At 32.8% G+C, this 72089-nt stretch overlaps 1 protein-coding gene and 1 pseudogene across 1 annotated transcript; one reads left to right on the top strand and one right to left on the bottom strand.

Annotated features, from left to right (window-relative positions):
- Positions 1-41006: 41006 nt before the first annotated feature.
- LOC128246158 (uncharacterized) lies at positions 41007-43048 on the top strand. The gene is made up of 2 exons (XM_052964347.1): positions 41007-41085; positions 41525-43048. Exons 1-2 carry the CDS (start codon positions 41007-41009, stop codon positions 42757-42759), a joined length of 1314 nt encoding a protein of 437 aa, XP_052820307.1. The 3' UTR covers positions 42760-43048.
- On the bottom strand, positions 42889-45508 carry LOC128246157 (uncharacterized; annotated as a pseudogene).
- Positions 45509-72089: the final 26581 nt, after the last annotated feature.

Below are 72089 nucleotides of genomic sequence, written 5' to 3'. Positions count from 1 at the left end.
GGTCTTTTTTAGGAAATATGTACCTAACACTCGCCCCAACATTTCAATCATCATAAATTTACAATCAATGATTATCAAATTGAAACTATAAAACTGCAAACTGCAACTACTTGAAACAATAAAGGAAATAGTAAAAAACATAATATTAACCGTCAAAGTAATAACAAGTTCGCTACATACAGAGCCTTCAATCGACTGAATCCGGACAAAGAAGCAGTACCATCTCTTCGAAGGTGTGACGCAGTCGGCAGTGTTCACCTTCGCATACTAAGGTCTAATGCCATGTCTTCAAATTATCTCATATTGACTGCAGCATTGTAAACATCAGGAGGTATAACGAGATTAAACGAATAGAAACACGCTGTTTAATATTATTCGATAAGACAAAAACATAGAACAGTTCACATTCAGATATGTTCAAATGTAGTTTCACTTACTTATATAAAGCAACTGCTTGAGGATCCAATTTATCAAGCCTTGAAAACAATCTCAGGCGTTGATCTACATAAAAGACCGTTTCAACAAGACATCAAAAATGATATATTGCCTTCGGAAACTCGTGATCTCTTGACATTTTCATTAAAAAAAATGTAATCGCAGTATCGTTGGAGAGATAGAATGTCAGAAATATTGAGGAAAACATTCGACGGAGTTAGGATTTTCAAAACCTTTCCTCTACAACAAACTTTTTGTTTTTCATTTTTTAGAGAAATAATTTATATATAAACGTTCAATTCAAATATTTAGAAAGTATCATATTACATGAATGCTATACGACTAAGTTCTATAACTTCAATGCCAAACAAAAAAAATATTCCTGCACATGTAGTAATGCTTACCTTAAAACAAGGCGTTCGTAGATATTTGCCTTCAGGACATGGTCTAGTGTTTAACATTATGTCATTGTATAAAATGTGCAATGATGTTGTTGGTAATGTAACAGTTCAATCGGCTTATTATTGAACCGTTATCTGTTTGTAACAATATATGATATAACCAACACTCAAATCTTATATATTAAACGACAGGATAATAATTGCACTCCATTGTTTTTTGTATAGTCATAATAGAGATTCGAGTTCTGTGATTGAATCTAAAGCTCCAAAAATGTTTTTCTCTGTAGACTGAGATTCAACCAATATCGTGTATAAACGCGCAAGAACCAAGGACAAACGAAATAAGATAATGACGCATAAAGATACAAGGCAAAGATCTCATATTACCCAACTACAATAACTACACAGTTGACCGGAAGTTCTAACTTCCATGTTAGATAAATTGTGTACTACAGAATACCTCCTGCAGCTGAAATATTTTATATTTACTTAATTGAACATTTGTGTACGTGTTTGATAATAACATAAAACTCTGACTTTCATTCTATCCATTTTTGTCTCCAAGTAACAACATCATAAAATTCCAACTCAAGGCACTACGAAATCATAGCGCATTACAGTTCATAGTATTTCAAAAACTATATGATCATTGTGAGTGCCTTTATCTTTTGAAAGTAAATAAATTATGTCATCAAAAACATGTTAGTATTCGAGAAGATCGGATGTTTTTATGTCAATTACTTTTAAGAGTTTTACACCTGCTCTCATGTATGTTTGATTATGAAATATTTATCACAGATAAGATATTCTGTTTACGCATTCAAATTTGGACTTTGATTTCGTACATACATATAACATAGTTGACCAGTTTATTTATTTATTTATAAAATTAAATGAAATCACGTTATAGTGTAATGAAAGGAAATTCGATGACAATCTATATTAAATAAAACGTTCCTTGACAGGTAGAAAATGTACCAAATCAAACGCATTTATATTGATTAAAGTTATTGAAAAGCTTGCCTTATGCATACATATAAATGACGTATTTCCGGTAGCAACAGCAGGTGAAAATTTTAATCAGAGATTTTTTCGATTATTTAAATACAAGTAGGGTAAGAAAAGGTGAAATGAGTGCTGAGGGGACATTAGATACATCAGTTTCGGATGTGAACCGGTTCTGTGAGCAAATAGAGCATATGGAGTATAATGTAAAGACTCAAAACAGATTCACAGGTACGACAGGTGAAGAAATTCAAGATGGCGACGGCGAAAACTGGACACTGGTCAATGGTAAACAAAGAGATGCAAAGAGGAAACGTATGACAGACAGTCTGAGCAGTGTAACTAGTGACACATTTAGTGCGTTAACACAAGATGAGAAGTTAAACCACATATTCGATTGTATGAGCCGAAACAGTCAGACTTTAACAAAGGTAGATGCTAACCAGACCAAATGCCTATCGGACATAGAACATTTATCAGTAAATATGCAAAATGTAAACAAGAAAATCGATCATATAGAACACCAAATGAATGAACATGAACGTTTACTCAAATTATTAGCATACAAATCAATCGACAGTGAGGCAAGAGATATGAGAAACAATCTAATTTTTTATGGTATCAGTGAAAAAAACAATAATGGTCATTCAGACACGAGAATTATCCTTGATTTTATTGAACGCGAGCTTGGCATTAACGCACAAGACGTCTTAATTGACAGGGCCCATCGGTTGGGACAGCTACGATTTACACCAATACACCGTAGGGGTGACCCCAAAAGACCAATCATCGCCCGCCTCCATTACTATCAGGACACCGAAGAGATTCTTCAAAAAGCTTACAGGTTAAGGGGGAAAAGCTATGGCATTGATAGACAATACCCACAAGAAATCATGAAAGCAAGGAAAGATCTGTATAATTCTCAATCAGCAAAAGACGCCAGACAGAACAGAAAAAAAGTCCAGATAAGGTACCCCGCTAGACTTTACATTGAGGGGCGATTTGTTGCAGACAGATTTCCTGACTGGTTCACAATCCTACGAGGTAGCAGAATTCCGGAACAATTTACCGATCAATCTCAACAACAAATCAAGCAACCGACACAAACTGAAAATAACCAAAGAGAACAAGAGCGTATGTATTCCAGCTCAACTGTCATTGACAGCCCCCATAGAAACAGCGTATTCGAAACACCTGAGCGACACGCCCACTCAGAGGTAAACAGTTCACAGAATGTAAACATTGTACATGTTCATGATTCGTTGTCACGTGACACAAGTGTGAATGAGGGTGCATCAACAATACAGACAAACACTCAAACAAACTTACCTTCAGAGCAAGTCGATGTTATCCTAGATGTTATCAATAATAGAAATCGTGCAAGGAGCCGATCACAATCACGTTTTTCGCAAACAAACACTTTAAATCCAAATTCACAGGAATATACACACGAGGGAGCAACACAGGGAATGGAGACTAGATCGAGGCCTAGTTCTAAAAATAGACATCGGGAAAACCAGTCGAGAGAGAAACCGGCTGATTCCACTCAACCAGATACGGGTCAAAGGTCACAGGAATAGGAACACGCGGAGAAAAGTGATATAGACTTTTGTCTTTTGAACATACAGGGACTTGTTGGGAAACGATACAATAAATTGCAATCGAGTGATTTGAAAACAATTTTTGATAAACATGATATAATCTTATTAACAGAGACTTGGTCAAATGAATATTTCGATTATGAGATAGATGGTTTTAATTATTATTTGTTAAACAGATCGAAACGACCAAATGCAGTTCGAGACAGTGGCGGCCTTATCGCTTATATTTCACAGAAAATTGATAAATATGTAACATTGGTAAAAACTGTAGATGACTGTATGATATGGTCAGATTAGTGTGTTTAAGTGAGGACTTGTATGTTTGTCTTTGTTATAATATTCCTACAAACAGTAGTCGTGAAGGTATTGCTTATAATGATTTGTTCGATAATATTGTGAATGATATGATTATTTTTGAAAATGATGTTCAAAATATAAATTATATGATAGTAGGGGATCTGAACAGTAGGGTAGGGAAACTACATGATTTTGTTGAAAATGAGTTTTTACAGAATTTAGACCTTATGCCTGACGACTATTTTGCAGACGATTTCTTACCGAGAAACACTAAAGATTTAACGGTAAACGAAAACGGAAGGTTACTTATTAATTTTTGTAAGCTAACGGGTCTACGCATAATGAATGGCAGGGTAGGAAACGATAAAAATATTGGAAATTTTACCTGTATTAAAGGTCAGGGTCGTAGCGTTGTGGATTATGTATTGTGTAAACCGAATTTAATACCCCATTTCTCGTCATTTAAAGTTAATGACCCGAATATTTTAAGCGATCATTGTGAAATATCGTTTTCTTTGTCAAAAAAGGTAGAAATAAATAATGATAATAATTTTGCTGAAAGTAATCACGAAAGTCGAACGGTAGATTTTATATACAAATGGAATGATGAAATGTTGGATACTTTTAAAAGCAATCTCATTGAAGACTCGTTTGTTTTAAAATTAGATTCGTTAACAAATAATCTACAAAATGTTAATACTACTGAAAATCTAGAAGCCAACTTGGATATATTTTATGAGGAAATGGGGAGTATCTGTAATCCGCTATTCAAAAGAAATATACTGCATGGTACTACCTCAACTAGCAAAAGTAAAAATAAAAACGAATGGTTTGATAGAGAGTGTACAGAAAAACGAAAGTAATTTTTTTCACAACTAAATAGCTACAGAAATAACGACTCGGATGAAAATAGATCACTTTTAACAAAGTCGCGAACAGAATATAAAACTCTTTTGAGGACAAAACGGTACCTACATGATAAAAATGCTACAGAAAAACTGGTTCAAGCAAGATACAAAAATGCTAAACTATATTGGAATATGCTCAAAAATAGGCAAAATAATAACAATAATAAGTCATCGGGCAATATATCAATCTCGCAGTTTGAGCAATATTTTAAATCCATCAATAATCCAGATTCGGTTTTCTATCAGGAAGATGAAGAAACCGAATATTTTAACAACAGATTCTTAAATGGGGAACTACAAGTCATGTTCTCAGAACTAGACATCGATATCTCAACTAAAGAAATAAAGACAGCATGCTCCCAACTAACCAGCGGTCGCTCTGGTGGACCTGATCTTATCTTAAACGAAATTCTTAAACATGGATTTCCTCATTTATCGGGATATTTTAATGCTTTATTTAATAGTGTCCTAAAACTTGGTTATTTCCCTTCGCAATGGACAGAGGGCTATATTGTACCATTATTTAAAAAGGGGGACCCAAATCTGCCTGAAAACTATAGGGGTATAACTCTTCTAAGCACATTAGGCAAATTATTTACCCGTATAATTAATAATAGATTGAATACATGGGCAGAAAATTACTATGTTTACACCGAGTCACAAGCCGGTTTCAGAAAAAATATGGGTACGATTGACAATATATATGTCTTTAGTAATATCATTGAAAGTATTCTTAAACAGAACAACAAACTGTATGTATGTTTTGTTGACTTTACCAAAGCATTTGATTTATTATTAAGGGGTAATATATTTTACAAACTAATTAAATACGGCATACGTGGCAACATGATGAATACTATACAGTCGTTATATTGCAATGTAAAATCAAGCATAAAATTTCAAAATGAGCTAAGTGAGACATTTAAATGTTCAATAGGGACACGTCAGGGGGACTGCTTGTCTCCATTTATATTTTCTATGTATATTAATGACTTAGAAGAAGAATTCTTACTAAAAGGGTTCCAAGGTCTTAATATTAACACACTCAAACTACTGCTATTATTGTATGCCGATGATATCGTTATATTTTCCAATTCAGAGGAAGACCTACAAAATGGCTTGAATATTTTACAAAATTATTGTCAGAAATGGAAATTAGTTGTTAATATTGAAAAAACAAAGATTATGGTGTTTCGGAAAGGGGGCAGATTAAGAAATAATTTAAAATTCTTTTATGATAATAAAGAAATAGAAATAGTAAATCAGTTTACATACCTTGGAATAACTTTTTCCACTGGGGACTCATTTAATAAAACGTTTGAAGCCCTTGGAGGTCAAGCGATTAAAGCCATATTTAAACTTAAAAAATACTAATCAACATTTACAAATTTGAAAGTAAGCCACGTCTTATCATTATTCGATAAATTAATAACTCCAATACTTAATTATGGTTCAGAAGTATGGGGTTTTTCGAAAGCAGATGGACTTGAAAAAATCCACCTCCATTTTTTAAAAACACTATTAGGCGTTAAACTTTCAACGCAAAACAACTTTATATATGGAGAATTAGGTAGAGTCCCATTGTATGTCCATAGATTGACATCAATCATCCGCTTTTGGTTGAAAATAACAATGACGGATAAAAGAAAATTCATCCGACTTACATATAACTCGATGTTAACTGATATACAAAACAACGCAACGGAAATAAATTGGGCAATTAAAGTTAAAAATCTGTTAGAATCTATGGGATTCGCTGAAGTTTGGCTTAACCAAGGGGTTGTAAATACAAAATATTTTATACACACCTTTAAGATGAGGGCTAGAGACTGTTTCATGCAAAAATGGAATGAAGAATTACGAGAGTCATCAAGAGCGTCAACATACATACTATTTGCAAATTTTAATTATCACTCATATTTAGACACCATACAAAACAATAAATTCAGAACAGCTTTAACACGACTAAGAGTAGCATCACACAGATTAGAAAAAGAAATGGGCAGATGGCACAAGCCCCGGATAATTCCAAGAAATGAACGAAAATGCCAACTTTGTAATACCCTTGAAGATGAATTCCATTTTCTCTTAGAATGTCCTTTATATCATGAATTAAGAATCTTATACATTAAGCGATATTATTGGCGCAATCCAAATATTCCTAAATTTATCGAACTGATTTCGAGCGAAAATGTAACTACTATTAGAAAACTATGTTGTTTTGTCAAGGGCTTTGAAATGCGCCAGTTTAGACATTAGACACTTTTCTCCACTAACTATTTTTCAGTATTTAAAGCAAATGTGATATAACTTTACTTTGTTTATACATTATGATTGATTTTGAAAGTTGTTCTATCGGAAATGTTTATATACTGTACATGTTTATATTATATGTAACTGATGGGCTGTAAGCTTATAGTTAATAAATTCTTCTTCTTCTTCTTCTATAAAAAATATATTTCCTTATATGATTGTCCATTTCTTTTTTACTTTGGTTCGCAGATAACTGTTCAGTACCGCATACATATTTACTACGCTATTCATCCGCCAGTGTACATTTTTGACACTGATATCCCATTTCTTGCATCACACAAACTCCTGGGTAGTTTTCTTTCTGATGAAGGCAATTCACATACAGATATTAATTATATTAAAGAAAAAAAAACACACAGAAAACCATGTAATATATAGCATAATGGCACATCTACCTTATCTTGCTTTCATAAGGTCAATCTTTGAGTATGCGGACCTCATCTGGAATATTTGTACACAATAGGAAAAACTGATCTTGGCAAAAATTCAAAACGAATGCAAACGTATTGTTACTGGTTGTACTCGCCTGGTTTCTCTGCGACTGCTTCAGATTGAATCTGGTTTGGAGCGGTTAGATACTAGGCGAGAAAAGCACAATCTTTACTCTGATTATCTCTCGAGTTTGGTTCCGCTGACAGTAAGTCAGGCCTCATCCCAAAACTCATCAATTAGTTCTAGCCTTCATACAAACACGTCACTATATATGAATTCATTCGTTCCTTCATCAATATCAGCAATGAATAGAATTTCAACTGAAGGACACAATCATTGGCACTGTTTCTGGTTTTAATACTTAATTAAAATCGTAACTGTGTTACTATATTTAGCAGGACATTCACACTCGCTTACGGAACGAACGCAGTTCTCCTGTTTGATTAGTACAGTGTTCCTTCACCCCTCTACTCGTATGGACTTCAGGAGACAACGTATCATTATATTCTCATCTGTTTTCTTTATACTGATCAAACGAGACTAATGCTTAACTCTGTGGAAGCTTTGACAGATGTAACTTTTATCTACGGTCTTGTCTGTGTTGGTCGTCTGTAGATAAATTCCCTTAAAATGTTTAATACTATTTAATATACCAAACTCATATTGAACATTTAATTTATATAACAGTACTTTGATAAATTCAGCAACAGTGGCGTAGCTGCCGTAACGCACAATACGCCCGTGCGTACAATTCGTCGCACAAGTAAGAAACTACTTTGGGCCAAAAATGCAATAAAAACTTAAGGGTAAGGGGGGTGAAGCGTTCGCGGGCCGCTTTTTTAATATGTGAGACAATAAAATCTATAAAAAAAATCCTATTATTCAGTAAGAGCATCGTTTACCGTTTAGTTGAAGGAATGCTTTTTTATTTTCGCTTATTGTTCAGTCATGCATGAATCGTCGATAGATACTAAATATATCCGAATGATGTTTACAAAGCGGCAAGTTTCAAAATGTCAAACGCCAACCTTGAACCTCCTCATCTTGATAAGTTCAAAGATAATCTTCAAGCAGTTGACAATGCTGATAAACTAAACATCTTAGCAGTAACATAGAAAATTTCTATGAGATTTTTAAGGAAGTGCATTTTGTTTAGGCTATTTGTGAAGCATAAAAATATAATATTAGAGGACGATAAAACACACTTAAGATAGAGGTGTCTGTTTTAACTGTTAATATTCATGATATATTTTGATTTGAAAGATGTGGTGATAGCTATTTATTTCATATATCAGATAAACAAATATTCTAAACAGATATTGACAAGACCCATTTCTCCGAATTGTCAAATATACTGCGGGTAAAAAGTATGCTTCATGATTGTTCACGACTGGGTAAAATTTTAATGGCTCACTGCAGCTCGTGTTTATACTTATGAATACAATAGATCTTTCCTTGACTTTTTCTGGACTATACCTTCTGTAAAATCGCATTACATTGTGAAGGATCTTTATTATATCACCCCCCCCCCCGCAAATAATATTTGTCGTCACTTGTCCTGTCTTGGACTGTTGAACGTTTACCGTGAACGGGAAATCGAAACTCAACGGGTAATAGAGATCTTCGCCCAGAAGAAGCATCGACGTATTGCATTACTCTTTCGGATGTAATTTTATGAAGTAATCGTTGACAATTTCCTTCAGTGCATACTTTAAACAACCTTTTGCCATAGAAGTTTGTTTCGTGTTGAAAATGTTAAATAAGCTTAGAAAAATCTTTTAACAAACGTTCATATGCATTTTCATTATTTAAGACAATTACCATTTTTGAATTGCCTACGAAACTGTTTTATGCATAGCATTTTTGAATTAAATATTCGTTGATTTAATGCTGATGATTCTGTACTAAGAAGTTTATTTTGCTATACAGTATCATTCTGACCTATGACAAAACCGATACCCCCCATAAGGACATTCCGCCCATTTCAACCGCAATTGTGCGTATACATCGAAACGGCCTAGCTACGCCCCTGAGCAATATCAATATTATAGTGTCAACTGCATTGAAAGCTGTACCAATTTCCTTCGCTAGATATGTGCTTTTGCTAAGGTTTGAAAAAGAACGTTTTTATATATCTTATTATTTATCTTACGTTTTTCTATATATTACATGGTTTTCTGTGTGTCTTTATGTTATGTATGTAAAAGCTGGTGAATAAATTATGTTTAATTTAAATACAACTATGATGCGCTAACTATTTTGTTTCCGTGCTAGTGGTTTCAACCTAAAAGTAAAGAGAAAATACATTTCAAAAACGTTTTTTTTTTAATTTTGAATGCTAGAAATTATAATACTTTTAGCTTGTAACCGGTTAGTTTTCTATATTTTAGAAGATTATTCCACTACATTTCAAGAAAACTCATTCACACTTATGATTTTAAAAAAAGCTTCGATTCTGATCTTGTGACCTAGCTTTGGACCGGGGGCAAAGCAATATTTACCTGAGTACTGACCGGCTTTAAAGTCCTCTCTGATTAACGTAGATTACATTGACATTTTAAAAAGGGCAGAAAAGGTAAACTTACGCTTCTGAGAAGTCAAGATGGTTCAACAAGTTTATATATTATGGATTTGTTACAAAAAGCGCTAACTGCAATGCAGCCGACCCATTGCCACTTGGAGTTTATACTGTCTGTTTTAAAAAAGTTTCATGGATATAGCTCCGTTGCAAAACAATCTGCTATCGCTGTTGACCCAATAATTCGTTAACATGATATTAGCAAATTACCATACATCATGGTATTTAATTGAACAAAATTAAGAAATAGTTAGTGTTCTTTTTCTTTGACTGTAACTAAGAGACATCTAAAGTAACGGCACGGATTGCCATATCATGTCATAATCGGTTAAAGAATGAGTGCACATGTTCAATTTAAGAGAGTGTTTTCTAGCATTTATTAAATTTCATGTGCGAACAGTAATCAGAAAACAGAGCCTTTAACGTGCAACAGGTAGGGTGCGGATACAGCAGTATGTAATGGTTATGTGAAAGCACGCTACATATTGCACGGTGAGTTTGTCTATACGTCAGAAAAGGTCCCTACAATTATCCCTCGCATATGTAGCTCATGGCTCTTGCGTCGGTGCTGTCTAAATAAAATATTTAAAGTAAAAGATTAACTCATCTTATTTATAGGATATTAAGTGAACTGTCATTAATTAAACTAACATTTACTGGTACCATATTATTATTACGAGACAAAAATGAAATACTAGTCCAAATGCCAGTTACATAAAAGATCACGAAGGATGTGTCGTCTGTTTTATTATTCCAAAACGTTGTATATGTCAAAGTAATATCAATATATAAGTGCATAAAATAATAATAATATCAAAGCGCTTAACGGTTTTGTAATACGAAATTGTAGTAAAAGTTGTCTTTATCACAAAAGCGCAAATGGGTGTGCCTTGCTGAATATAGAATAGTAATTGTTTCACAAGAAGAACCGTATAGGCAATTGATCTCAAGGGAGACCGTAATGGATTGCTAAACAATATATTTTTATCAGAACCTCTTGCATTTGAACACGAGGACGTTGTAAAGGTTTCTGATTATTATTAAATGATTATTATTAAATGATTATTTCAGATCAAGTGAAAGGTTTCCGTACACAGAATTAAAGCAATGCATTGTCGAAGGCTCGGAAAAGGCCGGGATTGAATAGGCGACTATAACTGTAAAACAGGTGCTCTAATAACTGAGCAAACCGGTATCAACAATACTCTCTAACCTCTGCGATTCAGTACCGTTGCAAGTATGAACTATTGATATTTTTTAATATTCAATTGCCGCGTAAAGGTAATCGAAAAGTTGCAATCCATATTAATTTGAAGAGTCGTTATGTTATTAAAGCTTTTAAATCATATTAATGGTTGTTGTTAGATCTTTGTTCATTTGTTAAATATTTAGCTAGTGATAAGCTTAAGTAGAATTTACTTTGTTATTATTTACTCGCTCTGTATATGGATAATATTGAAAAAGGTATAAAGGCTTTGATTGCATCATTGTTTACTTTGAAAAACCATAATGAGCGATTGTATCATTGCAAACCTTTTAAGGTCTTTTTCTAAAATTAGAGACAATATCTCAATGAATCTAAATAATTGCGAATAATTCTCTATGTGTTGAAATATAATGGTGTAAATAAAACATAGGTAGTATATAGCAAATGAATAAGTAACCGTGTAAAATATCGACATTCATTTATAAAATATTACAAAATATTTCGTAAGCGAATTAAATGCAAAATATTCCAAACGTTAATAAAATAACAATGCAACATTTAGTATGTGCGTTTCGATGATTTGTTTGGATTTTTGTTTGAAACAGTAAAGAAACAATTTGATATATTTTACTATTTTGAACTGTAATCTCACCCTCACTTCCAAATCAAGCATCAGCACGTACACGGCAACGTCATGATTTTTTAACTACGTTCGCAGACTATTTCTGTGAAACAACAATAAGCTGGCACTATATTACCGTATAACTCTGATCAGATGTCGACCTAAAAGCTCTGATGTTTTTCGATATAACCGATAAAATCGGTTTGAATCAATGTGACAGCGACAACCTGTATTTGAGATAGACAAAAAACGCCTGTTCAAATATTTGGGAAACAATCATTAAATGCATTGTAACAATTGGAACCGTATAACACTAATCATAAGTCGACCTAAAAACTCGATTAAGTTTGACATGTTTTATCGATGTAACCGTTCTAACAATTGTTATTGCGTAACCCGATAGTTGAGATAAAAATACAACTTTTTCAAACGTTATAAAAATACTTTTGTAATTCATTGTTACTATTGTTACCGTATAACTTCAAACATATATCGACCTAAAATCTCAATTTTAGGAAATGAAACGTCTCGATGTAACTAATGTTACCGGTTGTAACTATTATCACCGCTAAACCTTATACTGGCTATAGCAAAAACACACTTTTCAAACTTGTGAAAAACTCTTTAGTTACGCATTGAAACAGTATTATTTTGATCATTATCAACTTAAAAAAATCAATTTTGAACATTTGAAAAAAAATCGATGTAACCGAATGTAACCAGTGTAATCCCGTTACCCAATATTTGACATACACAAAACACTTTTCTGCGATTTATTTAATAACACACTGATGTCTCATTGTAACTATTGTAACCGTATAACTAATTTCTGGCGTAGACATGAAAACTAAATGTTTGCAGCTGCATGTTTTTAAATAGTGTCACATGTATACAATGCGCTAGAAATATTTACCTGTAACCAGTGTTACCATGATGTGGGAAAAGTTGCTAAATTCGAAACTTTACTATTATGCGATCGTCATGGTATGTTATCTTGCACATTTATAAAATAAGTAGAAGTTTAGCACTGGCTGATTTATGCGTAATGTCACTTGTCCCTGATTTTTGTCATACCATGCCAGAAACGTCGACATTGTTTTCGGAATACAAGACATTGGTTGTTTTCTTCCCATCATTTGAACAAGGTTATCTATTAAATGTTATTTAACATCATCTGAGCAATAAGATATAATGCAGACATTAACTTTACAATGCTGACAAAATAAATGTGAAATGTCGTCTATACGAAATACATCCCATTTGATCATACATAGGCTAAAATTTAGAACCTTTCAATGTGCTTTAAATTAATTCAGGATGTTTATTTTGCAGGATTGTTTATCATTGGAACAGAATTTCCTTCACTATTTATGACATATTCTTAATTCAAGCTTTCAAAGCTTTCACAGCTTGTGTTCGACTGCATTCATAGTGTCTGTTTGGCTTGATTGTTTTAAGTGAGTCTCTTATTCAAAATCAATACACACACATGTATATCAAATATCAATTTTGACTGATAAATCTTTAACTACTTACTAAATAATGCATTAATATAATGGAAAATAATAATTACTGATTATAAGATTGTAACCGTGTCTTTAATAGCAGAACGCGCAACAATATTAAGTGATTGGTGAATGCTAAAGGATTTAATGTGGTCTACTATATAGTAACATAAGGTAAAAATACCGTGTTTTACGCTCAATTCGTTTAAGTTAAACTCGGTATCCTTCATAAGATGCATTGTGTGCGACATTTTTCATCGTTTTTGAAACAATAAAACAATGTCATAAATTATGGTAAATTTTATTTGGGAGCAAGAGTGCATCTTTAAAATAACGAAAATGAATTATACAACGTTTTATTAGTTAAATGTCAGATAAAATCCATGTTAGAATAAAATCGTTTGATTAAATATAACTTATTTTAATACTCAAATTAAAGCAAATCATACAAAAAGCCAAAACCATACAAGTGCTTAATCATAAAGTGTTATAAATAAAATATTTGAGCTACGCATTGGAACGGGGTCATTTTAAGTATATTTGTATCTAAAACTTGTCCCAACATTTCAAAAATTAAAACAATAAACCTGCATATACTTCAAACAAAAAAGCATATAGTAAAATAATTGTTTATACCGACAAAGTAATATCAAGGTCGCAACGACTGGAGAGATACTGAACCTGCAATCGATTGAATCCGAACGGGGCAGCAATGCCAACTCTTCAAGTGTGTAACGCTGTCAAACAAACCCAGTAGTGTGACAGTGTCCACCTTAGCAATTTCAAGGTCTTATTTTTTGCAATCATATGATCTCAAATGGACTGCATCATTCAACAAATCAGGAAGTAAAACGAGATAAAACGAACAGAAACATACCATTAAAGTTTCTTAAAAACAAAACTATTCAGATCTGCTCAAATGTTATATATAGCAACTGCTTGAGGATACCATTTATCAAGTCTTGAAAGGAAAAGCACGTTTCATCAATTACTCACATATGAGAACTTGCCTTCGGATATTCGTGATCTCTTGACATTTAGATTAAATAAGAATGGAATCGCAATATCGTTCGAGGGACAGAATATCAATATTATTGAGGAATAAGTCGAGGCAGATCAGAATATTAAGAACCTATTCTCAACAACATTTTTTTTCTTCATATTCATTATAAACGTTCTTTTTAATGAAAAATGTAGAAAGTATTATATCACATTAAAGCAAGACGACAGTATTTTGTAAAACTTTCATCTCAAACAAAAAACATGAATGTACATGTACAGTATTTTGTAAAACTTTCATTTCAAACAAAAAACATGAATGTACATGTAGATGGTTTGCTCTAAAACAAGGTGTTCGTAGATCTTAAGCGTCAGGTCATGTCCTTGTTGTTAACATTGTGTCATTGTATAAAAATGTGCAATTATGTTGTTGGTAATGTAATATTTCTATTAAGTTATTAATAACTGTTTTCATGTCTGTAAAATGTGTGAAACAATTAACAATCAATCATAATATATAAAACGACATAACCATTACTTCACACCACTGGTTATTATGTCTTATTTAGTGATCGATATGCTGACATAATAGAGTGTCTCAAAGTTTTGAATTCTGTGATTAAATATTAAGTTTTAAATATAGTTTCTCTCTTTTCCTGAGATTCATCCAATATCTTGTTTAAACGCACGAAGAACGAAGTCCAAACAAAAATGAAATAACGATACACAAGACAAGGAATAACACTTACATTAAAACATTATCATTTGAAAATTACCAAACTGGTATATTTATATATATCAATTTGTCAAGATGTGTGTATTGTAAATTTTCGGGTTAATCGCCTTGTTACGGTCAGTTAAACCAAAAAAAAAATCACTGACCGCCGCAGCTTCATAATAGCGTTTTTTATTCGAAACAATTCATAATCAGTCAAATAAGAAATTAATTCTAATTCTAATACTAATTCTGTTCACATGTCTTTATTTTAAAAGTTTTGGTTTGCAAACCCTTCTTTTTGGAAAAGGCAATTCGTCATCCCTGTCCAGTTTTCTGATGTTTGCATGACAACAACCTTCTCATTCTTATATTTAAAGTGAAATCAGGAAATACACAGACAGTGATATTAACGATCTTCGTATTCAAATATATTATTTTGATTGGGCGGTTTGTTTTTATCCAAATAAACACATCGATGCATATACGTGTATAAATCAGCATTTTTACAGCACATATTGCATCGTTAGTAAGAAGAGTAAGACATCACTCAATATTCTCAAAATATACAACGTCACTTTAAAAAACTTAAGTAGTACGGGAACAGCATATTCAGACAACCGACATCTGCAAACATTTAAAAAAATCACATATTTAACGCAAAACAAACCAAACATATGATACTTATAGTAAAGATAATTATTATGCTGAACAGCTATTTCTACTTTCAAAATATTTAGACTTTCTTCAAACAAACCAGGTTATGTTATTCGTATTTTAAACATGGAAAAGCTTGGGGCCAGATCCTGCATGATATTATAAGATGTCGCTACTGAGCGTTGTTTATCTGTATTCCTTTCCTTTGTTACCCATTACAGCCAGAAAAATCCACGTTAGTGGAATCTTGTCATTTTTTTATTTACAAGAAAATCCTCAGAATATGCAGGTAACAAACTCATACTTGAATTGAATGCTATTCATAAAATTCATAGTACTTCATGCCCGATGTGTCTCCAATTTATTCCTTTTAGTTCCCCAGTGTACGTTTACACAACAAGTTGGATTTAAGGGTATCTCAACGCAATATTGTCGACTTCTTCGCACGCGCTTCAGCGTCCTACAATGCAGCCTTCTTTTGTGTGTCCCCATATGAAAAAATGTTGTGTTTTTTTATATTACGTCATGCAATTTGATATTACGTCATTTTATAGAATAAATGATATTTACACTCTATAGTGTTTTGTACAAAGAACTCCCAAAGAACTCTGGAACCCTGATATTTACATGAATTATGAAACTAGGACTCGGGGTAAAGATAGCAGGCTCAAAATTACATTTTTATAAGCCCAATGTGCAGTTGCGGCGAGATCGATATGAATAAAAACTATACAATTATTTTGTTCTACTCACCCTCACTTAAAAACTATGCATTTGATAAAGTACACAGATGGGTAGAAGAATATGTAACAAACAAAAAATGAAATATCCTATCACATAACAATAAAACTCTAACTTGCGCAGAATAATATTGCAAACCATAGGATTTTTTTTTACCGGAAATGAATTGACAACAATCAATTTTAATATGATTGAAAATCACAGGTGGCTATGGAAATCATTGGTTGCTATGGATGAAGGTAGTAACTCACATAACATGGTGACACCTACCAAATGTCAATGATCAGAGCCTTCAGGTTTGAGAGAAGATATAAGTTTTACTATAGTCTAAAGAAAATATGTGATTTTGACACCAGGGGCATACTTTAAACAATCTTGGTAAACGGCCACTACATGAGGCTTAAAAATGATCAAACTATTGGCCTTGCTGTTTCAGAATATAAAGATATAGAAAACAAAGAATCTTCTGGATGGGGTCACTTTTGACCGAAGACTTAATTTGCAACATTAAAGGACCACTACATGAGGCAGTATCCAAAGTATCAATGGTCTGAGACAATGTTTAAGAAAAGACAATTTTCAATTTTTTCATAGACATCCACGACCCTTTGGGCGGGTCAAGTTTGGAACCATAAACGTTATTTGAACAAATTCGTTTACGGCGACTATATTAAGCATCATAACAATTAACAAACCTTGCGGTTTTTGGGAACAAATCTTGGGCATGACCAATATCAACCCCAGGCACACAACATGTAAACAATATTGGTAATTGACCACTACAAGAAGCTACTAAATACCATGGAACTTGGTCTTGCAAAGTTAAGAGAAAATGTCGATGCTGGCATCACAGTAGCTCACCTTGATCACTCAAGGCTCAGATGATTAACAGTGAAAGATTCACGAAAACAGCGTGTCTTATTATATGTCAAAATACTACAGCACAATTAGAAAAAGCATCAATATGCCATCTTTGTTCTTTTTTTTACATTCAAGTATTTGTTGTTTGAAGATAAATTTGGCAAATATTTAACAAAACCGCAGGTTTTAATGTTGCTAATTATAACTGATCTGCTATGAATACCACTCCTTTGAATCATTTACACACGTAAAGACCATCGGGGATGACTAACATCTCCAACTCATGAACTATAAGTTTTAGAGCTACATATCCGTTTCATATTGCTCGACCTTTTGCGAAGCAAAGCAAACAGCTTATTCGCACCTCAGAATCTGCAAAACATACAAACGCCGTAGTCAACAGTCATCGTGTTCGTTTAGGGTTAATACATTATAAAGAACATTTTGAAAAAAAACACATTAGTTTCCAATTATGTATATGTAGAAATCCAAATATTTAGCTATGAATAACGGGGACATACCTTCCGTTTCTAAAAATAGAATCATCAGGAACAGGCCGAACACGCACGATGTTGGTCAATATATTACGGTGAGTGGTGATATATGTCGATATTATCCGATGGAACCCGAATTGTATTACATGACTTATACCTGAAATTCATAACTTGTGTAATGTATGTTGGTTAAATTTCCCAATCAGTGCCAATACCCTTAACAATGTTACCTTATAAAACAACAAAATCACCACACACTTAATATTAATAAGTTATCTTTCTTACTTGTTTTATGATAAAACAACTTCTCAATACAAATATTGACTTGACGTATTTAAGAACGTATTATGGCGGCATCATTAGAGCAAATGCCGTCATGCTTGAATAAATGTTTTAACATTAAATCAAATCCCACCCCCAATTCAATTATAAATATAAATATTGTAAACGTCTGATACATGGAAATTATATATTGCTCGATAAACACGTATTATATCAATTGTTAAGTAATACTCGTAGTTAAAACATAACATGTCAGTTTTAATAATGTCTTATATCTTTGTGGATGTCATACGATACTTTATATCCGTGTCAAAGAGACCAATTTGCGAAACTGAATAAATAACAATATGGTGATGTACTTGTAGTTTTGTTGTTGTTGGAACTACTATAAACAAAGCCTTTAAACAGGTTTGAAAACTGATATGGCCCCTGTAACTTTAACTGTGTTATTAAGGATTTATTGATTTTAGGTAAAAAATAAATAAATAATAATTTCGTACTTTTCAGCACAAGTTATTGTTGTGTAGAATGAGGTTTTTGAACATTTTCTTTAATCTGTGTCTAGCAAAATGTTAACAGTATTTTGATGCTTATGTCATCAGGTAAATCACTTCTATCCACTTTGATGTCGCGTAGCAGATCTGTCATTATCACCACGCTACTTTATGTTCAATGTCTGACAAAGACTCTGCTAAAAATTATACACCCAATAATAATAATTAATTACAACGTTTTCCCAACCTTTCCCGCGCCCTATTAGATATACGCATGATCTAAATAATTCATAACACGGATTGTGTCGAACGACGAATTCCTCTCTTTTGACGTCACATGATTATGATTGCGTAATGTTTAACAACGAAGCACATAATATTGCAAAACATTTTAAATGGTTAACAAATGATGAAATTATAATTTCGATTTCTGAATATGTAACATAATAGGCCGAAACAAGGCAACAGCGATCATGACATAACATGACAAAAATACATTCTACGTTCAAAACGCTGAATTTTGAACCTGACATTGCCATATATATTGCATTAGATTTGAAATGAGACTGCGAAAACAGAGTACGAATGTCAATGTACTGTATTCAGTGTATAAAATAAATGTTTTCAAATGGTCTAAAGTTATTAAAGGTATTGTTTTGATTGTATATCGCCCCGACCCCTCCCAGTACACAGACATTTCGATTCAACTACGCTAAAAAAGATGTATTTTCTTAGAAAATATATGCATAAGTATTTAGTCATCTACTGCAAAATTTAAGATTAAATTAATGAATGCAAGTGTATGTTTTCAACCTTGAATCCTTTAATTTGAATTTGCTTATAGAAATATTAAGATATAGCCACAATAATTGTAGAATGTGTAAAGGTTGTCCCTGTAGTGTTCATTATATTTCTACAAAGACAGTCGCAGACTTAGTTTTGCTATACCTTAAAAATGAGTGCACGCCCTTGGAATAATAACTGAACGTTTCAACCAGACTTATGAAAGAGCTACCGTGACTTACCCACTTGTTACACCTATCGAAGGTCAAGTTGTTATACTGAAAAAAAAAACATTGTTATCAAAATATTCCCTCTATCACCAACTTTCTGCTGAAAGAGTCAATGGATGTATGAAGTTCGGACACAATGGTATTTGTGAAGTAAAACGAGTCTTTGTTTGATATAAGCTGGGAACAACAACTTCAACATTGACCATTGCCCAAGACGAAGTAAAGGTATTCATACGAATATTTGAACACAAGTTGCAACATTCATTTAGCAAATGTGACTGGGCGTGTAAAGCTAACAAGTGTGGTACCACATCAAATTGTCAAACGAATGTTTTAATTTGAAAAAGTCCCAGCTTTATTCTCTTAACACGGTTTTCGCTCTTGTTTCATTGAATACAGTTGCCATAGAAACTGATTGATTTCAAAACGTTGCAGTTCCGTGGGCGTCAAACTTCAAAACAAGTACTTAGCTAAAAAGGTTTCTAATAAAAGTCTGACACGATATGTGCAATACGATAATCAAACAGAAACACATTTATTTTTCAACAATGCCATTTAAAGTTATCTTGGCACCTGTTAGTTTCCATCGAAACATTTTTTTTTTAAATCAGTCAACGTCATTTATCAACCTAAGTAAAGTACAATTATACCGACAACATCATTACAGTGTACTCATGAAAGATTGTGTAAGGAAGGTCAGCTGCCAGATACAGTCTACTATTAACTCCTCATTGTAAATCGTTAATGTCTACAATCAGTAATAGTTTATCCTTAATGTTTTAGGTCGAGTTCGGCTTGACGACTTAACAAAAGTGGATCGTGTGCTTTTAAAGGTAGCCAAGTGCATTATATTTCCCTAACCGTCAGACAATTTGTCTGGTCTGATCGTTGCACATAGAAACAAATGGAGGAATGTTTCACACTGTTGCAAGGCAATCGAAAAGTTCCGCTCAATCTTTAATGTCATCGATGGTAGTTTAGATGGAGAGACAAGATAGATGCATGGTTTCAACAGAGTGATATTTGTGTAAGCGGTCAAACTTGGCGTCAATGCTTGGTTTCTTGGGATTTATTTGAACGGTTAAGGTACTTGTGATGGATGAAAGCACTCCTTGAAAGCATTTTAGCTGTTTACTATTGATATAATAGGGTTGTTCCATATTCTATTCACATTTCCTATTGTATGTATAGAGATGAATTACAGGAATACCGACAGAAAGAGTAATCTAAAACAATTTATCAGAAAAGTATATGTATTATCGTCAATATTTAAATAAATCTATGAAACTTATATGGTATACATGGACATAAAGGCCTCGAGTTCAGGAAAAGCGTATATCTATGTAACGTTTCGTTACCCTTTTAAAGTTATATTTAAGAAACGGTTAAGACAAATGCTTATTTATACCTTAAAATGTATGTCATCTGACATATGGTGCTTAAAAATAAGATTGTCTTCAACAACGGAGACACGTTGCAATTATTCAAAATGACAGGGGTTCTGAACACTTATTGGTATATACACGTACTGAATATTTGTTAAGAGGAAATAAAAGGATAAATCCGAAAATAAGGTCTTTTGTTTGAACGCTTTTTATTACCGATATGGATATAGTTTTGTAATAACATATTTGAACCACATGTTATGTAACTAATATCTCAATTGTGTTATTTGATATACATCATAACTATTTTAGATCAATAGTCTTTGTCCAAGAAGTACGGTCTTATGTGAACTATATCTTATTAGACAAACGTTTCATATAGAGACGTATTGTCTGATGTCATATGAATAGTTGCCTTTCTGGAATAATTACCATTATGAACACAATAATAGATTCATATGTTTACGTGTTTAATAACATCGCCTAATTAGTATCATTTAACTCTTACATTCATTTGACTATTTTCGAGAAATAAGGCATCAGACAGGGCCCACAACAAGTAAGGTATTGAATATGAGTTTGCAACTTTATGTTGTTATAAAACAATCATCACTTAAAAATTGATGTAAGAACGTGTTGTAAATAGTATATATGACTAGTCGGATTATATTCCAAAGTATATGTAATCACATAGGTTAATGTTTATGACCCTAGGTTATTACTTTTATGAACTTTTGAAACTCTGACCCAAGCGGTAAATTTATATTCTGAGAGAAAACTGATAATTTCAAATCTAAAAATAAAATGTTAGTTCAATTAACATTCTGTTTTTTATAATGACCATCGGCGATATACATTCATTATGAAAAAATAAATAAAATACAAATACAATTGAAACAGTCATTGATTTTAGCGAAATAACATTATAATGTAACAAATATACTAGACAGTCAACGCAATTTATGTTTCTGATACGTATTAACCTTAAGACAAATCCCGTAGTGAATCGTTCAGGCATGCAATTCAAAATCGGTCATATTACGTATATGTATGTTCATATATCACGGCGAATTAATAAGTTAAAACGAATGGATATGCCACATTAAGTTTAATTTCTTACAAATTAGAAAAGTGATGTGCATTTGTTATTGCATATGTGTGGTTTAATATTTGCTATTGCCGATCAACCAAAACGGATATCAAACCCCAGTTCCATTTCGGTAGCACTAGTCAAGTGATCTGCTCCTGAAGGCAGTTCATATTGATTTTTAATTTTCAAGCCTGTCTTCAAAACATGCTATTTTACTACGACTTGCTATATAGTAAGTAGTATCACCTTTTTTGTTTCTTGTAAAGAAAAGTAAATTATTTCCAATATAAATCATAACAAACCACGTTTGCTAATAGTTACGCGACTATTCGCTGTTAGCGAAACAGATCTAATGAAACGTTAAGCATACCAAGTGACTGAACATTCCTCATACGGTAGAGATTGTATCGAACGGGGCATCATCAGAAAGTTTAGTTATTACAGAAAATAAGTTAATGTCCTTTTTCGAAATTCAACAGAGAATGAAGCTTGGTACAGCGAGGCCGGGCTGTTAGCTATCGATATATCAAAATACGGCGTACAGTAATGAAACATATCCGTGAACTCCCACTGAGTGTTAATAAAATCCTAGTTTTGGAAACGCTACACGATCTGATCTAAGTAAAATATTACCGAAACCATTTAAGGAATGAATTGCGGGCTCGATGTCATTATCGGGGTTCATCGATTGATAAATGCAATTGCCGAAAGGCAGTTTATTTAAGGAATGGAAGTTGAGGTGTAAATATATGGTCATAAACCGTTGATCAGCGAGAGCAGACAAATACAGCCGTAAAGGCACAATATATGTTCATGACCTGAACTGTTCTCTCACCCTGGTGATAACTGCGACACGTTTAACGGCTTAACATCTGCTTAAGCGGTCGATACTTTTAAGGCAAACCAAATGATGCAGAAGGATTGCACAATACATAACATAATTGTTGACGTTGCGAATGTACAGCATTGGCACATGTCTCGATGGTTACATGCAGCGTGGAATATTGAAACCATAGGCTGTACAATTTACGTTCTGCTTTATTTCCGTTTTTAGAACAAAGAAAATGGACACCGGACATCTTAAAATTATTTATATAAGCGGATTTGCAGGCGTAGTTTGGTTAAAGCTTGACACTGTAATCAGTTCACATTTCATAAAGAGCCCATCTCCCCTCGGACGGTTTGATTACAAAATGTGCAAGAAACTTTTATTTTGCAAATTTATAACACGATGCTTATAAGTGTCATATTGGTAGCAGTGAAAGTAGACTGAAACAAAGACTTTGCCCAGACCTCTTGCGGATCGTAAATAGTTTGAGAAGTTTTCCGTTTTATTATAAACGACCTCCCTTTTGTGTTTACAAACACAAATGGCAGATTGTTTATACTTTTATTATAACACTTAAAGGGAGATGACTTCAAATTAGTTAGAATCATTCCAAATATAAGTGTTTATCTCAAATTTATAAATATTGACATGTATCATTCTATCATTACCCCATTTCATATATAGTATCTTGACATTCAAAGGGGTAAACGATCACAAAATAATTATAGATAGACTTAACCCCACCTAATAATGACGAACGCATAGTGAACCGTTCCCCAACTTTAACATGCTTTATGATCTTTATGATTATGTTCAAAATAAAGCTTTCTTTGATAAATTTATGTCAAAATGCCATCGTTTTCCTCCTCACTGGTTCAACGTTATATACATTTGCCGTGCATTTATTCTTCGTATGCTGTCTGTACTCGCATGACTCTACCTTAACATTTTATGGCTACACTAGACTAATGAATTGAAAAGACAAGCACAAACAATAAAGAACAGATATAATGGCCTCTGATATATGGGGAATACATTTGCTTAATTGTAGTTTTACGAGATGCAAAGAAACCAAAATAAGATAAACGTAAATTAATCAAACGCTGTCAAAAGCTGCAAAGCGTATTACATAAGCTTCACTTCAGGTATCTTTAGATATATAAGTAGTTTAACCTTCATAATATTACAATTATTATAATGGCAATTACACGAACACGCCCATAATTGTTTACATTTTTTTTATTTCAAACCTTCAAGGCTAAGTGAAACCAAACGAACATGAAACGTAGAAAGACCGAACACTCATCAAAATATGATCATCGACTCGGTCAGCAAAAACAGTGCTCATGTTGTTGTTTTTTAACTAGTTAAAGAGTTCAGCGCACATCTGTCCGAGCAATTATCAATACTTGCAAAAGAAAATAAGCATATATGAAGCCCGCCATTGACTTGATACCAATTAAGATTTAAGTAATTCGAATCTTAAGCACTGACAAATGAATTCAAAAACATAATATGAGCATAAACAGACGTCACATCAAGGTCTTTATAAATTTAGTTCAAGTAATTAACCAAACATAAAAAACAGTCATCCATCGTTTCATATTCCAATTGACGAAAATATGTCAAATACATAAACAGGGTTAAAATAAATTAATATAATACTTATTTTTGAGGCGTTGAAATATAGGGCTCATTCAAGTTCCATTTCAGAAGAACGCCAAAAGATCGACAAACATTCCTATTCCTAATACCGGTATCTAATTCAACGCGAGTGAACACTTCTGTCAATCAGGCTGACGTTGAATGCATTTCTCGTAGAATGCGGGTACGCTCAAAATCGAGTTACGTGTACACGCTTATATAAGGAATATAAAGATATCTAGATTTGTGTTAGTAAGAAATCACGCACAAGGCGGTTTTGAGCATGCTCTTAATTATATTTAGCACAGACATTGTAAATGAATACGATTGCATTTAACAAATATGTATTAAACGTACGAAACAACAGAAAATTAACAAAAAGAAACAAGCTTGTTTTTACAGCAGCAGGAATAACGGCATGTACTAAATCAATAAAGCTTTAGATACATTACCTTAGCAGCTGTACTGTGATCAGTCCTCCAAGACACGCGTCACCAGAAAAAAGATTGACGAATTTTACAGAAGTCATCGTGCACGATGAACTATCTTCACGATTATCCGAAGTCGAATAAGTATCTGCGACACACTCTTCACGAAAATGACCCAGACTTTAGTTAACCAGTGTACTCCACTTTTAAGTGATTTACTTACATATTTATTGTTTCACGAACGAGTGCACGGTCTTGACTTCTATTACCCGAAACAGTTAGTCTAAAATGACGTCTTATTCAATCCATATAAAAGCACAAACAATGATTATGTAGCCAAACTTTATTGAAAATTTATAATTATTTAATATTAACCTTAGCTTCGATTTGGAATGTGATACATGGTGTGTACGCATATGCTAGGAAATATTATTCTTACACCTTTTTGGCACAATTTACAACTCTCTATGCTAAATTAATGTATCATTTTGTCAGTGTAGACGTTAAAAATTGTATGAGATACTCACTGTTTTCATCAACCCTAAAACAATATTTCTTAGACACCATTTTATAAGATTCTTATTCACTATGCGTATTACTTTAATATTGTATCTTTTTTCAATATGGAAATGTTATCAATCTGTTTTCGTTTGAATTTGTATCAGATATAAAAATGTTTTTATGGACCATTACTAGGGAACTAAAGTCCTATTTGACTTCTGAATTCTCTTAGCAAAGTATTTGAGAGAGCTGTCTATAAACTAATGAACAATCATATTCTTAACAACAATATTCTTACTGACTTTTAGTCTGTATTTAGACCCTTTGATTCAACTACAATCCAATTAACTTCAATTTACAATACATATTGTGAGTCTCTTGACAATGGAATAGAAATTTGAGTTGTATTTTGCGACATTAGAAAAGCATTGGACCGTGTTTGGCATGCAGGCCTTTTGTCAAAATTACATGCTATAGGTGTCCGTGAAAATATGCTTCTTTGGCTAAGTAGCTATCTTCACAACAGAGCACAACGAGTAACACTTCAGGGTTCGACTTTTTCCCTTCGTCCTATCGAAGCAGGTGTATCCCAAGGTACAATAGTAGGTCCAATGTTCTTTATCGTATATATTAACGACATAGTTCGCGATATAGATGCGTAATAAGTCTCTTCGCTGACGACACCAGTCTGTCCATTGTTTGTTGATATTCCTAATGATGCTACTTCTATTTTTAATTCTGACCTCCGAAAAATTAGTAAATGGGCGAATACCTGGATAGTCTCATTTATTCCACAAAATACCAATTCTATGATAGTTTCAATGAACTTTCGTCGCCCTATACATCCCCCTTTGACGGCGCTCTATGCTTATGACGGTTCTTTGTCATCCCATATCGACTACATCAAAGAAAAAGCATGTGAGAGAATACACGTTTGGCGCTGACTTAAGTATACACTTGATCGTAGAACTCTAGAAATAATGAATTTGACATTTATCCGACCACTACTTGAATATGGCGATACAATATTTGACAACTGCACTGCAATCGAAAAACAAGATTTAGACAAGATACAGCACGAAGCAGCAAGAATTGTCACCGGCACAACGAAATTAGTCTCAATAGAAAAACTTAAAATTGACCTTAATTGACAGTCCCTTTCCAAAAGAAGATCAAACCATAATCTTATTTTAATGTTTATAATTCAAATCTAATATAAGTCCACCAAACCTTCAAAATCTGATTACTATCGGTCAACAAAATACTAGATACAACCTAAGAAAGTACACAGATACCCCGCTTATACATTGTAAAACGTCATGGTATAACAATACTCTTATTCCTTCCTCCATCCGGGCATTGAACACTTGTCCCTACATTACAACCTGCCGATTCGGTACAACAATTCTAAAAATTACTTCGCAATGCTCCTAAACTGCCAATCTACTTTAATCCTGGCTCTAGGCACCTACAGTTTTTTTATACAAGGTTAAAATTTTGCTGCAGCTCATTAAATCACGATCCATTTCGCAAAATTATCGTTCCCCTACAAGCATGTTTCTGTGGGGAAGTAGAATCTGTTTGTCATTTTATGCTCACTTGTCTTCTATAGAACATCAATAGAACACTTATGCTAACAACAATACAATCGTTGGTTCCTGGAACAGCTATCACTTTAAGTTTACTCTAAAATAGTAATGTTTGTTTTACTGATTGTACTAATTCTAAAATGTTTTCTTCCTAAAACTCCGACATTGAATCTACAAAAACGTTTCGCTGAGTTCAATTTTATTTGCTGCTTAAAATGTGATTCAAACTTCATCTGTTTACTGAAATACACAGAAACATTTTTTATCACTTAATTAGCATTTCTCATGGATCTGCATATATGTTTTTTCCATTTACATATAAAACTTTTGATAAGTTTCATTGCGATATATACATTTATAATGTATTTTTATTTATTATATGACTTTTCAATATCCAACAGTGAAAATACAGTACGCCGTATTGAAAAATCCGTATCATGATACTGTCGATCTCTGATTCCGTATCATGCGAGTACCGTGTGTAGTCTCGGAATTACTTTCGCGTTGCTAAAAATAGCGTAACGAAAAAAATAATGATAAAACCTGTCAACCTTTAAATACATTAAATTATCTTACTTAAGTCACGCTCCAGACGCATGTACATATTCAAGAACATGGTTCTATGAGGAGAAGCACGAAGCAGAGAACACTTCCAATCTATCTAGACAGCTACTTCAGTGAACTAGTTGTTTGCCAAGTTCATAAATTGTTGCATTATCCATGTGTATTATCATAAATATGAGCAGCTCTTCAATACAAAGAAGAAAGTGAATTCGCGTCATCGATAGTAATAGCGATTGACTCATGAACTTCCCTCAATTCTGCATATTATGATCGTCAAAAACTCCCACAAATATTAACTTTGTTAAAAATGTCTACGTCTACAGGAAATGGCGATAAGTGAATACTCGTAAAATAAGTACCGTGTTTTTTTTTGTTTTTTTTTTCTGCTGTGACATTTAATAATTGTTTTCGTATTAGCAATTTATTTATTTTGCTTAGACATAAAATCTTTTGTTCTTATTTTGCTCAATAATGTGAATTATTTCACTTCTGAATTCGTTTCGCTGTAGTAGCCTCCCTTGACTTCATTACACAAAACTACGTAACACATTCGAATTCAACGCGCATTTGACAAATGGCGGTAAATTTAAATCAAATTGAAACCGAATCATAAAAAGGAATAATTAAATAGGCAGGCATATAACAAATGTAATATTACAATAAAACGATTTTCTGGTGTCCTGCATCACGTCTCGTTCGGCGAGTAAACATATATCTGTCTCGACCTGTGGTCTCGACGGATACGTGTTAACACACCGAACTCGACGTAATACAGGTAACTATCATAATATCCCCTATGTATTACTTATAAATGCACTAATCCTTAAAAGACAACCACGTAAGTATATTGAACTGCTTTCTACAGAAAAAAGATGATCATTATCAGCTTTCGATCAAATTTCATAAAATAAATATTTTTAAACCAATACAATGAAGGATACTTCAAATATAATGAAAAGGCTGAATAATTTCCTGTGCAAGTTACAAATTATTTGATTAAAGAGTTTGAATGTAATGCGGTGATGGGCCCTTTTAAAAGTAACTCTTTCAGTTCTAACTTACTAATTGATTCGCCCAAACCGAGAGTTAAAGATAGAAGAGTCATTTTGGATTTGAGAAGTTGTATATCAGTGCGGTAAACGCTTATGTCCCAAAATACTGGTATCTAGGAGAATCGGTTTCTTTCATATTTTCGTGAATAGTTGGTGTTGTAAGGTTGGTGGTAGCAAAAGGTCATGGGTCTTTAATCTATAAAAAAGTTATGTACAGGGATTATAGACAAATAAGCATGTGTCCAGCAACTTTTAACTTGGGCATATATGTTTGAGGAAATATATAAAATTATGTTTACGATACTATTTAGTCTGCGAATAGTTGGTCGAAATCAGACAAGACATTATGCGTAGATAGTTGATTATCTGGTTGCCGAATATGTTTTAACGGAACATTCTTCCATTCAGTGTTTCCTTAAGTAGTTGTCGATAAGAAATTTCACATAACAGGTTTAGAAGCCAGCTTTAGTAGAAGGACTACATTTTTAGGGTTAAAATTTTATGAATTCGAAAATTCAAGTATCATGAGATAATATCGTTGTGTGTTTTGCATTAAATTTAGGAAAGGTGAGGTGTCCCTTTTTACAGGACTGTTTGAGACAAATTTGTTTTTATAGCCTGTTCAAATGAGTTTGATAATTAAAGATGAGCCTTTATCATCAGGAGAGAATAGAATTACTGAATATTTATCTAGATGGGAGTTGGCTCAGAGAAATAAGGCTGAATTCTTCCAGGCGAATAGGAATAATTTGAAGTTATGTGCAGTGTCAAAACAAGATTTTGATTGCTTTTTTTTGAATTCATGGTGGTATCTTGTTAGTTATACATAATTGTAACAAGGTATTTGTGAAGGAATGTGATGAGATTGATTTTATTTTCAGAACAGTGCCTTAAAACTGCACTCTCACAGATACACCATTTTTACAACTTTTCTAAAAAAATTCTTGGAAAGAGAAAATTTTTGCATAGATATTTGCAAACCAATGATATAAGATTGCCGACAAAAAATCAGATCGTAGATTATCATATTTCCGTTTGAAAATTAATGTTTAATGGCTTAAACCGTTAGTAACGGTTTCAGAAAAATGCATAAAACATCATTTTTAACTTAAATATACAAATCTGCGATCTGATTTTTTGTAAGCAGTCTTATATAACTGGTTTACATGGTTTCGCAGAAATTGGCACGTTCTAAGACAAAAAATAAAAAAAAAAGTTGTCAAAGCGTTCAATCTGTGAGAGTGCAGCTTTAAGGAATTAAAGGGTGACGTAAGGATTACTCAAAGAAACGCATATGCTGAAGCTCAAGAAAGAATTTGAGAAATCAAATTGATTTTTTTTTGTAATTTTGTATATATTTTATAATTAGTTTTCTTCCGCTGACGACTGAAACTTTGTAATTATACATTCAGTTTTGGAGTAGATGTTTTACTCAGATGGGTCAATCAGAATATATGCCAGTTGGGTAAAATCTTAACACTAAATTCTAGGTTGTAAGGTAGAACATGCTTATGATAACCTACTAAATCTATCTTGAAAAGGATAAGCTAAAAGAAAACTGCGTTTAGTGAAGAGAGCTGAACCCATCTCCCCCCAACGATTCTAATTAAGGTATTTAAAGATTTTGACATGTCAAAAAAAGACAAGACAAATGTTGATGTTAGGCATCAAAGACGCGGCTGAATGGGGATTGACCCAAATGGACGTCATTATCACCGTTTACGTTACCAAAGTAAAAATCAAGCATATATTGCGGACAAAATAAATCATTTCTAAACCTAACAGATGTTGGCAAATCATTATGCGATAAATATCGAGCCTCGTTTATACTTTCGCTTATGGTAAAATACAAAGCATTTCCCTCATTCAGTATACAGTCTACATCGACAGCCGTTAATGAGGACATGTGGTTCTGTTCGTAACTAAAAAAAGCCAATTATGCAACCAGAGCCATAGCGGTACATTGCATTCCATTGTATGGAGAAAACAAAGTTTTCCCTTGGTGAAAATGTCTTAAAACACCTCTTACCATAGTGAGTTTTCGCGTTTTCTTTCCCCTCAAAAAGATGGAGGAGGATGCTAAAACGTTGTGTCATGTGAAAAATATCGATACCCAATTGGCTCAATAAAGTCATGTGATAATATATACAATTGTTAACGTTCCGAAAAACACGGACATAGCCGAACTATGACGGTGTAATCAACTTTCTAGATCGTAGTTACTTTAGACTGGTACCTTGCATTATCACCGATAAAATTATTGGTGTCGGGTCGATTCGGCCGAGATATCATTTCGGCCTGATCCTATTGTGCCTACTTTTATTCATATAAGTTTGTTTTAAATCGTGTGAATTACGCTTTGAACTTTCATTTTATATCAGTTAAATTTAAATTGTGTTAATTTCGTTATTGCGACTTATATTTGTTAGTAAAATCGTGTGAATTAAGCTTTGTACTTCCATTTTATATCACTTAAATTTAAAATAGTCAATTAATGTTAAGGCACTTATATTTGTTATCAAATGCATAACTATTATTCACAATATGCCCGTAAATTCTCACATGCTTATTTACTACCACAGCGTGTATATCAATCTTTTTCAAAAAAGTAAATTTCTAAAATAACGAACTCGTTTGACCGGCGACCAGTCAATACAAAACACAGAGAATAACTTTTTTTTAATTTCCTGTTTTAAACATTAGGCTTATTCGTTTTATATGACGTTCTGGAAGTTTTTACACGCATCAAAACGGTTATTGACGACAAATTTTAAGTAAAGTTGAATAAGAGTTGATATTATTAACAAATCTTCTTTTTTTTCATGACTAAAATTTATCCGTATAGACTTCCCCATTGACAATTGAAAACATGTATCCCTATAGACGCGGCCAGGCCGCGTCTAATAACTTGGTGTACTGGTGTATTTTTATGTTGCTATTTTGTGTTCATGCCCGGAAATAAAACTTTGTTCCAAAAATATCTTATGAATCATTCTTATTAGCAGAAGATGTAGTTCAAATGTTGTTTTTTCATTTGGAATATTCACAGAATATTTAAGTAGCAGAACAATTTTTAGTGCTTCCTTTAACTGCAATAAAGGATTCATATTTACGCCCTGTTAAGGCTTTTAAAAATATGTTAAAAATGTTAAAAAAGTTGTGAGTCAGCCTTTCACTATGGTCGGGCCAACTAGTTCATTATATTAAGTCCTTTTAACTTGTCTTTAAGAAGAAACTAAGAGAAAAAGATCTTGAAGCTTATAATTGTTCCTTCCTTGGGAAGAGGATTAGCTACTTAAGCATTTAAATACGAATTACCTTCAGTCATTGTACAACTCATGGGGGATAGGCATTCGGGCGCGTAGAAGTCTTAATCAGAGTATTCCGTTAATGACAAAAGGAAAGAACTCTAGATTATTGTACAGGGATTTAAGAGAGCAGAATAAAGAAAACTTTAATTTTGTTTTTCATTGATATATAGTTCTAGTTTGTTTTATTTCCCAGATTCGAATAAGGAGTCTTTCAGTAACATATTACTATATATGTAAGTAAACAGTTTGCTTGTTTTTGGTTACTTTTGAGTTTTAACAGCTATTGTTTTTGTTGAGCATACAATTATATGATGTGTATGATTTTATAATGTTATTTTTGGTTTGTCTTTTTTGTGTTTTCTAGCTTTTGTTTTGCGATTTTGGGCTTGGGTTGGTTATTTTCTAGTATTTGATATGCATTATTAAATATTTGTCTTCATTTTTTGTGAATAATGCAGCTTGACTATATCATTTTAATAGTACTTTTAATAATGAACAATTCATGTTGTTTATTTACGTGTTTGTTTTGTTATATTGCATAAGCTTAAAGATGCACTCTTACTCCCAAATTAGATTTACCACAATTATAAATTTTGTTTTAATATTCTAAAATGGATGAATAAATGCCGAAAACAATGGTTCTTATAAAGAATACCGAGTTACATTTGATAGAAATGTATATAAAACACGGTACTTTAAATTTTGAGAATATAGTAGACCACAGTAAATCATCTAGCAATTTCGGCTATTAATTATACGGTTACATTCTTGCTATCAGTAATAAGTATTTTCCATAAATGCATTATTAAGTTTGTAGTTAAAAGTTTATAAGTCAAACTTTATGTTTCTTATACATGTGTATGTACTGATTTTGAATAAGAGTGTCACTTTCAGATTAACTTCTAACGGACACCTTCTTTCCTATGAGCAAAACAATAATTAGATTACCTTCAATTGAAAATCAGTTTCCGAACAACATAATTATGAATAACTTTATGGCAAAAGGACCTCAAACTTCGTAGGCAAATTGGTCACAACTAGGCGATGAAACAGATCGCTTTAGAGGTATGTGGGTCAAATATCAAGGTCGCTGTGACCGTTGTGACAACAAATTGTCTATCGTCTACAGCGACTGCCGGCCTTTAATGTCCTCATTCCACTTTATTTATGTTTTTTATGACTGACATTGTAATGTTTTACTCAGCATGCGGTTTTTTTTCAAATTGATTGAAGTTCATGGTAAATATCGTATCACAACTGACAATCAATGTTACTGCTTCATTCAAGATATGATTGTTGTTCGTTGCACATATTTGCTTTTCTATTTATAAACCCGAGCTTTTTTTTTTGATGGATGCTGATGATATAGTTTTAGAATCAACTTAATTTTGAACGAATTTGTTTAATTCATTTCATATAGATATATTTTTTTTTGTAGTTACTCGCGTTTTTACAGTCACAATGTCTTTAAACATCTTGATCGGCCAAAAACTAAGTAATGGTTATTGCACTTGTATTTGTTCCTATCAACAGAAAAATCGGAAATAAAAACACTCTTATTTCCTTTAAAGCTGCATTCTAACAGACGTTTAACAAATATTTGTTTTGTCATCGTACGAGCCAATTTTTGCGAAGATCCATGTAAACCAGTTATATAATGCTGCTTACTAAAATTAGATCGCAGATTTTTATATGTAAGTTCTAGATAGATGTTTTATGCATTTTCCTTACACCCTTAGTAACGTTGTAAGCCATAAAGCATAAATTTTCAAACGAAAATATAAAACTACGATCTGATTTTTCCAACAATTTTATACCATTGGTTTTAAGATGTTTACTTAAAAAAATGCTCTTTCCAAGACACAAAATAAAGAAGTTGTTAAAATGGTGTATCTGTGAGAGTGCAGCTTTAATCCATTGTTTTAACATTACTGAACTGATACTGAATAATTCTGACAGGATCCTTCCATATTGAGTATAAGTTCTTGTTTATCCTTTGAGTTTGATAATGTCGCTAAATACAGTTATTCATGAGATTTTTGTCTAACTAAATCTTTCAATCCGGTCATCCCGTGACATTGCAGATGTCAATTGCTTAATTGGATTACGGGTATGCGAGCCTTTAGGAAGACAATAATCTTATAAAGACCGTTGCGGCGACATTCAGCCGTGCACTTATATTAAAATGTGATTTGAATTGTTCAACGATAACATAGGAATGAAAACCCTCGTTCCAACATCTGTTATTTAAACTTTTAGTTTCCAGTATGTATTTTAGAAATACTCATTTTAAGACAATATACATATATGGCCTAATTGACAATTTTAAGAACAGTTTTATTTTTAACAAATCAATACACAAATTGTTCAACGATAACATAGGAATGAAAACCCTCGTTCCAACATCTGTTATTTAAACTTTTAGTTTCCAGTATGTATTTTAGAAATACTCATTTTAAGACAATATACATATATGGCCTAATTGACAATTTTAAGAACAGTTTTATTTTTAACAAATCAATACACAAATAAATCCGTAGCGGTTTCCTTTGTCTTAAACCGAAATAAAAAAGCGCCTTTACGACACAGACAAAACGGTAAAAGGTAGACCCTGTGTCGCATTGTACGTGCGGGATAGCACTTGAAATTATTGGTCGCTGAAGTTAAATATTTATTTTACATAAAATTAAAGGAGTGATGTTTAAAATATATATGCACTGAATTTTCCAACTTAATCTTAATATCATATAGTATTCACAAACGATATAACTCGTTTAATCTCGAACAATATCAGTAACGTTTTCGTGTTGTGTTCATTTTCAGTGATGATTATTACTTTTGATTATTAGCTTTTAAATGATCTAGTATAAATTTAATTTATTTTACCCTCCAACAAAGACAACATTGATAAATTACTGCGATGCACAACAGTGCAGCAAAATATTAACATTTTTAAGTCAGCGAAATTTAATATGCTTACGTTAGTTTAAGAACTTGTTCCATTACCAACAGCTTGCAATATATGGGATAACATGTGTGCACAAACAAATAAAGTTTGCGCATATTACCGGAATTTCACATGGCAAGATTGAGCGGAACAAACAAGACAAGATATGTCAAAGCGCATAGGACCGAGAAAAGAACTTTGAGACAATATTTCAAAAAGGCGAAATCAAATCTTGAGGTTTTAATCTTATATGCAGAACCTAACAGTTGTTTAAATGTAGTACATAGGGTGTAACGGACTGAGAAAAAAGGCAGACGGGAAGATGAACGGACGAACTACAAAACGACTTCTTTTTGTTCTGCCCTTCATGGTGCATAATGCATGGAATACAAATATGCCGTATACTATCGAATGAAGGTTTTTCGTAAATGTAATTAATTCTTTGAAAAAGGCATGTGATGTCCATTTATAATAATTAGTTGCACTTCTTATATGTAGTTATTTATAATATATTAAACTAAAGTAATCAGTAATTTTATGGAAAAAACAGTTTTCGGTTTGAAACGAGGTATGGAACAGCCTACACAACGAATTATGTACAACCACAGGTTTCAAAGGGTTCAAAATACAAATATTCAAAACATTGATCCATACCTTGAGTGGCTACAAATGTAGTTATTATATTTGTGTATAGTCTCATCCACTATTTTGTTTTGCCTTTTGTGTATGTCTTAGCTTTTTTCATTGTTCCTACCATTTCCTTTATTTGATTTACTACCATTGCGAGTATCTCTTATAGCTTGTTTATGACTTCCATGTGTGATCAGCATGCATAGTATAGTTTAGTGTTCTAATGTACCTTGTTTAAATGTTTTGTTCATCGTATTTCATGTTGGTAAACAACAATGTCTTTTTTCTACCTTTTTACTATGCTTATGCGTGCAATTAAGTTTTAGTAAAATTTCGCTTAAGTGTGATATGCACACCTGGTATTTTTCAGTTTTGTGCATGTCATTTAGTGTGATGCTCTTTTTGTAATAAGATAGGATTTATGCAAAACGTACCTTTTATATTCGATTTTACAAACATATTCATGTATATTGTAAGATCTGTTTTTATTAAATTGATAGATATATGCATGTCTGTATCAGATGCCTGGTAATAATTCTTTTTTTTTTCATTTGTATGCTCTAAGTTGTGTTTGCAAATATCTTTAGCTAGTGTTAAAATGTTTAAAAAATACTTGAAACAAAGATTATCGTATCTTTATATCTTATCCATCTTACTTTTCGGAACATACATTTTTATCGTTAACATGTTTTTCTAACAAATAATATGTAAAACTTTTTTTGTTTATGTTTGATAAATTGTATTAATCATGGATACACGATCCTTCTCCAAGGGCTGTATCGCCATTCTAGCCAAGTTTGCTACTGATACTGTCGCTGCATATATCACAAACAGTTCTTCACTCAAGCACTTATTGGATTTGTCTCTCAATGTATTTTTCATTCTTGTCAATTGTTGACATTAAAGTGCTGTTCATTTACTAATGGATGACGGATATGCATACCTTCCCGATGACAATTTGGATGTACATATCCCTGCTCCTACAACGTTTATGAAAGTCCGACCGTTTTAATAAAGGTGTAACATTGTATCGTGTGATTGATTTTTATCTCTTTTCAAATCAATAGAAAAAGACTAATTGACAGCAAACAAAAATAATCAACATATAAAACTTCCGAATCATATAAACGTTTTTTTCTCAAATTCATATTATAACGTTTTTCTTTTTAAGTGAGTGAATTAAACGTCTCAATAATAGAAATCATATTTGTTAAGTTTTGATATAATTTTTTTTAATCATTTCTCACAAAATGAAGAACTGCATGTCTTAACTTATTTATTTAAATGAATGAAATTATGTGTCAACATATACTCTAAAGATACTCTTAGCCTCCAGTCTTAGTAATGCGATTGACTTCTAGTTGTTCGTTCCATAACATTTGATTCGGGCATAAAATTAGAAACATAATCTGTCCAAGCAGCCTAGTTCAACAATCAGTAAGACGTATGGCCTTTACATTATTTTTTGATACATTTGCAAGAAATGAAGCTCGATATTAAAAATTCCGATATTGCTTTAGCATTCTCGGGTTTTCATTGCAACATATTATAACGAAGAGTTGAACGCCGTATCCTTTTAATTGTCCCTCAAAGCATGTATGCATATATTCCTAAAAAGCATGTTTCTGAATGCCAGATTTAAAAATTGGATACTCATATTTTGGCCTTGTACATAAGTTCACGCAATAGACACAATCATGATTTTCTAATGAAATACACACTATTTGATTAAAAGTAGTACCCATCATGTAACAGAAAGTTTGTGTTTTTAAGATTTTCTTAATAATTTGAAATACACAATAGCCTAATAATCGTTATGATAACCCTAGACTTGTTTTTAGTACACACGATGATAGTTTGTGTAATAGGTATTGGTAAAAATCAACTCTGTTTCATAATTTTACTTGGGACATATGTAGCGGTGTTCGTAACGGAGATAAAGTTTATATAAGTATTCAGATCTTCTTAACATAGTTACAATAGTTACAATATGCCATTTGTCGTTAACTAAAAAATATGAGAGATTTATTTAACTAAACAATAGCTATTCCACGCACATACCGACATATTAAAATACACAAGCGCTCCAGCACAAGTATTTTACCTTCAACCACAAGGGTAGTGGCTAAAGTACTTGTATTGCACTACGTTATTAAGAACAAATTTGAATAACTAGCGATGGTTATTTGTGTATAGCTTTCTAACTTATTTGCACGCTAGTAATTTGAATAGGTCTATTTCACGTATTCCAAACCATCACGAAATAGGTAAATAAAAAGAGATAAATATAAACGAAATACTGTTAATTATGGTGCAAATCAATTGACCAATAAAACTTGAATTTGAAAGTGTATGATTAAAGGGTAACTGGCTTAAGTATAAACAGAAAATTGTTCTGTCTGCTAACTCAGGCTTAGAGTATGAGAATACTGTCTTCCCCGTTCGAAAAAAATGAGTATCGATTTTGTTGGAAAGATATAATTAGAGACTTTTTAAATAAGAAAAATGCTCCCGTGATCACTAATTACTTCTGTAGGAACAGATTATTTTTAATGATCAGTTCTTAAAGTAAAAAAGATTGTTATTTAAAAAAAAAACACACTGCGGCTTAAACATTAATTATATTGTTGGCATGTTCGTAATAATAGAGCTCACTTCTAAAGAAATAAATCAAGTCGTAAAAGATAGTTTTATTTCTATCGTAATGGCAGTTGTGGAACACGAAAATGTTGATGTTCGTGCTTTGCTATTATACATTTGTCCTAATTTGGATGACATGACACAGGGAAACTTCAATCGAATTAAAAAAAACATAAACAATTACACGTGTACTAAAACAAAATGAAAAAAATTAAAACACCAATTGACGTTTTTTTAAAATAATGTGAACAGTTATACCAAGATAGATCTTTCTTCACATCATTCTCTAAGAAGTTGAAAATCATACTAATTGACAAATTATTTGAGATTTACAAGGTAATAAAGTGTTCAATAATATAATATACTACTTCAGCTTACATATCTTTTTTATATTTATATTGCAAAATGCCATAAACAGTCAACTATAAAATAGATAAAAACAATAAATAAATATAAAGAGTCATTATGCTGAAATGTATATAAGGAAATGTTATATAAAATGTATCGCACCACACGCGCACATCTACCACAGAATTTACAGCAGATTGTATTTTTTATTATGATGAGTATACAATAGTGTATTGCTGGTCTGGTATGTTTTGCCTTTCGTAAAAGTGGTGACCTTCTGAACAATTAGAAAAAAACAACATTCAAGATCGCCTCAGTGCAATTGAAAAGGACTTTCAATGATTTTACTTACTTTACTTTGTAAGAAATGTTTTTACTATTGAGTGTTAAAGTGAAGGAAAAGTATTTTCATACGTACGTGCAGTAAGATTAATTGAAAGTTTTAAGGCTTCATTTCTGGGTCAACCTCAATCACACCTTCATTGTTACATATTATTTGTCCTTGATTATAAAAGGATCCTGTTTTTGTTGTGGTTCTATCTTTTTATAATCATTGAATATACTTTCTTGCAAAAGTTTAGCAAATTTGTTTTTCGACAGTATTAAACCACACTCATTTGAAATTGTTTATAACTTTAAGACTAAAGTTTTATGACTTAGTAATCAACATTAATTATACCAAGCTTCAATTTTGCTGAGGCCTTACTTAGTATCGTTTTAAATATTTTCACTAGATGCCGGCATAAGTACAGAAGCATTTTTTTATTTCGCGCTTATCTAAAGAGAGTACAAGTAGTCGTAAAATGAAGATCATACATATTCTAACAGTTTATTTAAAGCTGTGTACTCGAGGTTGCAGTGATCTTCTAAAGCGGTAACCCAAACATATATTAATATATTTACATTAACACTTCATTCTTAACGATGGTTGATGTTTATCAATTTCATACTATATCTGTATAAAGTGCAATAGCATTTCCCATCGAAATCGCGTGCGTTTGTTCGATACTTCTGTACTGTCATTGGGCGCAATTATACTAATGGGCGGGGCATATTTACTACGGACTTATTTTTTTTCAATGAAATCGTAGTAAAATTATTGGCGTCATGTTAAACTGTAATCTGCAGTAAAGTAGTTAAAACAAGATAAGCAACGATAATTTGATTGATTTTAATGTAGATGATTTCATGATGGATGGAACAGTTGAAAAAACGTTTGTGTTTAAAAAGGCTGTTAAATGTCACGAAAATGCAAAAACAGTTAGTTCAAAATAACCTCTACAACGGGTGCTTGTATGACGTCAGGAGTGATGTCATTGAAAAAGTTTTACATTAAGCTCGATTCGGGCCGCAACATAACTCGGCAGCTGCATTTTTTTCGACGCCATTTTTGCAGTGTTCATTCGTTTTGAAAGTGTTTTTTTTTTCGAAAATTGACTGGATTACTGGGATAAATTACACACAATTCCTATTAATCAGTAATCAATTTATTACCTATATATTCCTACTTTAACCATTATTTGTTTTGATAACTAATTTAAGCCTGAAACGTTTGTTGAAAACATGTTCTTAATAAAATGTACAGCATCTTCGATCAGCATCAGAGAAAAAAATATTTGAAATGTCTTTGTTCATTGCATACGACGTAATGGAATCATGTCCATATAAGTCATATGTTCTGAATAAAATCGACAGAAATAACTAAAGTTCGGAGGAGTTATTCGTTTCAGACATAATTTAGAGATTTTAATAGTCGAAACAACTGCAGAAAAAACTATTTAGTAAACACATCAGGTTGCCAGGAAAAGACACCTCAATAGAAAATATGTAAGTTATATGTGGTTTAGTTCGTGTTTTGGTATGTGTACGCAGCTACATTATTTGCTAAAATATTTTTTGTGCAAAAGTTTGCATCGTTGACCAACATTCGGTCAGAAACCAGGTCGCTCAGCCTTCATTGTTATGATGCGGGCCCTGATAGCGCGTGCATTTGTAATACAAAAAAACGGTCATAAACGGCACGTGAATTTACTGAATAATGCACGTTTTAAAACACCACGATAACGGATCGAAAACACACATTTTATGCAATAATACGTATTTATAATATTCTTGACATTGAAAAGATAGACAATAAACATATACATAAGGAACTATTTTATCTGTTCATTCATTGTCTATAAAATTAGGTTACGATAGCTGTTCTAATTAGCGACTTTAGCGGGTTATCTGCCCCAAATCCCACTATAGGTGGCGCTGCTGTCGAGTAGGTCCTTTATCCGGGTATCCTCGGATCTTATCAATTCATCCACGCCATTGTTGTTTACCCAAGCGTTTGACAGTTATACATTGAAAGTGATTAATCATGCCTGAAACAACTTGTGTTGTACCATTTTGTTCACGAAAAGGACGTCATAAGTTTCCGAAGGACAAAGCCCGACGAGATGCATGGGTGCACGCAATTAAAAGGGGAAAATCGAAGTTCGAAATGTGGTCACCTACGAAGTACTCGTATATCTGTGAGAATCATTTCACGGGAGATGATTACCACTCTGAGACGTATTCTGGTGAGAATAATGCGTTTGTATATGTTTTAATTCATTATAAATATAAAAGATTTCAATGCAAATAAAAAATAGCAGCCCTAATTTGCGCACTTACCATATATACAATATACATGTCAAGGAACTAAATCAGTAAATGTACAGTGCAGTCCGTATGTGTATCTTTCGAATCTGTTCTTAATGGCTCTCAGTTATTTTCCGCATACCAGAATTTTGTCAGATTATGTAGTGACTCTGCAACCCCCTCTCCCTGTTTTCTCATTTCCCCTTTTATCCTCCTGTAATGTGGGTGGGGGGGGGGGTAAAACAATAAACTTGTGCAAAACCCCCACCCAAACCCCACCTGTGCAAGACTTACTTAGAAATCATAACTATTTTTTTAATCATAAATGGTGATTATGATTTTGATATTTAATATTTCTATTTCTTTTTTACATTTCAGGGGTTGAACGACAGAAAAAGGCTCTCCGAAAAACCGCCGTTCCAAGTGTGTTTTCTTGGACATGCCAAGACACATTGCAGAAGAAGAGGGCACGCAAGGACAGATGTCTCTCTCGAGATGCTAGAAAGAGGAAGCTATTCCACGACATTTCGAATATCAGTGAAGAGCCACAGCCAGAGTTTATTGCTCAGAAGTTAGAAATTGTTTCAGATGATTTGGATGTTGGGGCAGTTGAGGAAGTAATTCCAATGGACACTGAAACTGTATCTGAAGTTGAAACTGATGTGCAAGGGATACCTTCATATGTAGATGCTGTGGTTCAGACACCAAAACAACCAGCATTTTCTATTTATAACTTTGAACATGATTCAGCAGCAGTTCATTTTTATACTGGACTTGAAAATTATTTGAAATTTATGTTTGTTTTGAGTACACTTGGACCAGCAGCATATCATCTGAACTATATATATCACTCTGTTATTAGTGTGACTGTGCCTGACCAATTTTTAATTGTGTTAATGAAACTTAGGCGACACACAACAAGCTTTGAACTGTCTAGAATGTTCAGTGTTGCTGAAAGTGTAATTTCAAACATATTCATTACATGGGTTCTCTTCATGGAGAAACAGTGGAGGGAACTCAACATCTGGCCGAGCCAAGAACTTGTTAAGCACTTTGCTCCAAGCAGTTTCAAAAGAAACTACCCAAACACACGTGTTATAGTAGATGGAACAGAATGTCCAATTAAAAAACCTAAAAACCCAACCGCCCAGCAAGCCACTTTTTCAACATATAAAAACAGGAACACTGTCAAAGTACTGATAGGAACTTCACCAGGGGGTTTGGTTTCATATGTGTCACCTTCATACGGAGGCTCAACAAGTGACAGGCAGATTGTGGAGCGTAGCTCATTAGCTAAGATGTGCGATAAAAAAGACAGTATTATGGCCGACAAAGGTTTTAATGTACAGGACATTTTTGCGCCGCATGATGTATTTATTAACATTCCAACATTCTTTAAGAAAAAAAATAGAATGTCCAATGAAACTGTGATAAGAGATCGGAAAATTGCAAGTAAACGGGTGCATGTAGAGAGGATTATTGGACTGGCGAAAACATACAAGATACTGACAGAGCCAATGATAGCAACAGAAACCAAACTCTCATCTGAAATAATTTTTGTGTGTTTTATGCTGTGTAATTTTAGAAATGGCATTGTGCCCTCATATGCCTGAACTTACAAGAATATTTTCACCTTTATATTAAAGCAACACTCTCATTCAAAATCAGAACTTACACATGTATAACAAAAAATGAGTGATAAAGCTTTAACTTCTTATTATATAATGCATTTATAAAAAGTATTAGTAAGTGATACCAAGATCAAAAGATCCTTCAAAAGAACCATAGTTTTCAACATTTATTCAACCTTTTTGGTCTATTAATCTTATTTGGGAGTAAGAGTGCTGCTTTAACATTTACTGTTTATGTTGTGTTTTTTTGTAAATAAATATTTAAATATGCTGATGTTTTCTTTAATGTGTTACTTATGCCAACAAGGTTTTATAAAATAGACACAGTCACATGTCCCTGGTATTAGGTGTACTAAAATTAAATTTAAAATGACAGCATATTGGCCGTCAGGTGAGAATATCGACTCCGCTGATAATAGTACTGGTTTTCACACGATAAATGGTTCTTAATCACGCGTGTCTTGTGCATGGTATTCATTAAAGCAAACATGAATCCGTTTGTCGCTCAAAAGCTCATCAAAGCTTATGCTTCTTATGTATTCTTATGTTGAAGCCGAAGTTTTTTTTAAAATCATTGGATATGACATGAGGTCAAAGTATTTAAACAATCTGTGGCAGGTGTGCACTACAGTGATAATAAAATTTGGGATTTATATGTAACATTGATTTTCATTTATTTACATCAAACACCAGTCGAAGCATAATACTCTTATCATCTTTATACTCGACCCATCTGCTACCTTTCACGTGTTACTGTATAAAGACACCAGTCCTTTCTATTTGATAAACCAGATGAAAAATAATACAAATAAAACATTAAACCATTTTTATTTTACATTCAACTAAGACCTTATACATATATACAGCTAATAAATGGAAACAAGTGTTTCACAATGATACATTGTTCACAAATAGTTTTCAATCAACAAAGTCAGAGTTAAAGCTGCACTCTCAAACTAAAACTTTAAAAAACTGAAATTTATTCTAACAGATTCCAAATAAATGAGATAGAGATACATTCTATTGTGAACTATCTTATAAGACTTATTCTAAGATAAAAGAAATAAAAATATTTCACAACAGTCAATCTGTGAGGGTGCAGCTTTAAGTTGTTATAAAACAGTTCAAAACACTTAAGTTTTATAAAAGTACTTTTCAAGAATTGCGGCTCTGAAATGTGAAGTATTGAACTGGTCAAGCTTGCATATCATGTGTGCAATAAAGTTCTCATTCCGATGAATTCTAGTGAACAAAATATCACTCAAGGTGTATATTACCAAGTCACAAAATTGTCTTTCTGCACAGAACAGCTGACCCTGAATTTGAAAATAATATGGATGCTTAGTACTCAAAGTCATATTTCCATTTGTCTCCTTCAAGTATGGCACAGTGACTGGTGATATCTTTTTGTGTTTAGCACTGAAGGGGCACTTAACTTCAATAAGTAGGTTTTCATCTACAATGCCATCGGGTGATGCACCTAAAAACGGAAGGTTTTTTGATACAAATATCCCACATGGTTTTACTTTGACATTATTTTTGCTTTCATATTGATGGATGGCGTCCTTTTCATACTGAATTCCATGGCGCATTGCTTCTGTAGGTTTTAATCCTTTTCCCCGAACAAAGGACTTTGCCAAGTCATGTAAGTCAGTTCTTTCTGTTGCGGTACACACACGGTGAAAATTAGATGACTTAATTCTTTTCTCTCGTTCTTCAAACCATCGGTCGTTCTTGTTTTGTCCCCTAGTATACATTTCAATATCATCCCTGTCCTTGTCACTTAGTTTGGTTATTTTACATTGTTCCAGGAAATTGTCTTCATGAGATACTTCAAAATAATCATGGTCATTGGAAATTGCACGAATATTGGCTGGGCTAAATGTCTGAAAAAATGGTGTCTTTGATATACCCCTAAAATTCATACAAATATTGTGAAAATAGTCTTGATATCCATCAACTTTACGGAATTTTTGTGGCCGAGGGTCAAAATCTTTAATGTCACAAATATCTGCACCGCCCAAGTTTAAATCTCGAGCCTTAAGGGTGGAACCAGTATGCTTTTTTGCTTTGTGAAATGACTGCAATTTTTCTGTGCATGTTGTCTCAACTTTAAATTCTCCATCTTTAACAAATTTACCTTCGCATCAAACCCGGTACTGGTCCATGTATTCGATGGCCTTCTCCATTGTTATTGGTGCCATTTTAGCATCTGAATTTACATCTCTGTATCCACTAGTCTTGGGCAGGCTCATGTTGAATTCTGGTAGAAGATCTTCTTCCCTGTTGAAATTCTGGTTTCTGTCATATGCCTCCAGTCTGGAAAGATACGAAATTAACTTGTGATACCATATATTGTGTTAAAAATTTCCCCACCCACTGTATTCTGTCGTAAAATACATGTAAACACGAGCATATAATCCGCTAAAAGTCATTGCAATAAAAACACAAAAGTGTTCACATTTCAAAGCTTTATTAACATTACTAAAATGATAAAATCATTTGTTAAACAGCTTAAATTATCAAGATATCGATTTAACAACTAGTTGTCCTCGGGCTACATTTTGACAAGTTTACCTTTCGATTAATTCCTTCTTCCGTCCAGTCAACTTTGCATTGCGTCGCCTTAGCTCCGTTTTAAGCTGGCCTAATGATAAGGTGCAAAAATTTGAAGCCATGTTGCGATATCAATTGAATATTTACAAATTTTATCGGAATTTTATCACCACTGTTATCGATCTGTAATACGGAAGTAAACTAGGGACCTATTCGACAACAGCGCCACCAAACGAGCACCTGACAAGGGCAGATAACCGACTAAAGTCCCCCATTTACCCACCGCTGAGAACAACGAGAGAAAGAAAAAATAGAAAATGCTCATAAATAATCAATTTATTTTAGCAGAAATGTAGATTTAAATAAATGTAAATAAAAGTATTAAAATTCGACATGTTGCATTTTATTGGGGTATGGTATGCAATGGCGCATACCTTTGGACTCCACCCATTTTGAACTGCCCCATTGCATACCATACCCCAATAAAATGCAACATGTCGAATTTTAATCCTTAAAAATAATTCATAAAATTAGTCGGTAAAAGTTTGAATTCCGACGTTTTTCTGAATCAGATCAGCATGGTATGACCATAAGGGCCTTACATACCCTGGCACGCTCATAACACAACATAACATCAGCTCATTATTATAATAAAAGATGATCAAATATCTTTTTCAATTTAGCTGTTTTTGAAATGACATTTTCCTCATGTTATCAAGCGGAAGTAATTTTAGCTTAAGTGTTTGTAATGAAAATTGCTGGAGTATGTAGATAAATTGCAGCCCTCACGAGAGCAATGTTGTAACTAAGCTATACTTTTCATCAGTACTGGTGTTAACATCGAATAAATTTATTTAGTTATAAATCTTTACCACGTGTATTGGTCAACTGTTGATGCAGAAATACATGTACATTAATTCCTCCATACATCCTTATTCCCGATGATCCCCATATCAAAGAACAAAAGTCAAGTCGATAACTGTTTGTGTGCGTCGGTTGATATGCAATCACGATATGAATAAGATATAGCTATATATAGCTTTTAACCGACATGTGTGCTTAACCCGTACGAGGCGAAGGCGGATCAAATAAAACATTCAAACACCAGCTACCGTAATTCCATTGTTACGATGTTTGAAATAAACGATACTATTTCTTAATCATTCGCTATCTTTAGGTATATGCCATCTACATTCTTTTATAAACAAACAGTTACTTTTTATACGCAATTGGCTCTTACCAAATCCGCAGGTGTCATTTACAATATCTAACGATAATTCTTATCAAACTTCAATTATTTGTTAAACAGATAATATGTTGTTAATAACGCGGAAATATGAATGGTCAACATACGAAACCGGATTAAATAGGAAAGTACACAGACAACACGTGTGTACCACGTGGGCATTGATCTCAGTTGTGATTTTGATAAAATAATAAGGAACTGTTAATATGCAATTAAGTTATAAACTCTGTAAATAAAATCAATACGTCAAACGTTCCTTGGGGAGTCTCTAATAGAAGATGAAATTGGAACCGTGCCAAAATTGGGTCATATTAGCAGCAACATTAAAATGAAAATAACATTGTCAAAACGTAGTCCTCTATCAGTAAATGCTTGTCAGAATATGTATAAATATATATATATATATGCGTCAGTTGCTATGATTATCATGTAATGTAATGTGAACATGTAATAGAACGTTATAATCAACGGACACATTTATTTCAATAAAACGCCTAAATTCAGCAGCTGTTCAATTGGACAATAAAATACCATTTGCACATCAGTTGAAGCTTTATAATGCTGTTACTTGTATTTGCATAATATTCTGTTTCAATTTGCAAAGAAATGACGGGCAAAGCTGAAATAACACTACATGTATTCAGAAATTGTTTGAGTTTAATATTGCATCGATTGATACGTGTGGACACAAAACTTAACGTAATGCACATCACAAGAAAAGTTTTCAACCAAATGATCACCTATGCATTGTTTGTTTCAGTTTAATACCTACCATATATCACGTTATTAGAGACAAAAACAAAAGTAGCACCTTCTTTCGTGAAATCTAAAAAAAAATACTTCATATTTTTTTTTCACTGGCCTGAGGCCTGAGGTCAGACCCCGTCCAGAACATGTACAATTTGATTTCTAGCCTGCACGGGCCGTATATAAGCAAGGAATGACAAGTTAATCTGGTTTCTTATTTTATGGTTAAGTCATTCTCCAAAGAAACATAAACACATCACTTCAGCCAAGGAAGGAAATATTCTTCTCTCACCTAAATCGTAGGAGGATGTGTCGAACTAAGCGTTCGACTATCCATATTAACATAGTGTGCGTGTAATATTGCTAGTCCGAAAACGACCTTATATCTAACTTAATCTCAGTGTCTTGTTATTGTGTCGCATTATTAATCTCTTTGAAAACCACATTACGACCTGAAGCTGTTCATTTTATAATTGGTTTTATATAAACTTTGTAGTTGGGCAAAGTTGTTTGACGAACTTGCATCTATATTTAACAGTGTTATGCGGACTAGTCAACGTTACATGTTACAACCACATGGAAGCCCGAACTAACTAAAAGGGGACACCCATTCAACGTAGAAACAAACTTAATTTTTATGTTATTGTTAAGCAGAGTACTATGGACAATAATTGTGCACGGACTGTCATTTGAACATACTAGATTACGCTTCGTTTGAGGAGGTCTTGTTTTAGTGGAGACAGTTATGTATACGACCTTAAACATAAACAAAGCTCTAAATCCTGCCTCAAACTGAAAAAACCCGTAAAAAAGTACCTTTTAAACATTATATTTGTTATTAGCATCCTAAAATCCTGAATTTATAATTGATTTGATTATGATGTTCGTGCTACCAGATTATCTATATTTTCTCAGCGAAAAGTTATTTATGGTCTTCCATCGTTTAAATTTGTTAAAAAAAACGGACACAGAAAACTGAGAGTGGAACGCAATCCGGATTAATGTCGAAATTAAAACACTTGATTGCAAGAAGGCGACAACATTAAACCGAGAAAAATAATCTATATAAGTCTCATTTTGTGTATGCTGATCATTTGAAAAAGAAAATACAAATGCTCAGAATATACACAATAGGACTTATACCGTTTGTATCAATTTTGGGTGTGTTACAAAGTACGCCAGCTGACATTTCAGGACCAGATCCTTTCAAAAAGAGTCCTACACAAAAGAAGTATTTTTCAAGGCGATTATTCGGGCACTTACTAATCAATATATTTGAAAACTAAATGCTATCATACTCCTTACGGATTTTTGTTTTCACTGGGATTGACGATGGCGATGATGAAAATAACATACAATGTACATGTCTTTAATTGTGACACATTGAACCTCGCTGTTAGTTTATGTAAGGAATTGATCCTCTAAACAGGATCCTCTTTCACTATTGATCAGGGCTTTGTCTCTGAGGTTACATATATAGATAAAAGGGTCCCAGAGAAACCATTTATAACACATGATGTTTTTTTTTCTCTTTCGGTTGTGCTTGATAAAGTAACGATTATGTACGTCAATTCATTTCGTGAGAGCTCACATTGAATTCGAGAAGAGTAATATTTTTTTGTGATTTATCCTTTAGTGTGGAGTTTAATGTCTGACCTGGTAGAACAACCACACGTCAAGTATTATTTTGACGACGAATTTTATATTGGCTTCTCACGTGCTCGGATCGCCAGGGATATAAGATGCGAAATCAAATCCACTTAGAAGAAAACACCCTCAGAGTATTGCAGTTGGCGAAATGTCACATGAGTTGTCAACCTTTCATTCGGCTCTATGGTGATAACTAATGATAAGGACGATCCTTGTTTTTTTGAGCAGAAAACTGGATATTTTTTATTTGTTTCAGTTGCTTCAATTTCAGTCCATATTTAATGAGAGACAACGATATTACCCCCGAAAACAATAATCCATTCAAACGCTATGAAACTGGTTTGATTACATATTTTTTTAAAGTTATATTTGTATCCTGCTATATTGATTAAGTTTAAGAAAATATGAGTCACTGGGTAAATGCAAAAGTAGGCGTTATCGGGTTTTTAGTGTTATCGGTGTTTAAATGTTTAGAGGTATTTCATATTTATTTTACCTTCTCTGCTCATGTTTCCTGCATTGCAGGCCCTTTTCTCATACTAATGCAGAAGAAGTTAATACTACAAAATATTAAATACATTGTTGTCTCACCTGTGTTTATGTAAGATTGTAATTCCTGTTTAAACGTAAATGTATATGTCATCGATGTCTCTTCCAACGTGATTATCTTCAAGCGTTTCAATATACAAATCAAGCTTGCTTTTTGTTATTGTGGTGTTGTTTCGTATTTTACATATTTGATAAGTGTTAAGGGTTTAAAAAAAAATACAACATAGGCTTATGGGCGTGTTCATGTAATTTTAATTGTGTTACTATGAAGGTAAAATTACTTCAAATTATATATAATTATGTATATGTCAATGAACAGCTATTTGAGGCAAAAATACAATGAAAACTAACTAGACAAGCCCTTAATAGCCAACAATGTAACACGCACTGCTTATAGTCTTGCGAAGTCCAATATGAATTTAAATATGAAATGGTTCCTATAGTGTTGTTTGTTCTTGGCCTCTTATTTTTGTGTAAATGATGCAAGCCAACTATTAAGTAGGTGCAAAAGCAGTGAAAACGGTATGACAAGACCACATTTTATGATCAAGATATGCTTCGTTTCCTGGATATTGCTGATGTCGGGTAAGTACATAAATTTCCTGTAATTGCACTATTTCACAGTATAAAACGAAGTGATTTCGTACTTGAACGAATTGCCCAATGAGAAGAAATATTATATTAACAAACAGTCCCTGTCCCGTGAGACAAGCATAGACAATGAAGCACCGAGACAATGGCCTCTGATCTATTGGGAAAATATCTGCTGAATTGTTGTTTTATGAGATGCAACGAAACGCAATGATAATAAACTAAAAATAATCAAACGCTGACAAGTACTGCAAAGCCTTTCTACTCAAGTTGTCGTGAGTTATATTTAAAAGATATAAGTACTTTTACCTTCATTGTAATACAATGGAAATTACATGAACACGCCCATTTTTTTACTTATTTAAACCCTTAAGGCTAATAGACACCCAACGTATATATACTTGAATTGTGTTAAGAAGAGATCACTTACGACGCAATTCGTATTTAGCATGCTCTAAGTGTGTTCATCACGGACATTAATTGTAATTCAATACGATTGCATAAATCAAATATGTAATGCACGAAACAACACAAAAATAACAAGAAAGCGAGCTTGCTTTTTCAGCAGCGGGAATATATATAAGTGTGCCACTACATCACAGCACGTACTAGGGCAACGAAGCTGCAGATACATTACCTTATCAGCCAAACTGTGAGCAGACAAGGTAGTTTAAATCTAAATTTAACGCGTTAACGTGTTAATTTTTGTAATATGTTGCCTTGTGGAAATATTTGTCTCTCGTGTTTCCCTAATGTAATGATTGTTTGAAATGGTGGGTTTGAACATGATCTTAGTTACATTTAAGGCTCAAACCTAATGGGCATGTCTTTGTAGTTAATTCCCAGATACCGCGTATGTTGAAACGCGTAAGAATCATCTCGTTGGAACAGAAAGCGAGGACAGATACATTTATTTTTAAGCAGGAATTGCAACCTTACATAAACACTTATGAAGACATTGATGTATTAGACACAAAGATATTACGATTTTCTTATTAAATATTAATCGTAAACCGAGGTTAATTTTATTTCAGCAAAGTAAAATCTAACTTAAAGTATGCAGAAGGCTATTGATATCATAAAACATCTCAATAGTGATATGAAAAACGACAGAAACAAGCTTAGTATCAATAGTAAACAAATACTAAGCTTGTTCACATGACGTTATTTCAAAAGCGTTGATTGACAAAGCCTTCTTTTTGGAAAAGGCAATTCGTTTTCAGTGTCCAACAAAGATGCTTAATCTTATATTAAACGTCAAATAAGGAAATACGCAGACAGTGATATTAACGGCCTTCGTAACATCATGTATTATTCTGAATGGGCGGTTTCTTTCATAAAAATAATAACATCGACGCATATACGTGTATATATCAGCAATTTAACAGCACATATAGTATCGTTAGTAAGAAATGTAACACATCACTCGATACGCTAAAATAATATACAAGGAAACTTTAAAAAACTTGCGTCGGTAGTACAGGAACAGCACATTCAGACAACCGACGACTGCAAACTTAAAAAAAAAACTTTTTCAACGCAAAACAAGGCGCACAGATGATAGAGCAAGTAAAGATAATTTTCATGCTGAATTACTATTTCCTTTTTCAAAATAATATGGACTTTTATTTTGCACGATGTCCTTCCTTTCGTGCAATCAATCAAGCCAGGAAATGTCATTCGTGTTCTTAAACAAGGAAGGCTTGGGGCAGATCTGGTATGGATAAAAAAATCGCTGCTAAGCTATAATAACCTTTATTTCTTTCTTTAATAACCCATTTCGGCAAGGAAAACTCGACTTTAATGGAATCTTGTAAATGATTTTTATTTACTAGAAGAACCGCGAAAATATGCAAAAAAGTTTCAAATTCATACTTGAATTAAATGCTCTATCGGATATATAAATACCTGCTGGACTACTCGTAATATTATCTTCAATTCACAGTACTTTCTGCCCGATGTGTTTTCAATGTCTTCCTTCTTGAACACTCTGACCTTAAACAACCCAGTTGTACCTTTACACAACTATTATTGATTTAAAGATACCTCAACGAAATATAGTTGCCTTCGCATTCGCTAAATCTGTTTACTAGATGACCTCCTAAAATTACAGTTGTGAGCCCGATGTGCAGTTGCAGCGTGATCGGGGATACATATCTCTATTTATCGTCATTTCCATTCTATTTTGCAAACATAACTTTAACTTTTCAGAGTAAAAAGACACTTCACTTCACGTCAAAAACACTACAATTAAACATGTCAACTCGTATATCTTGAAAACGAAACTCGTCATACGTTAGATTAAGAGAAGTCCGAAAATCCCCACCGTCTCTGAATACACCAAGTGACTATAAGACGGGATTTTATTTTTCTATTTCCTACCATTCCTCCCTCATTCGTCTTTACCAGTCCGTACTTATTTGACTAGCTTTTCGGGCCCCCCAGTTTGTTTGGAATATTGTGATACTAATTATCATCAAACAATTGACTACGAAGTTTTAATATTCTTATTTTATATATACATTACATGCCGTTTATGACTATTAATTCCTTAGCTTTTAACCATATATTGTAGAAAAACTAAATGTTGTACCATACTTTGCAAATGTCTTAATCTTAAAGTATTTAAAAAAAACTAACAATGTATTCTTGTGTATAATTTGCACTCGTTTTGATTGCTGTATTTTGCGTTTGTATCATACATATATGTTGAAGGGAGACAAATGCATGTTAAAACATGTGTTAAAATAGTATGAACTAAGGCGCTGCTTCTACCGGTTTTAATTATTATTAATAACATCACGTGAGACATATTAGGAGTGACAGAATTGTTTAATTTGAAAACGCAAGTAGAATAATGATTTCATCAATAAATAGAGATAAAAAGCATATTTCACTGCACTATGCAAGTGAAAATTATTGTGAGTATCATATAATATGTATTAGAAACTATACAAATAATTCGTTCTGCTCATTTTATGTTAATGCTATGCATTTTATAAAGTACAAACATGCATAAGAAGAATATGAAACAAACAGAAAATAAATAACATTTATTACATACCAATAATATTATAACTTACACAAAATAGCTTTAAAAACAATTTTAATTGTGTTGTTTTCCAGAAATGAATGGACATACACTCATTTTAATATTCTGGAAAATCATCGGTTGCTATGTAAATTATTAAATGCTGTGAATGTAGGAAGTAGCTCTCCACTACATGAGGCCAGCCACCAAATATCACGGGTAAGGGCCTTCCGATTTCCGAGATTTTCAAAGATTTTACCATTTAAGTCTAAAAAATATTGGTAAAAAGCCACTCAATGAGGCTGCATACAGATTCACAAAGATAAAACTCTTGGCCTTGCTGTTTTCGAAAGACAGTTACTATATAATTTGATGGAAAACAAGAAACCTCCGAGATGGAGCCAGTACACAACTTTTAAATAGACCAACGCATGAGCTTCTTACAATTAAACTTCTTAGACAACGTGGTTTAAGAGAAGACAGTTTTACTATATAAGTTCAAACACATTCGTATTTTTATTATAACAGCAAAAACGTGCAACAACAACTTGCATATTGACCTTAGCCCAAGAGGTAAAAAAGTTGCAATAGACATTACGCAAATGTGGCTGGGCTAGTAAGGCTAAAAGGAAATGCATACAAATGCTTTAAATTGAAAAAAGTCCCCGCTTTATTCGGAAATGTATACACAATTTATATTGAAACCACAACATGGTTTTCGCTCTTCAATCGTTGAATATAGTTGCCATAGCAACTGATTGATTTAAAAAACGTTGCAGTTCCGTGGGCCATTATTCAAAACTAGTACTTAGCTAAAAAGGTCCTTATCAAAGTCTGACACGATAAGTGCAATACGATAATCAAACAGAAATACTTTCTTTTTTTCAAACGATGCCATTTAAAATTTTCTTCGCACATGTTACTTTCCGTCATTCATCACGCTAAATAAAGTACATTTATACCGATTTTTGTACCCATCATTGCAGTGTACTCATAACAAATTGTGTAAGGAAGGTCAGCTGCCAGATAAAGTCTACTATTAACTCCTCACTGTAGATCGGTAATGTCTACAATCAGTAATAGTTTATCCTCAAACTCAAATAGGCGTTGTTACTTGACCGAGTTCGTCAACGATGATAGTGCACTGCTTACTTATTGTAAATTTCAGTATCACGATTCAACATTTGTTTCTGTGCAGTAGTATCGCTCCTTTTCTTCGTTGTATGTTGTTGATTTTGTTCAAAGTTTTTTTTTAATATTAACTTAATATTTCATGAATGCATTATGTGTTTTGCATTTTGTTTCAATGCCTTTGAATTTTAATGTTCTGCATTCTAAATTTCAGGTCGATTTTTTCTTGACGAGCAAACCAAGTTGTTTCGTGAGCTTTCAGAGGTAGCCAAGTGCATTTTAATTCCCTAACCGTCACAGAATTTGTCTGATCTGAACATTGTCAATAGAAAGTAATGGAGGAATGCTTTCACACTGTTGCAAAGCAATTCAAAAGTTCCGCTCAATTTTTAAGGTTATCGATGGTAGTTTAAATAGAGAGACAAGACAATCGCATGGTTTCAACAGAGTGACATTTGTGTTAGCGGTTAAACTTGCGTCAATGCTTTGTCTCCTAGGAATATTTGAAAGGATAAGATTTTTTTTCTTTATTGAAGCACTCCTTGAAAGGATTTAACTATCGATGTAATAGGGTGGTTTCATATACTAGTCACATTTCTATTTGAATATATTTAGATGAATTCCAGAAATACCGATAGAGGGATATATCTTAAACAATTTATCAGAAAATTAAGTGAACCATCGTCAATACTTGAATACCACTGAGGGTCATATGACATTATAAGGACCGGCCAGTGAGCCACCGAAGGTGTATATGGACCGAGGCGCTAGCCGATGTCCATTCACCTTCGGGGGCTGACTGGCCGGTCCTTATAATGCCATATGGCTCGAAGTGGTGTGTAAATATTTATTTTATTATACCGAACATTTTATTTTACTATTCAATATTTTTAGGCGCTTTAGATGTGTCTTATTGAACAAAGCTAATAATGTTTACTTGCGACTTTTTTCGCCGTTGTGAAAATAGCAAGCCGCACTTACCAGAGGTATGAAGTCACCGGTCCATATTACATTTTTTGCTAGGTCCGGACTGGCCAAAAATATGATATGGACCGCTGACGTCATAAAACTGGATTTTTATTTGAATACAGTGATATACGGACCGATCGACTTTATATATACAAAGAAGGGCACATTTATGTAAGGTATAATATTTGAATTTATGGAACTAATATAGTATACACGGACATACTAGCCTCGAGTTCATTAAATTCGTATATCTATGTTACGCTACGTTACGCTATTAAGGTTATTTTTTTTAAAAGGTTAAGACCAATGCTTATTTATATCTTAAAATGCATGTCATCTGATATAATGATGCTTTAAAATAAGAAAGTCTTCAACAACGGAGACATGCAATCATTCAAAATGACAGGGGCTCTTAAAAATTATTGGTATATACATACACAGTTTATTTAATAACAGGCAATACAATGATATATCCGAAAATTAGGCTTTTTGTTTGAACGCTTTTTATTACTGATATTGATATATTTTGGTAACCACATATTCGAACCACATGTTATGTGACTAGTATCCAAAATGTGTTATTTGACATACATCACAAATATTGCAAGATCTATAATCTGTTCCCAAGAAGTACGTCATTATGTGAACTCTAAACTCTAGTGGAGATAACAGTTACTATATCTTACCAGACAAAACTACAGGAAAACGTTTTATAAAGATACGTTTTGTCTGATATCATATAGGTAGTTGGTTTGTCTGCAACATTTATGAACACAATATAAGATTCTTAAGTATATTTGTTTAATTACATCACTGACTTAGCAGCATTAAACTATTACAGTCATTTGACTAGTTTCGAAAAAAAGGTAACACATGAGGGCCCACAACCGAAAAGGTATGAAACAAGCAACCCCAAAAGCATTGATGTGAGAAAATGTTGTATTTATTATATATGACTTGTCGGATATTAATCCTAAGTATATATGTAATCAAACAGAACAATGTTAATGACGCTAGGTTATTTACTTTTTATGAATCAAATTTAAAACTCTGACTCAGGCCGTAGGTTTATATTTCGAGGGAAAATTGATAATTTCAAATTTAAAAATAAAACGTTATTTTTTTACTTAAAAAAAAACAAAACAAATACCATGGAAACAGTCATTGATTTTAGCGAATTAACATGTCAAATATATTAGACAGTCAGCACAATTTGTGTTTGTGATAAATGTACATATAATATCTACTAATAAATTAACTCACAGACAGAAAGAGGGACTTCAATGAAACGATGGCTTATATACAAATATGAGCTAAACTCATCACTGAACATTTTAATAGAAATATTGAAACTAAGTCTTTTATTTACAAGATGTATGAATACATATTTTCCCAGGGAAAAATCTCACACATAGTAATAAATTCGACAAATCTGGACAACATTTACATCTAGGAATAATACAAAATATTAAGACGTATAAACATTTAGACAAAAACCATATGGAACCGTTTAAAACAATTTGAAATCGGTCATATCACATACAAGAATGAATGTATGTTCATATATCAAGGCGAAATAACGAGTAAAAACGAAGGGATATGGAACATTCAGATTTATTTCCTACAAATTAGAATAGTGATGTGCATTTAATATGTATATGGGTGGTTTAATATTGTTATTGCCGATTAACCAAAACGGATATAAAACCTCAATTCCATATCGTGAAAGCAATTCATCTTGAATGTTGATGTTCAAGCCTCTCTTAAATACGTAATATTTTTAACAACAATTTTACACCTACCTGTTATGTAGGAATTATCTTCTTGTTTTTTGTTTCTTCTAGAGAAAAGAAAATTATTTCAAATTGAAACCATAACAAATCACGTTTTCACACAGTTACGCGACTATTCGCTATTACCGAAACAGATCTAATGTACTTTCGCGCCAAATATCAAGTGACTTTACATTGCGGTACCGACTGAATCGAACGGGGCAGATTCAGAGGGTCTTATAATTACACCAACTAATTTAATGTTCTATTTCGAAATTCTACAGAATTAAGCTTGATACAGCACGACCACGCTGTTAGCTATCGATATATTTTAAAATACTGCGGACCGTAGATAAAAATATCCGAAAACCCCCAATGAGAGTTGTTAAAATCCTAGTATTAGAAACGCTACACGTTCTGATTTAAGTACATAATTACCGAATCATGATGGCCATAAACCGGTGAATTGCGAATCCAGACACATACAGCTATAAAGGAACAATTCATGCACATGATCTAAAATGTTCTTTCACCCTTATTATAACTGCGACACTTGTAACCCTTGCTAACATCGGCTTATGCGGTAGTTTCCCTTAAACAACTATTTAGACACGTGTACTGACTGCAAAATACATCACTAAATTATGGATGAATTACGATGCTAATGTACAGCCGCCACGTTATCATGAGATCCGGTTATGGTGGTATACTACGTCTCAAGCACCTGCTCAGGTCTGGGCAAATGTCTAGATGGTTACAAGCAGTGTGAAACCAAACCGAATCTTTTCTATGTATTTTAGGAATAGAGAAACAAAAAAATGATGATTTGTAAGTCTAGCAGAAAAAAACAATAGGTATGTATAACTAATTAAAGGTACACATTGGGATATAATCGTTACACTGTTATTAGCTTCGCCTTCGCATGGTATGAAACCTCTTAGGGTGTATATGCTAACAATTGTGTAATAAATAATACACCACCAAAGCTAAGTTATGTAACTAAACTTCAAATAAGCGAAATTAACGTTTTATGTCCGGGTAGAATGCAGAATTTTGAGAAAACGTTTACACAAATTATAATTATCAATATTTTCCTATCAATAAAGTTTCTTTGGCATCATCATACAAACATATATAGCCCTTGTGTAACAATTTACACACATGACAGTCAGGTAAAAACTGACACGATATCTACATCCATCAGTTTGTATTATCATTCCATTTCTGCATTCATAATATTTCCTTTGAAAAACATCTTTGATACGAGGTCTACATACCTAAGTTGCTAAGCACCAGTACTGTGCCGGATAAAACGAGCTCCCCTGACTGGTAGCTGTAGATGAAGATCAATCACACTGAACAAGTCCATTATTTTCACCTACAATTTAGAACTCCTAGACAAGAACCTGTACCGCAGAGAAACGCGTGGAGACAAAGGGACTGAAGATGTTTCTAAGATGACGTCCCAAAGAATAAACTAACCAACTTCATGTTTTAATGATTTAAAAAAAGTCTGTACCCCGACCAATTGGAGACTTAAAGCATTATATTTATATCTGGTAAAGGTATCTTTTTCATTAAACAAATATCAATTCGTTTTTGTGGTGGATTATAGTTCCGACCGGAAACGTGCAATTTATGTCTTAGCGATGCCGAAAACGGTCCTTATTTGGCTAATTTGCACATCCAGATCCCCTATACTATGCCAGATTGATTTCGCACAACGCGTGAGGCGTGAATATCAACTGATTAATGTAAGAATGCCAATAAACAATTTAAAATACTGAGTAAAGCCAAATAGTCAAATATATAAAAAATGTTAAGGGGCACAAGGTAAGGGCCCAAATGACTTTAGACTTAAACATATTAACATTATATACACAAATGCAAACACTAAAACAAACCTAAAGCACAAACACACCATTCCCCCATCATTATAACGTTTCCTTTAAATGATGGAATTACCGCCTTGGAACGGTCAATGATACGAGAGTTCAATGAACTCGAGTCTACTGCGGGCTTTAATCAGTAAGCATGACCATTACCTCACACTTTTGCCATCATTTATCAATATTTACATTCATACTTCATTCCTTCACGATGGCACTTTATTTCTGTATAAAGTGCAATGGCATTTCCCATCGATATCGCGTGCGTTTGTTCGATACTTCTGTCCTGTCATTGGGCGCAATAATACCAAAGGGCGGGGAATATTTACTACGGAACTATTTTTTTCAATGAAATCGCAGTAAAATTATTGGCAACATGCAAAACTGTAATCTGCAGTAAAGCAGTTAAAACAAAATAAGCAACGATAATTTGATTTTTAATGTGATAATTTCATAATGGATGGAACAGTTGAAGAAACGTTTGTGTTTAAAAAGGCTGTTAAATGTCACGAAAATGCAAAAACAGTTAGTTCAAAATAACCTCTATAACGGGTGCTTGTATGACGTCATGAGTGATGTCAATGAAAAAGTTTTACATTGAGCTCGATTCGGGCCGCAACATAACTCGGCAGCTGCATTTTGTGTCGACGCCATTTTTGCAGTGTTCATTCGTTTTGAAAGTGTTTTTTTTTTCGAAAATTGACTGGATTTCTGGGATTATTTACACACAATACCTATTGGGTAATCAATTAATTACCTATACAGTCCTACATTAACCATTATTTGTTTTGATAACTAATTTAAGCCTGAATTTTTTTTAAACATAATCTTGATAAAATGTACAGCATCTTTAGCATCAAAGAAAACAATATTTAAAATTTATTTTTTCATTGCATACGACGTAATGGAATCATGTCGATATAAGTCGTATGTTCTGAATAAAATCGACAGAAATAACGTTCGAAGGAGTTAGTCGTTTTAAACATAATTTAGAGCTTTTAATAGTCAAAACAAATGCAGAAAAAATCTATTTTGTAAACACATCAGCTTGCCAGAAAATTACAACTCAGCAGAAAATATGTAAGTTATATGTGGTTTATTTCATGTTTTGGTATTTGTATGCAGCTACACTATATATGCTAAAATATGTTTTTGTGCAAAAGTTTGCATCGTTGACCAACCTTCGGTCAGAAACCAGGTCGCTCAGCCTTCATTGTTATGATGCGGGCCCTGATAGCGCATATGTAAAACAAAAAACGGGCATTAACGGCACGTGAAGTTTTTTATCGTTTTTGCGTTTTAATACACCACGATAACGGACCGAAAACACACGTTTTATGTAATAATATGTTTTTATAATATTCTTGACCTTGAAAAGAAAATAAACATATAAATAAGGAACTATTTTATCTGTGCATTTATTGTATAAAATTAGGTTCCGATAGCTTTTCTAATTTACCCACCGTTGAGAATAACGAGAGAAAGAAAAAAGAGAAAATGCTCTTGAATAATCAATTAATTTTAGCTGAAATGTAGATTTAAATAAATGTAAATATAAGTGTTACAATTCGACATGTTGCATTTATCCTTCGGACTCCACCCATTTTGAACAGCCCCATTGCATACCATTCCCCAATAAAATGCAACATGTCGAATTTTAATCCTTAAATAATTACTAATTTAAAATATATAAGCTTCTTCAGTGCACGTATCTACTAAATTTTTTTTAGAGAAACGAAAAAAAACATAGAAATAGATAAATCAGCGTCAAGTACTCAACGACCGGATAGCAAAATCACCTGTAAGCGAAGGATTCAAGCCATCATTCAAAGACATCAACGAGACGTCGCATTAACAAGGTTTATAGGTATGTCTTCATTTTTGTATACTGATGAACGTATCGTTGAACAATTTAGGAGGAAAACGCTATGACATTATAATAAAACAATACAAAAGTATATAGTTGCTGGGTAATATTCTTCGAAATGGAAAACGAATTATATAAAAAAATACGAAAAGTATTTTATAAATGATATATTTCAAATTACAATTTGTCTTTCAAATAATATTCTGGATTCATGTAGTTATGTGCAAAATTATATTCCGATTTAAAGTTAAAAAATAAGCGGCATCAGAGTTTCCAGGGAATAATACCTAGAAGCTTTTATTTCACCAATGAGAAGACAAAATGGTGCGTTTGATCTTTGAAAATGCCACGGATGTTGGCATCTTGCCAAAACATTTGCTACCAAGATCAAAAACATGTTTCCGAATGGAGAATAATTCAACAACAACTATAAGAACATATACATTTTACTCTCGGGATTTTACTGACACATACTTGTCAGTACTGTCAACTGCTGACGCTAAAGAAGTTAATTCCTTAATGGATGGTGTATACGCAACACTGTTTAAGTGATGAATCGTGTAATGACCAAATGTGGCAATAGCGGTCAGCTGTAACTTTCCTGGAAGTGTGAGTTAAATGGCCATAACGCTCACAAGTGATTGGAGGTGTAACAATTTCGCTACTAAACAATAAATCATAGGCACCGAAGTAGGAACATATTATACAAAATAAAGATCGAAATACACTACTTTCAATTATCATTACTTATCAATATAAGGCAAAAACAACTATAGACTATATAACATTCTGTAGGTTCATTATTTCTATAAGCCTTTCCTTTACATCTTTATACACTCTTGACATCTAATTTTATTATTAATATTTTCATCAAATTCAACACTTTTCAAACTTTGAACAAGACTAACTTTGATGCAAAGACTTAAAGACGCTGCGAATGTTTTGTAACATGACTAAAAGGAAGCAGATGCAGTTCACCATCATACCAAGTGTGACATACCTCGATACAAGCATTCTACATTAATTGAACACATTCAGACTTTTAGCTCAAGGTCACCACGACCTTGGATTTTGACCAACTGATGTCAAAAAAGTTAGGGTGCTGGTCATGTTGAAGGGACCTTTACCAAGTTCGACGTCTCTAGGTCTAAGCGTTTTCAATCATTGATCGGAAACTGCGCATTATAAACTTACGGTCACAACGACGTTGACCTTTGACCCACTGACCTCTCAAGCGATAAATTGTATCTCCTAGTTGTGACCAACCTGCCTACAAAGTTTGAGGTCATTGGGCAATATAGTTCTTCATATTTTGATCGGAAAAAGATTTCCAGCTAAGGTAATCTAATTATTGTTTTGCTCACACCACAGAAGATGACCTTTAGACAATAAATCTTTATCTCATTCAATAAAAGGTAAAACAAACACGTAAATAATTAACACGAACACATGTTCATCAAGTTGCAAAATTAAAAAAATAATGTAGTCAAATATTCAATAAAGCATATAAAATACTAGAACACAGCCCATTCAAGCCCCAAAAAGGCAAAACAAAAGCATACAAAAACACAGAATAGTCACACACAAACTAACTTTACAAAACAACACACATCAGTCAGTTGCATGCGCAACAAAAACAAAACCTGCCAAAACTCAAAATCAAAAGAACAAATCAAACAAACTGTTTACCAACATACAAAGTAATATGTTATCGAAAGGCTGCTTGTTCGAATCCTGCAAATAAATAAAAAAATACAATAATATATCAATTAAAGACAAAATTTTACTTTTCTTTTTTTTGCTTCCTTTAATCCATGTTAATTTAATCTAGAAGTTTTTACTTTGTCAATTACGGAATGCTCTCAATATGATTTATACGCGTCCGAATGCCAATCACCCATAACTTGTATAATGTCTGTAAGCCAGTCCTCATCTAAATGAATATGTAGAAAAAGCTTCTTAACCTATTTCACTTATTTCCTTCGTTAAGACAAATAAAAAGCACTTATGTTAAACCGACCCTAGTAAAATAAAGGCTGACTAAGACGGGTTTATTTAAATGATGTATCATATTTTTAAAAGCCTTTACTGTGCATAAAAGTGATTCCTTTGTTGCAGTTATAGGAATCACTTAAATTCGTTTTCTAATTGAATAGTCTTTAAAATTAGCGAAAAAGCCATTTTCTGAGAACAGTATATCTTCAGTTAATACTACAATGAATTATTGACATCTTTTTTTTAAAGTTGAAACAAAATTTTATTTCATGGCAAGACCACAAATAGCGAACAAAAATACACCAGTACACCAAGTCATCAGTTTTTGACATGCCAAAAACTTCAAATAACTGGATGAGAATCGATTTGGAAAAAGATTAAGCGCTGTTCACTAATGCAGTTTTTGCTAAGCTAATCCATATTAAGATGAATTGAAAAGGAGATTGTTAACATGATCTACCTTATAAGCCGGAATTAAATGTAAAGATTTTACCACACTAACACAATTTAATATTGACCCATCTGAGTAAAAACCCAAAAAACTGAATGTATACTTGCAAAGTTTCAGTCGACACCGGAAGAAAACTAAATCTAAAATATATACAAAATAACAAAAAAGAATGAATTTCAATTCTTAAATTCCTTCACGGGCCTATATTATATGCTCTTCTTTGAGTAATCCTTACGTCACTCTTTAATTCCTCCAAACACTGTTCTGAAAGTAAAATCCAGAATTATCCCATCAATTCACAACTACCCTTTTATAGCTATGTACACCTAACAAAATACTTCCATGAATTCCAAAAAAATCAAATTCTTGTTCTGACACTGCACAATAATTCAATGAAGTATTCCCAGTCGCCTGGAAGAGTTCCACCTCATATATATGATCCAACTCATATCTAGATAAATCATTAGCAATTATATTTTCTCCTGATGATACAGACTCAACTTTAATTTCAAACTCATTTTCACAGGCTATAAAACAAATTTCTCTCGAACAGTCCTGTGAAACGGGACACATCGCCTTGTATGAAATCAATGCTATAAACACTGACATATTATCACATACTACTTCAATTTTAGAGTTCTTAAAGTTCTTATCACACGAATGAAGTCCTACTACTAATGCTAGCATTTTAAAACCTGCTATGTGTAATTTCTTATTCTCAGCTACGTTTGGAAAAATTGAATGTAAGTATGTGCCATTAAAGAATCCTCCACAGCCAGACAAACAACTATCTGCACTTAATATCGTGTCTGATTTCGATCAACTATTCACAGACATCAATAGACAAAACAGTATCGCAAAAGTTATGTTTTTCCAAATATATATACCCAAGTTCATATTTGATTGACATATGCCTATCTGTCAATAATCCCTGGACAAATCCTTTTCATACATTTAGGACCCTTGACCTTTTGTAACCACCACCCAACAAAATCAGGTATTCTAGAAAATATCAAAGAAACTGATTCTCATAGAAACCAGTCTTTTGGAACAAAATCGTTTACCGCATTGATTTACTACTACTCAAATTCAAAATGAATTTTCTATTTTCAACTGTCTGTTTGGGAACTGCGGAAAAAATAATAAGTTCGAACTAAACGGATTGTTTTTACAAGGGTCCATCACCGCATTACATCCCAATTTTTTACTCAAATAATTTGTTACATGCACCTGAAATTCTTCAGCCCGTTAATTATATAGTTCTAAGGATCCTTCATTATAGTCATATTGTGCTCATTACATGTAAATCCTATTATATATAGATCTGCAATTCGAAGTAAAGTATACATATTGAGTATCAATCTTTACGATAAACGTGATGATTTTAATTTTAAAATAAGTAATTACCCTTCTTTAGATGGAGATGCTCCCAGTTCGCGATCATATAGTTTTTTATTGCACGGTTGATAAGATTTGCTAGAATATGTACAGATGTAAAAAAATCCGCTCTCGCCGTAAACTTATGACGGAAAATCTTCTAAAACAGGGTTTCAAATATTATAAATTATGGAAAACTTTCTCAAAGTTGGTTAATGGTCATTATAATCTTATATCAAAGTACAATAGTAGTCTTAAATCGCTGATTGCTAATAGCATTGCTCATCCCGATTTTTACGGTGATGTGTTGAAGAAAATTCGTATTATTAAAATGTTTCCAGAAGGTAGTTGGGCAGATAGACTCAATGAATTACTTGGATTTTATTTAAACCGTGGATATAAAGGCAATACTTTGAAGAACACTTGCCTTCTAGTTTTTTGAAGATGAATTCCTGAAACAAATATAGGGTTGAATATAGCATCCTTACATAATTAAGCTTTCAGTCCTTTGATTTTATGAACATTTTGCGAATTCATAATATCTTTGAAACCTTATTTTGGTAACTCGGAGTGTTTTGGCAGTTGACGTCATTTTCTTCAAATTATTTTACATAGGTAATCATTTGGAAGCAAATATTAGCTAATATATGTCGCTTTAATTTTTAATAATGTTTTCTTTATTTGTTTCCAGTTTTAGTACAATGATGCTTTTGATTATGAAACTCTGTGATCACACAGTTTTAAACCTTTTGTTTCATGAGACAGACTGTGTGTGATGCTCATAGTTTCAAACATTGACTGCATCGTATCTTGAAAAGTTTTTGCATCAGTTGCTCTGAATTGTATTCCTCCGTCTGCAGATAGAGTTGTGATCTCTAATCATTTGTGTTTACCTATTAGTTTATTATTATTGTTCTATTATTAAGTCTTCTCCAGTTAATGCACACTTCGATACGATTTACCTTTTACGTTTTTTCTTTATTTAGGATTGTTGGGATAAGAGTGAGGTTTGTGCACGTAAACTGGTTTAAACCCCCAGTAAATTTACATTTTACTGACCGTTCCAAGGCGGTATCTAGCAATCCTTGATAAACATGCCTAGTTTTATATATAGTATGTATGTACTGTGCTTTTGTGGAGTTTTGTGCTGTTCTGCCATGTTTCTTGTTTGTGATTTTTTTGTGTGTATTCTATGTCTTTGGCGTTTACCAAGTGCCAATAAACCGGGTCTATGTTCCACTGAGCTTGTTTCTATAGTTTTCCACATAAGTATTGGAAACCAAATTCTAACAAATCACCAATTAACATATCTTTGTATCCAAATTTTGACAACAACACCTCATCCAATCGGTATTAATCTTACTATTAATAGGAATACGACAACCCTTAAAATTAAATTGTCCTGAAATTTTCACTATTTCATAAATTTGAATTAATTTAAAATCAACCCCTGCAAACTGCAGGTGACTCAACACTTTACAAACTTGACACGAATTTATATGATTTAAAATCAACGTATTTGTCGATTATGATTATATAATTTGCATCATTCTTATAGTTTGACTGATAACTATCACACCCCTCCAATGTGTTTAAGTTGTTAGATCTAAATATATGATCACAGAATTTAGGTAAAAATATCTGACAACTCTTCATGAAACCGAGACTTTGATAATATACCTGACTGTCAGGCAGATCCTGAGCACGGGTAAAATGATGCACACTCAGGATGCTCCAACTTCTTCTGGAGTCGTCATTTAATGTCCAGCCACAGTAAGCTGTGGTGTCACATGACAACCTTATGTCATATTAAATAGTAGGGACTTATGTCCGCTTGTGTGTTATAACATATCGAGCTCTTTTCATCTTCATTAAGTATATCAACAGTTCATCACAGTAAAGTAAATGGAGAACCGAAGGTGCTAAAGCATGCAACAGATGATGCATTCGTACAGATGATTTGTTTAATACTGAACTACAAAAATGCGAAACTTTACAAAACATAATCATAAATATCACTGGCTTTAAGTATGTGTAAGAGCACTGACGACGATATGACTAAACTACATTTTGTGATTAAGATATACGACATACATTTCCTAGAATTGAACAATTTCACAGTATAAAACGCAGTTTCTTCGTACTTGAAGGTATTTCCTTTTGTATGAAGTATTATATTAACAAGACAATCCCTTTCTCATCAGACAAGCACAAACAATAAAGCACAGATACAATGTCCTCTGATCTATTGGGAATACTTCTGCTTAGTTGCAGTTTTATGAGATGCAAAGGAACGAAATTAGAATAAATGTAAACTTACCAAACGCTGACAACTACTGCAAAGCTTATCTACTAAAAAAGCAAAAACAGTTTTTATTGAGTGATTAAACTAGTTCAATGTTTCAGCTAGCATCTATCATTACATTGAACGGTGTTAATTTCATCGCCATTAAACACTTCTGTCATTCATGCTGACGCCAAATGCAATCCTCGTTGAATGCTGTACGTACACGCTTACATATGGAATGTTATGATATCTAGAATTGTGTTTAGAAAAAATCGCTACCTCACAATTTGTATTAAACATACTATAAATTGTATTAAGCTAGGACATTAAACTTGAATGCGATTGCACTTAACATATGTTAAATGAACGTACGAAACAACTCAAAATTAACAAGAAGCAAGCTTGTTTCTTTCAGTAGCGGGAAATATAAGTGTGTCACTACATCACAGCATGTATAAACGCAAAAACACTGCAGATGAATTACCTAAGAAGCTATACTGTGATCAGACAATTCGGTTTAAATCTAATTAAAAGTCATGTTCAGTTTTGTAATATGCTGTGTTGTCTTGTGAAATAGTGTGTCCATCGTGTACTGAGTGTTTTAAATTGTGGCTTTGAACATGATCTTTGTAAATTATGAGGCTAAAAGCTAATGGTGATGTCTCTGTATATAATACTCAGATACCGAGTATGTTGAAGCGCGTAAGGAACATTTCGTTTAAACAGACAGCGAAGACAGATACATTTACGATTAAAAAGGAATTGCAATCTTACAGAAGCCAATGTGAAGACGATAATGTACTCAACACAAAGAAGTATAAATTTCTTCTCAGTTGGTATTGAGCTTGTTTCTGTAGCTTTTCGCATAAATATTGAAATAAGGTCGTGAAGTGAAAGAAACATGAGCAGAAAAGGCAAAGTAAAATTAAATCACATGAACATTAAAAACACCACTCAACATGTTTACACCAATTACTTTAAACTAAGAATATAAGTATCTTCCATGGCTGAGAGTGTAAGATAGTTTTATTCCAACTTGAGCGTAGGGTGTTTTGCGGAAACGAGGTTTACCGAGTTTAGCCATTTAGCCATTGTCACAATTCAATATGTTGTGATATCATCTGATATTTTCGCGTGTCTATAAGACAAGACTTCATGAAAATAGCTCTCGGTACCTTTAATTGTTACCGATTGATTACCAGAGGCAGTTCAATGTTGCCATAGACACTACAAGCGGTGCAACCTTAACAAAACCACAAAACGCCAGATTCCATACTGTCAATTAATTTGTTTATTCCAAACAACAACAAAAACCGAAATGAATGAACCTTTTATAGATACATGTGTGGGCTACCGCTTTGGCAAGTTCACATATGACACAAATTCTCCCGGTATTAAGAAAATTATCTTTAAAAAAACAAACTACCTGAATCGAGACCTTTTGTTTACAGTGTTGCCTTGCACTTTACCAATAAGTCACGAGGATTCTCCACCGTGTATATAACATGTATTCATGGACAACTATAAGTCTATCAAACTTATTACGACAGGAGTTTAAGCAATTTCTTCATGTTCTCATATTGTATTACTCATTTTAAGGAATAACAGCATTTCATTTATACTGAAAATTCATTATCATAAAAAGTTACTTTTTTAACTTTGATAGACATTTAATCAAAGCGCTGCTATTTAATCTTCTATAGCGAGACGTGTACATAGTCTGGTATAGAATATGTGTATATATATATATATATATATATATATATATATATATATATATATATATATATATATATATATATATATATATCTAGGTTGAAAATAATTCGCCGACGGTTACGATTACATCTTGTCTGAAAAATACAATTCTAAAACCTTAATAAAAAGGGTCGACTGCCATGTACCTTGTCGGAGTATAGAATGTGTGCCTCCATAAGTTTACAGTAAAATCGTTCACATAATATGAACAAATGCATAACTGAATGTACTTTGATTGTGCTGTGTTTGTCATTATACCTTTCATCTTTTCCAGAATGTGCTCACATTCATCTATAATCCGTTTAGCAAGAACAAAGGATGTAGTAAGAGACAAAGCACTTGAGTACTTGAATGAGGAATAGTTGTTGAATTATGTAGCGACAGTATCAGTAGCAATATTGGCCTCAGTTGTTGGTGATTTAGCCCTTGAAAACAAAAACAGAATAAAAAGGTTATGTTTAATAAAATGAATTAAATGTGAACAGATGAGTCATTGCTTGGCTTTTGAGTAAGAATTAGAAACGAGAAATATTTCTTACAAAACATTTTTTGCGGGCATCAGTTTTAAAGATGATATTAGATAGTTATATCAGAAATGTTGAGCAATGGCTAAGTTAAAAAAATAAACATTATTTATGAACATGTTCAATGTCAATATTAGATGTTTTCTGAGGACGAAAACTATTTTGTTTTTTTTTGTTCGAAAGAATATTTACCAAATGTGTTTGTAATAAATAATTGACGTAAAACATTGTTAGAGAGATATGATGGCATTTACAAAATATATAACATTGACCTTTGGTATTCTCTATTATTGTCTTTAAATTTTTTACCATAAATACGGATATGTACACTAAACTACATATTAATCTTAAAGTAATTATAGTTTCTAATGTTAATTTGTGATTTAATGTTTCCTATATTATGGATGAAGGACATGGAATGGAACAGGCAACCATTAATCCGTCAAACCTACTACGACCGCAGGGTGAGCAGTATTTTCATGACATTTACTCTTAAAATCCATTACCATCAAAACAATTCCTTCTTTTGATAAATATTTGGCATTTAATCAAAGTGTTGCTAAATAAAATTCTGTAACGGGACGTTTACTTGGTTAAGTATTGAACAGATATAAAAGTTAATGGTATGTGCTTACAGACAGTTTAGGTTTTATATTTCTAAAAGGGAGTATTTCTTAAACAAAACTAGTGCAACCCTACGTTTACAATTAACATATAAACTGCAGATTACTAAGTAAATATTACTAAGACTGAATGTTTGTGCTACATTTGTCATTATACGTTTCATGTTTTCAAGAACGTGCGCATATTTGTAAATCATAATGCAATGTACAACTGGTGTGTTAGAAATTGACGGGAATTACGAATATACTGAGAAATAAATCGCATGAGCACTTGAATGAAGTATTACTGTTGAAATAAGTAGCAACAGTACCATTAGCAAACAGGGTCCTTCTTTGAAAATTTAACCCTTGGAGAATAACGGTATATACACATGTAAGTTAGAAAAACGGTATATACACATGTAAGTTCATTTTAAATGCTATTTGTCAAACATAAAAAATATTCATTGCTTTCCTTTGAGTAGTATATAAGAATAAAATATATAACATGAAAAACAGTACGACTGTACTCTTTTAGTTGACATCAGGTTTACAGACAATATTAGAGAGTTATATCAGAAGTGTTGTGTAATAACTAAGTCAATTAACCATCATCCTAATAACATAGAAGCTGTATAGTTTATGATTACTAGTGTAATTAGATAATATATAGGCTTAAAAGTTGATTTTGAAGACATTTATGAAAAATATTCGATATAATTTGAACTGCTGATAATTTCTATTGTTGTCCTTAATGTTTAACTACATGTTTATCTCAATAACTTCCTTACCTACATCCTATCACTGACAGATGATCTTCAATTTCAGATACTTATAAAATAGATTATTAATCATTTTGTGTATATTGACCTCTTAATGGAAATAAATATAACATAAAGATGTTTTCTTAATCTTAAATACATGTGAGTACATACATTCTACACAATGCAACACTGAACAAAAAAAAAATCAATATTATACAAAACATTAATGTAAAAAATCGCGAGCAAAAAAAAAACAAGATTTAAAATCTAAAATATGACACCAAATCAATGGAGTCACAATTTGTTTACAAAATATACAGCTTGATTGTTATGGAAAGTAATGACTAAACACTGTTGGACTTTACATAAAAGAGAAAGGAAAATGATTACAAATGACGTTTTAAGGTTTAGAAAATAGCAGCTGATGATTCAGGTGTTTGAAATGTAACAATTCAGCCCCGTTCGTACACATTAGTTGTTCACTCATGGTTTTAATACCTTTATGGTACATATTATTCTACCTCGTTCACGCCAAATGTATAATACAAAAACAACTACGATGACAAGCCCAAAAGCAAAACACATGAATAATCCACTTAACTAGAGACCATTACGTAAAACAGCACAGTCTGACCAGATACAAGATAGCACAGACATACAACAGATGAATCCATGTACTTTTATCAGTAAACTTTGTTTGATGTTTCGTTCTAGTGATTTACCTCTATTATTTTCCGAATATAACAAAGGAGAGAAAGACGCGGAAACAGGGGGGCGGATGCTTTTTCCAAGCTGACGTCTCTTAGGATAAGTGGATCAACTTCTTGTTTTAATGGTTTAAAAAGTTGTATGTATGTCTTGAAAAAATGGTCAATAAAACAATTAAAAATACAGGGAAGAGCCCAGTTGTCGAAAGTAAAAAAAAACTGTTTAGGGAAACAAGGCAAGGGCCCAAACAACAATGAACTATAGACTCAAGCATAATAATATCACATACACAATTACAAACACCAAAAACAAACCTACACCACAAACACACTATACCATCATCAATATTGCATTTACTTAGTAAGGTTATTCAATAAGGTGTAGATGACGTTTAACGGTTATTTGTGGTAAGATACGTACAGATCGGCAGACATACCACCATATTATCTCATCCTGTTGCACGGGTATAACTTGTTCTTCCTTCGATATGTCATACAGACTTCTACTATATATTTATGTGCCTATCATTTACAATTGGGTCTCAAAATGCGCATGCACTAGAACTAGGTGATCTTTAAGGTGGATAATCCAAATTTTAGGAATATTGAATGCAAAATACTAAAAATATAGTGTGTCCGAAATGCTTGCTAACTACATTAAATTTTGTTAACATTATTTTTGTCGAAATTGTTTCCTTTTATAACTTCTGTTACTCTGCCTATAAATTAAAATAAAAGATAAAAAGAAAAACAATAGAGCCCAAAGGACGTCATGTTCAATGTGAAATATAAAAGTAATACTACCAGCAAGGCAAAACTCTGGCCACAAACATGGTTATTGCTGCACTT

The sequence above is a fragment of the Mya arenaria genome, chromosome 9 (assembly GCF_026914265.1).
Source record: "Mya arenaria isolate MELC-2E11 chromosome 9, ASM2691426v1".
Lineage (NCBI taxonomy): Eukaryota > Metazoa > Mollusca > Bivalvia > Myida > Myidae > Mya > Mya arenaria.
Note: the sequence above shows the minus strand (reverse complement) of the source record. Positions and strands in the feature narration are given on the sequence as shown.

Bases quoted from the DNA above. Each gene is read 5' to 3' on its own strand.
- LOC128246158 (XM_052964347.1), top strand. From the start codon at position 41,007: ATGTGGTCACCTACGAAGTACTCGTATATCTGTGAGAATCATTTCACG. The intron at 41,086-41,524 runs GTGAGAATAATG...TTTACATTTCAG, and splicing joins CCACTCTGAGACGTATTCTG to GGGTTGAACGACAGAAAAAG.